Genomic DNA, 72,089 nt, shown 5'->3' with positions numbered 1-72,089 from the left:
CACTTTCTTTCTTCATCAACCCCCTTTTCACATACAATCATGAATAGTTTAGTAAGATCAAAGTAAAAAAAAATGTATTGCATTGAACATAAATATTGTATGTTTGACCTAATTCCTTTCTTTCTATTTGTGTTTTTTATTTATACTGTAGGTGTGTAGCAGAAGTGCTCCACAATCTGTGGAGAAAGTCCATGAGATGCTTCAAGACCCAGACCTAGCTCAGTCCCTGAATGTCCAGATCAACATCATGGCTGACAAGTGCAAACGCTTCCTAATTCTTCTCGATATCTTCCAGAGCAGACGTCCTGTGACCACAAAAATGTATACTTATCTGGAGGATCTGCTAGTGGTCTTTGCTGCCAACAAAGAGCTGAAGTATGAGGCGTGTGCCGAATACTTTGAAGGGTTTGACTTACCACACACCATGAAGACACAGATCCTCTGCACAGTTGGTCAGGCATATGAAAACGCTGTAGAAAAGCTCACCAAGTACATGTTACATGGGCAGCCAGCCATTGAGTTTCTCCAGGAGGTCAGGGTGTTTGACCCTCGCCACATCGCATTCCTAGATTACTCCGTAGCAAGTTAAGGCCATTGCAGGTTTCACTGAAGTGCAGAGTGATGAATTTGATTCTTACTTCAAGACTCTTGGTCCAGCAGCACTCAGAGCTGCACCATCCGGCGTGATGGATTTGGATGTGTTTTGGGATGGCCTACAGGAATAACTTCCTGTGCTGAGTTCCTTAGCCAAACGGTATAAAGATGCTGTCTCAAACTCAGCTGATGCTGAACGCAGCAACAGCATCTACAAACTGTTGTTGCCTAACCGAAGAAGATCAACTACCAAGCAAAACCTCAAAGCCCTGGGGCCTCATGCATAAAACTTTGCGTAGATTTCATCCTTAAAGTGTGCGTACGCACATAAGGCAGAATTTGCGTACGCACAAAAGTTTTCAGATTTATAAAACCGTTCGTACGCCAGAACCTGCGCAGAATTCACTTTATAAATCCCAGTCAGCGGGAGATTATGCGCACGTGCGTCTCCTCCCCGAAATAACCATATATGGAGATTACAACGCCTAGTTTTACTATGCATATCCTCATCTGCATATCATTTGCATATGATTATTCATCCACGTGATACCAAGTTTAACGGTACAAGACGTTAGGAAAATATGAAATGCGGATGTGCCTTCACATTATTACAAACATTTTTTTTTTGTAGCCTATATCCTTGCCTTGTTTTTGAATGAATAAATCAAATAGTGTTAAATACATTTCAGAGAAAGTTTTTCTCAATCTTTTCCACTGGCCAAATAGTATTTTTAATTGATTTATATTTTAATGGATAATGGAAGAGATTTTAATGGAAGAGATAGACATGGTTGTGCATTATTTGCACGAAACAGTTTTCTCAGACAATCTGTAGTTAAAACATTAAAACACAGCATGCCAGAAGAAAAGTGTTCAAAAGCAATGTATCCACAACAAATAGGTCTATTTCTATTTATTGAATATATATATATATATATATATATATATATATTGTAACTTCTCAGTAGGCTAATGATTTCATGTAGTTTAAGAGTTTAACTCCATTAATGAGAATGGCATATTTAATCTAAATGTTTATATCAGAAGTAAAACATAGTACCATTCTTTTATTTATTTAAACTATTATTGTGAATATGGACTGTATTTATGATTTGGACTCATAATGAAGATTTACGGTTTTACTCCATCTGCCGTTAGATTATAGGCTATATGTGCGTCAGTTTCACTAAACGGAACGCGCGTGCTGGCGCGGTCATTTAAGAAGGGATGGATGTTTGCTTCAAGTGATAGGTTTGTGAAATTATATTTGTATTATCTTTCTGTAGATGTATAATTTTCTTTAGATTCTCTGTCTAATAGTGAGCAAAAAGACATTTGACTCCAGCTCACCATCGGTGTCGCCAAAACCCATAATCTTCTAAAAGAGTGCGTACGCACGGTCAAGAGCATCCTTACGGTGCGCACTTATTTACGCCAAGTTTATTTTTTATAAATCCCGATGTGCACGTGGAAAAATGCGTACGCATATTTCTATGCCCATTTTGTGCGTACGCAACGTTTATACATGAGGCCCCTGGTCTTCCTTTACCACAACCAACGGGTCCGTAGTGGAGCATTTGAAAGCGAGGAGATTGAGATGGAGGAGGAGGAGGAGGAGAGGGAGAGGGGATGGAGGATGGCGAAGGATTGGCCAGTGTTAGAGGCTATGCTGTTATAGTTTTCGTTTTCACAGTGGACTTTTGTAGTTTCATTCAGGAGTTGATGCAACTTTACAGTTGTAAGATTGCACTTTTTTGTTACCAGTGGGTTAAATCATACTAGTTTCAAAAACCTTACAGTTGTAAGAATATTAGTATGTAAATTTGTTACAGTAAGAGATTGCACTTTGTGCATTGTAAGCACTTAATCTAACAGAAGATGTCTGTTTTGTATAGCTACCTCTGTAAAACAGGAAGCACACATTTTATTTTTTTATATTTTATTTATTCATTTTTACAGAAGTTGTAGCATATTTCTTTTTGTAAAGCTACAGGACTTGTTTAACTCAATGTTTTGTAAGTTTGCCATGTTTATTAAGGTCTGAAATAAAACAAGATGAGACTTAAAATATTCCCAGCACTTCTGTGATGTAGTATGCTAGCTTATCATAGGAAGTAATAGGAAATGACTCTTTACATTAAGGTAGGAACCTTTTTCATCAAACCGCAATTTTTGCAAGTTCCCGCAATTTTGAATCAAGGATTTTTGCCCGCAACAATCACAAAAAACTCCGCATTTTTCTGGAAGGACTGACTAATGGCACTTTTCCAATGCAAGGTACAGTACGGCACACTTTAGTGCTTTTGTAGCGAACTAACAAAATATATTAATATATTTCATTTTCTTCCTCTTTATCCTGAATTAAAAAAAAAATACTGTATGAACATGTTATTTCAAATGGTAGCGCCAATAGACATAATAGGGTGGCCCCTGCCACCATGCTGCATGTCGTACGGATATTTACACCGTGTTCAGAAAGAACAACCTAAAAAAAAATATGAAACGAAATTGCCAACTTTTAAAATAAATAATAACTTTTTTTTATAATAAGCATAAAATTGCATATCGGCATTTATCTCCAAACATACCAGACCATCTTACTCTATCTGACATCTTTGCTTGAATTTTCGATTTTGCGGTTAAATAACAAAAATTAGGTGTTATTTAACATATATTGCCTGAAATTAACAATGCGGTTATTAAAAATTACAGGTTAATCATGTTGAGTGTAAATTAAATTTTTGCTAAATCCCTTTGGAATGACGGCAAAAACATATTTCCGATCAACAAATGCCTTGATCGCGGTTCTCTGTTCCTCTTTAAAAATGAATGCACTGTCTACATCTTCTATACCAGACATGATGGCTAAATTCTCCAGTGGCAGCCATTCTTTGTTGCAAACGAATTCAACCCAAGCAACCATTGGTGACGTGGATGATTACTTTGCTGTTGATCATCTGTCCATCATCGTATAAAGCCCGTACTGACAATTTGATTGGTCCGAACTGCTTTGGTTCGGGCATACTTGCTTCACAACAGCTCAAGTCCAGACCGAACTTCCCATCCTCAAATGTCACTTTAATGCCAACACTCTAAAATCATTCAGTACCTGTCAAGTGAATATGAAGATACATATTCATTAAAGCTGCCGTCGGCAACTCTGGCTGATTGAGTGGACTTTGGCAACATTTTGAATGTTTACAACTCTCATGCCCCTCCCCCACTAACAACGAATACCCTCCCACAGAGTTCGTGCTCGTCAGTGCGCGTGCTGTTTGGTATATGCGGCAGACATGGTCATTGTACATTTATTATTGCTTATACGTATAACATGCAACAACAGTCGCTTTACTACTGTTCTTACTCTAGTAAGAAAGATAGAGTAGCATTGATTCTTCCAAAAAGTCTAACTTTATCCCTTCATGGACCTGTTTATTAACCTAATGTTACATTCACACGGATTTCAGTGCAAACGAACCTGTCCACGAAGTGCTAACATTAGCTATCCATACCAACACATTTGAGCAAACATACTTCGATTACTGACATAACACTAAGAAATAAAGTAACTGGTTGATAAAGCAAAATTACCTGTCGAGAAGAAATGTTGCAAGCTCTGCCTCCAGCTTAAACCCAAATAAATCACGTAATTCTCTCCATCGTTTAAATGCCGTTCCGATGTGTTATCCTGGTTTTATTACGGGCACGGTCGATTTCTTTCTGTACTTCTTTTTTTTCAGCAGTTTTTCTCTTTTCCTGTGTGGTTTTTGACCTCCTCGCTCTTGAGGTTAACCGAGGAATTGGAAACTTTTCCACCATCACTCTTCGCTACTCCGCGAACTTCAGGCGTGTGCATGTGATTGACGTGTGCATGCACGACTTGTGATTGACAGTCATATCTCACACCCCCCTGCGCTGATTCGACACAATGAACCGGGAGGGGGGATTTTTGCAAAACAAATAACGCGCTCCAGGTGAAGTTAGAAGCTCGAGTTTTTTTCTAAAACCACTTAATTTATGTTGTTCTGTCGGAATATAAGGTGCGTTCCATTTGACAGGGTCCCTACGCAGTGTTCACTGCTCCCTACTCCCTGAACACGGTATATCAGTTGAAGTGGACTTCACTGACTTCCTGTGAAGTGATGTATCGATGTTCCCTTATTCCCTATGCCGTTTGCAGTGCCCTTCGAACTGAACATGTTCGTTCCCTTCGAATTGGAATCTCATTTAAGATGGCGAAAAACCCTGTGAAGTCCACTTCGCAGTCCACTTACGGTCGAATGGAATGCACCAATAGTGTCGAATTCGCTGAATATGATAAAAAAAAAAAAGTTGGCGACGGCAGCTTTAATATATACACCAAAGTCCTAGTAATTTGCACACAAACATTTTCGCTGGTGTGATTTCCAGCCTCTTCTTTTCCGCCTCGTGAGTAAATAACGTGTTATGGCGTTATACTGTACTTACAGCTAATAAATGAAAAAATACTGCAATTTTCCTGGTGTTATCTATTTATATTTTTATTTGCCAAAGACAGTGTTGTGATCTGGGTTTAATATTTAAGCTTGTCAATTATTTTTCCTTAGTAATATTTATTAGGACTTTAATGATTAACAAAGTTCCAAAAGCATCTAACAGACTTCTTAAAGTGTGCAACTTAGTTGGAAGAATGTCACACTTTATTTTCATTTTAAAATGTTTTCCCCTAACTTTGAAATTGTCAGGAATTTATTGACATTGAAGAGTAGATGAAATATTAATGTTGTTTCAAAATGTACTATACATCATAAAGCAAACATCATTAATGTTGACATTACATTTCAGTTGTATTTTGTTTCAACAAAAGTCATCACCTTTATTTCTACAGTGCTTCATACAATACAGATTGTTTCAAAGCAGCTATACTAATGAAAAATTATGGAAAATAATGATGCAAACAGAGTTCAATTGTAACTGAGCTCTAAAAGACAATAGTGTCATCGATCAGCTGAAGTCAGGTCAGTGTTCAAAAGTGATTTAGAAGCATCATCAGATTGTTGATCGAACAATATTATTTTTGTTCATTTCAATGCTGATTCAACAGCAGTGATGTAGTCATAGTTTAACATTGATTTAGTAACATTACTGTTGATTTTTCTTTGAAATCTCTTTGTTTCAACATTATTGCGGGTGCAAAATTGAAATAACATCACTTTGCAACGTTCTTTAATTCAGTGCAATCGCGATGACGCATTGAGCAGTGAAATATAGCCTACTTGTTTTACATCTGCTATCTAGTTAAATTAGCCTATACTATAAGGCTTAATTTAAGCTATTAATTTATATGGTTTAATGTAATATTTTTACATTTATAATCCAAAAAAGTTTAATGAAGGTTAACTTGACATATTTTAAGCACATTTTGTGTTCTGGATTTATAAGGTAAATCTTTATCTCTTAATAACTCTCACATTTTTTATCAATAATACTTCTACAATCTAACTTTAAAATTAAGTCATACAATTACAGTTTAATTTAAACACCATCAGTAACACGCAAGAGTTGAATGAGTCCAGAAGGTAAATACAAATGGAAACTCCTTAGGTTTAGAGTTTAAATATTTTTCCCAAATCAAACATATTTGGGGAGATCATTATTTTGTATAATCTAAAAAAAAAAAAAAAAAAAAAAAGGAGCATATCTTGGTGGGTTTCCGCCAGTAGAGGCGCTCGAGCAACGAAAGCACTGACACACACCCGGGTGTGTGAGCAGAGGAAGAAGAGGTGTGAGCGAGGGATGAACATGAGAGGAGTGCATTGCAACACAGCCGTTCATTCTGCTCTAAACCTGCTGTGTTTCAGACGGTGAGTACATTCATTTGGTCATTTATTAGTCTAATCTAAATCCAAAAGATGACACGAGTCAGTTCATTTAGTGAATCACTCAGTGAATCGAAATTAACCTACTGATGTTGTAGTTTACGCTCATGAAACGTAAACTCGTTACTGTCTGACTGGTTTTTCACTTTTTTTTTTAGATTATGAGTTGTGTTTTCATTTTATCTCATTAGCAAAAATGCAACCTTGTAAGTTTTAAATGATGAATCTAATGTCAACAACATCAGCTTGAGGAGTTAGAGGTTAAAGTTAGAAAGAAAGTGAATTGTTTCTTAACAGATAACGAAACAAAAGCTGTACTGTGGAAAATTATAAGTGATCTAGGAGCTTAACAGCTTTTTACAGCGTATAACTTGGCCTCTGAATAAGGTCTATTCACATGAACACAACGTTAGTGTTTGGGTTTTAGTAACCAAACGTTCCATTAACATTTCTCTACCCTCATTTTATCATTATTATTATTAATACATATGTGTAGCTACATCTTTAATAATAATTAGAACCATATTATATGGACTCATATCAGTATTAAACAATTACACTGTCTGACACTCTGTCAAACTGTCACTCATTACTGACAGGAACTTTGTGGTGGCTAGAGCTTCTCTCAGTTTTGTTTTTTCAGCCTCAGCAATGTAAAACACAAACTCCTTAGCTCTGTTTGAGTTCCTATATGTACTATCATGACTAACCTAGTTTCTAACAAATTAATTAACATACACATCCACACGTAGTCCGTGAGGGGTCGACTTTTCTTTCCTATAGCGTGTACATTGCGAAACAGAATCCCCATCTTCTCAAACTCGGCCGACTTCATGTACCAGAGATTTCACCGCCACACTTTCTTGTAGCGAACCTGCTGCCTTCAGCCATTTAGTCGAAATGCTTCCGATATGACCAATGGACACTTCATGGTCCTTTACGGCAGTGGTTTATAACTTTTTTTTGCCTGAGACCCCCTTTTTCCTAAGAAAATATTTAACACATTTTATGATATTATCGCTCTTGTAAGCTTGCAGCAAGGATGACAATATATATATATATATATATATATATATATATATATATATATATATATTTTTTTTTTTTCAAACAAATGGAATGTTTATGCACAACTAATAACCTATAATATTGAAAATACAATAACAAAAACATCAGTAGGCCCTTTGTAATTTAAAAACGTAAGCCTAGGAGAAGCCTATAAATTGGCCCTATTTGAAATGCAAAAACAAAAATATTCACGCTGGTGTGTAGGTAAAAAGAAAGAAAGAAAGAATATAGGCTATTATTAAATGACTGCTGTCTGGGGCCTCAATACTTGCATGTTATTTGTGAGGCTTTATTTTTTACGCTTTTGGTGCTATAACGAGCGATAATAAACTTGAGTTTTTTAACAGAATAATGCGTCTTTCGGAAGAACATTGTAGTCGGAACTACTACTCTCTGTTTACGTCTATGATGAGTTACGCAGGTACTGGGCTACTCCACATCGGCAGCAATCCGAACCAGTGTAAAATGGTCCCAATGTAAACACTTATTATAGGTGTACCATAGTGGTTCATGAAAAGACAAAAACACGGATTGGAAAATCTGTTCAAAATCAATCGGCATTGTTTAATTTTGGTCACACTCTCGCACCACATGGGCTTTTGTTGTCAGTCCATTTCCCCATTGTTTGTTGTCATGGACACTGTTTCATCTGTGAACCTGTCAATCTCTTCAGTTTTGCACTCTTTCGAAAACTCCTGTTATAATCAAAGCACAATGAATCTCTTATTTGTATTGAGTCTTCACTGTTTGTTATAATGAACGGATTAGTGAGCGATCAGACTTCAATGATGACTTCAAAGCTCGCACAGAAAGAAAACTATAGCAATTTGGGTGGAGGGGATCCTGACTAAAATAAACACGTTTGATTGGCCACTGCATACAACAAGCCCAACAGACTTCTCTATGATTGGCTAGCATGTTCAACGCTGCAACTATTTACGTTGCAAATGTTATGTTTTACATGCTGTTCACAGCACAAACAAGAATACGTACAGGGGTTGGACAATGAAACTGAAACACCTGGTTTTACAACACAATAATTTGTTAGAATGGTGAGGGCCTCATTTTGCATCCAAATACAGCACCAATTGACAGATAGAAGTCCTTCACAGTGACCAGAGGGATTATGAGCGGTTCCTCTTCCAGAACAGTGTCCAGGTCACTATATGATGCTGGTGGACTCGCTCCTCCAAAACACCTCAATAATATTCAGATCTGGTGACTGTCAGACCATGGGAGATGTTCAACGTCACTTTCATCTTCATCAAACCCTTCTGTCACAAGTCTTGCTGTGTGTGTTGGTGCATGATCATGCTGATACACGGTTTGAGCATCAGGTGCTCATGATCCTCCAGAAGGGTTTGGTAGTCCTCGGCAGTGTCGTGTCCATCAAATACAATCAGGATTGTCATGATATTGGAGCTCAAACCATCACTGATCCACCCGTGCTTCACTCTGAAGATTGGCCGCCAGGCATATAGATGTGAAACCTCCAACATTGGCCAGTGTTTCAGTTTCATTGTCCAACCCCTGTACAGGACTGTTTAATGCAGGTAAAATCAGCGGGTATCTAATTAAGTGCCACCCACCCCCAACTAATACCCCTGTCAGATGCCCCTGGACATAAGTTATGCTCATCTTTGGTTGCTCCTTTTAAGGGATCTTGAGTAAAATAGCTTTATATTTAATAGCACCACAAAGGATCGGAAGCAGCAGTGATGCAACCTGTTCAACAGAACACGGCAGTTTGTTTTGCATAACCCCCGTTCTCATCTTCCTATAGGTGAAGAAGACAGCGGAAGGAATTACTCCAGGAGATTCAACTGACATTTATTTTAAAGATGGAGTTTAAGGAAGAACCCTGCAGAGTGAGAGATGAAGATTCAGAGGAACAAACAGGTTGGTGCTCCCTTTTGAAGTGGAACACCGTGTCCTTGGATTGACGCTATGGGGAAAGTCATCATTGACTTACCATGGTGAAGGTCGTCCCATGAAATTCATTTGTTTTTCCTACTATGGTAAATTGCATAGGGATTTTGTATTGAACATGGCTCTGGATCACAGTGTTACAGAGACAAGGGGGTGGGCTAATTTTACTCAGAAGACCAATCAGTCTTTCAGGATCAGTGTGAAGCTATCAAGCCACGCCCTAGCAATCATTGAGAGCACCTTAGCAACAACTCCCATAGACTTCCATTGAAAGAGATTGAAGGGATATCTCCGGATCATACATACTTCAGTTTCATTGGCTAACAAAAGTCATTAGAGGAAATATAAGAGGGTGTCCTTAATACATGTCAATTCTTTTTGTCTTCCACTTGTTTGTATGCGCGTGTAAGACATACAGTCTGGTGTGTATCCGACTCACGAGGAAGCTGGATATCCTCCTCATCATGATGCATTCGTGGTAAAGGGCTTTGTTCTTCTTTGATTCCTCCCGAGGGATGGTAATCTAGCGTTTGCGTGAGCACGCTCGGCGCTCGAGGAAGTTGGAGGCACTCAGACTCTGTTCTCGCTTGATTCCCGATAGCGAGATAATCTAGCGTTTGAATGGAGCGCGTTCAGCTCTCAAGTTGAATGCATTCTTTGTGATGCCGTTGCTGTGAGAAGCTCCACCCAAGGTTATTAGGGTTCCTAATCTCATTGAATATTGTGGAATGCCTAATTCTAAGGAATTGGATGTAGAGAGTGTTGAAGTGGATGTTATTAATATATCTGCTCGCTCTACTGTCCACAAACTGGTGAGTGCTACAAAGCACATGGCCAATGAAATTGGGTGTTTAATGGAGATGGAAAAACCCGGAGATCGGGTCCCAATCTTAAAAGAGTGCCTCTGACACAGGTCAGGTTTGGTATTAGTGTCTCAGATAATTTAAAATACATTAGCTTTTTCCAAATGGACCCGAGAAGACTCGAATTCTTTTAAAATCACTTTTTCTAACCTCTTTCTGAATCATGGTTGCTTCCACATTTAGACTTTTGCTATACATTTTCCAGACTGATCTCATGAAGTAGCGTGTGTATGACACGCCAATTCGTATTTCCTACGAGCTGGAATAGTTTCTATATTTATGGTAATGAGTTAGGGGATGCTACCACTAGATGTTAGCACATCTAACATCTAACATCTTGTGCCTCTTTTTTGGATGTGCCCTGTGTTGATGCTTGGACTCCAGCTAAAGTATTGTTGAGTCAATGTATGTTATACCCACTATGCTTGTGCATATTCACTCCTAGTGAGGCTGGCATTTCGGCAGCAGGGCAGAGTGGGATTTTTTTCCCCATAGCATAAATTCAAGATGCTATGTTGTAGTGTTGAGTTCCACTTCGAAAGGGAACATCTCAGGTTATGACTTTAACCATGGTTCCCTGAGAGGGGGAATGAGAGCTTCTCATTGCCATCCCATTGGGCCAGCTTGCATGTCTCCTTCAGACAAAAAAAAGTTGATAACGTGTATTATGGCAACATGACATCATGACTTTTGCGTAAACATACACGCCACTTTCGAGTCAAGTGGCGTGTTATCTCTACGCATTTTGAGCTATCCGCGTGTATGCGCGTGTTTGCGTGTATGTCTACGCCATTAACGTCCGCGTCATTCCGCGTGTCTGTACACGACGTCAAATCTCCAGTCATAAATGCCATTAACCCCAGTGATGGTTAAGTTTAGGGATTGGGTTGAGGTAAGTCATATCTTTTTTTTACCTTGGATGGTAAGGGAACAGTCATAAATGCCATTAACCCCAGTGACGGTTAGGTTTAGGGACGGGGTTGAGGTAAGTCATATATTTATATAACGTTAAGTCAATGGCGTTCATAAACACGCTGAAAAGCGATTATGCGTCTTGATAGCACGCCAAAAATGGAAATACGAATTGGCGTGTCATACACACGCTACTTCATGAGATCAGTCTGATAATTTATGGGCACTATTTCTTTGCTAATGATGTTATGGACTGGAAATGAAGTTGGAGTGTGTTCACATGTGCTTCAGGCACTAGTCAAGCTGATGACTTTACCCACAGCGTCAATCAAAGTTGCAGTGTCTCCTTCCCCTTCTCAGGGAAACATGGTTAGGGTCATAACCTGAGATGGGTTTCCTAATTCTCTTTAATGACTGCTGAGGAACATTTGATAAAAACTGACAATAAAAAAAATGTAACTTGTTCAGCTACATTTCCTTTTTCACATTTGTCCTCCTTTATTTTGATTTGTGGAAATTTAATATGTTGATTTTTAGACTCAATGGCAGAGGCTGAAGACAAATGTCATCGGTTTCAAAAACCTTGTCATTTAAAGAACGAAGATGGAAATGCAGTTGTTTCAAATACTGAAGAGAATGTCACACAAAAACTAGCTGGACAATCTGGAAATCCAATCGTTTCAAAGACTGGAGAGGATGTCGCACACAAACCAGATGGAAAATCTGGAAATCCAATCGTTTCAAAGACTGGAGAGGATGTCTCACAAAAACAAGCTGGAAAATCTGGACACAAAGGACTTTTCACCTGCACAGAGTGTGGAAAATGTTACATGCATAAATCAGACCTTAAGCGACACATGAGAATTCACACGGGAGAGAATCTGTTCACATGCACTCACTGTGGAAAGAGTTTCATACATAAAAGGCACCTAAATGAGCACACGAGAGTTCACACTGGGGAAAGACCGTTCACATGCACTCAGTGTGGAAAGAGTTTCAAGCGCAAAAGCGTTCTCACCAATCATCTGCGCTCTCACACTGGAGTGAAGTCTTTCAGCTGTGATCAATGTGACAAAACATTTGCTTTGGCATCTAGCTTAAAAGCACACCTTAAAGTTCATGTAGATGTGAAGCCACACATTTGTTCTTTTTGTGGAAAGTGTTTTTTAGAATTGCACTCTTTAAAACAGCATGAGCGTGTACATACTGGTGAAAGACCTCATATGTGCTTTGAATGTGGGAAGACTTACACTACATCCAGTGCTTTAAAATCACACCAGAGAATTCATACTGGAGAGAAACCATACGAGTGCTCACACTGTGGAAAGAGTTTCTCTTATTCAAAATCATTGAAAGATCATGAGAGAGTTCATACTGGAGAGAAGCCGCACCATTGCTCTTTATGTGGGAAGAGTTTCAACCAAATATCTCATCTACAGACTCATAAGAAAAAGCATTGCCCGAAGTTGCCTCAATGAGCAAATGTCCATGTTCAGATCCATCACTCACAAATAATACACTTACAAGTAAATCATTTTTACATTCAGATTAAATGTGCTCTGTGGAAACTTTTTTTGTTCAAATTTAAAGGGACACCAGGCAGGAATGCTGTTTTTGTCAAACAGCGACCCCTAGAGTAACTGTGGAGTACTTGTTTTTAACGTTACTGTCGTAAATACCACTCACGGAGGGCGTGACGTGTTACATAGTATACAATAGTACATTGTGTTTAATTTGTCGTTTAATGAGATCTAATATATGTTGTTAGCGGTGAGAATATTCACGTGATTAAATACATATCCCCATGAACTTTAATGGTCCAGAGGAAGAACTTTTGCCATGTGTGTCACAGGTTTTGGGTTCTAATCCTTACTAATAGTATAGTTTATTTTCCTCATCAACACCGATTGTTTATTAGTGGCTGTATTTCAAGCAGGGACATGTTTTTTGTGCATTGGGTTTTGCGATTTCACTGCAACGAGTCTCTCAGTCCCCGCAACGGATTGAGCGCGCATTCTTTTGAAGACAGTGCGCGTCACAACAGAACACTGAATCCACTGAAACTGATCGCAGCTGCAACGAGCACTTTGGTCACTTGATTTCAAAAACAACACATTTCAGATTACCTCTTATTTAACAAATGACCTAAATGAATGCTCTAGAGTTACCTGGAGATGTTTTATTTGTTTGTATTGGTACATCTGTGCTGCGAGATGTTTCAATGGGGACATATCACACCCGCAAATCACGCCTATGCTCGTGTCCGACTCCTCGCTCGGTCAGTCTGCTGTTTCCTCTTTCTCGGAATATGTTACATCGCGAGAGCTGATATCACACAATACTTCCTGATGCTGAGGCCGGCGGCTCGCCACACCGAAACTGCTTGTGAGATTTTTCCGCTCACAGGCACCAGGGGGGGTCGAGATGCCCCCCATTCCACCCGAAAGAAGTCATGTAACCATTTCAATAACTCTGAAGCTGTTAAATTAAGCTAAAATAACTGCATAGTGTCCCTTTAAATAACGAGTCAATATACATCAGTCCTTCTTTCAAAATGTGTTTTGTCTTACCCTAATTCACTATGGTAAGCCCTTTGTAAGTGTTTATATTTTAGAACAAGCGGGATGCTTTTTTTTTCGGGATGCAAAAAACGCAGAAAATCGAGCTGTATTCGTTTTTTTTATGACTGCAAAAAGTTTTGGAGGCTGTGTCCAAGCATGATTGACATAACGTGTGGTCGTATTTAATTTTTAACGTGCAAAAACTTCAGACGCAAATTTCGGACTCGGTGTGCAAGGGCCTTATGGTATTTCATTGAACCGGTGTTTCCGCTACATTCATTCTGTGGTAGCTGACCGCCACACCAAAAAATCATCCTGATTAACACTCTTCTGTGTTATAGTCAAGCCCCAAGGTTTCTGAAGCCATTCAATAGCGTAATGTTAATATTTAGGTTGAGTTATGATACAGTAAGCATCATTATATTTTCTATCCCCTTATTTTTTTTCAATGCGAACCGCTGCAGGCAATGACTCCACATTCACCTTCATTATGGTTAATATAGCACTATGCTGGAATTTATTTTTTTTAAAGGAAGTATTGTGTCTATTAATGGGTAAAGCTACAGTAACATCTTCAGCTACTCAGCTTGAGATCCTTTTCTTCTAAGCTGGTTATCTCTCTTAAGGCTAGTAGTCAAATGTTTATGAGCAATTAGATTACCATATTAAAGATCCCCTATCATGGAAAAATGACTTTTTGAAAATGACTCTTCATATGGTGTGGAATATGGCTCTAAGGGAATGAAAACATCCTGCAAAGATTCTGAAAAGTGTACCGTATATAAAGTTATTGTCTTTCAAAAGTGAGAGTCGACTCTGAGTTTATGAAATGAATTGTTTTTGAAACGATTCATTAGCTGTTACGTCGTGACGTAGATAGGTCATTGGCCGCTCCCAACAACTGCGCGTGCATACGGAAGTGTAAACTTGAAGTCTAGTCTAGAACACATTAGTATCATGTCGAGAAGACGCTGTATTCTACATTGCAAAGACAGTTCAGCCACTTTTTTCCATTGTCCAGAGACGAGCATGTGAAGAATCAATGGTCAGAGTTCATATTTGCAACGCCTGAACCTTGTGTTCTCATCATTTTAATGACGAATCATTCAAAATTCAAAAACCTAAATGAATTCAAATGTGAATTCGCAAGCCGGTTGTTCCTGAAGGAGGGCTCAGTATCCAGTGTATATGGATCAGGTTCGTCCTCCTCTGAATCACAACCTGTAAGTAATATTAATAATGTTTGCTGTTATGTTTTCTGTAGCATGCACAATATAGTTATATTGTGTTGTGTGTGTTGTGTACACTCCGCTCAGCTTCTAAGCGGGGTAAAGTTAGTTTTGTTTTTGATATTCACCAGACATTCATTGAAAAATGGCAATTACCTCCTAAACGACTTAGCCAAATATGACTTCGCTCTATATAATAAGCACTGTCCCTCAAAAGCAGCCGCAATGTGAGTTTCGCCAGGAAAGCTTGCTCTTGACGGAGACGCGAGTAAGGGACTGTGTGGAAAGTGCACTTTTTCTGACACGTTTGTTCAAACACTATACAATTTTCAACACTTGACAAGCTATAATCCTGGTTCTGGGCTTTCCGTTGCCAACAATCTCTGCCTACGGTTTACCAATAACAACTGACTGGGTCATTTGACCAATCGCTGCAGATTCGCGTCACTCAAAGGAGGTGTTTGGGAAAATGAATCGTCGAACGAATCATTTGGGAGTCGTTGAGCAAATCAGTTAAAAATAAATGCATATTATAAGACAAAGTGTTTTTTATCCTTGCATGCACGTTAAACTGTTTTTGGGAACTCCTAAAACAAAAATAGGAACATTTCAAATGCTATGATAGGGGCTCTTTAATTTGCACAGTCACGTTGAGCCAAAGCACCTAAACGGTGTTTACAATCCCTCTTCTTGTATTATACTGTATAATGAAATGGAAATGTGTTGTGTATGGATGTCATGTTCCAGTGAAGTCCTGACAAAACTCATCCACAAAGGGAAAAGACAATGTCTATATTTTTTTGTAATTGTGTTTGCAGGGGTTGTTTATTATTATCAGCATGTGACCATATAAAGGAATAATCTCCAGGACAATTCAACAGGTGAGACGAGTCCTTCCGAAAATGTTGATTCACCCGTGAGTGACCCTTACTAAAGTTTCCATACCATACAACAAACCTTTTTTTTCTGGATCATTTTATTTTAAATGATTTTCTAATTGTACTGCTGTGAATAATGCTAAAGTTTTAAGTGATGCACAAAACTGGAGTACTTAAAGTATACGCTTAGTATACTATTCCTTTGTCTCTATCCACAAGTTTCCGAGGGGCGCTCCTGTAAAATATAAAGTGGGTGAAACTTCCGGTGACGCGGCGGAAGTAGCGTTCCAATGGTATTTTGCGTGTTAGTTAGCGAAGAGGCTAGCTGTTTTTCAGAGAATTATTTTACTATTTAAAGACGCAAATCTTTATGAGAGATGTCGTTATGGAGCTCAGGGACAACATGTGCTGTTCGCGGATGTATGTATAACCGGACTAAACTAATTTAGTGGCTTAAACGGGATTGTTTTGAACATAAGCTGAAAACGAAATCAGACTGAGTGATCCTGCCAACGACTGTAGTTTCCATCACCTCCCAAAAGACGACGAATCTTCCAGTATACATTTGTTTAAATTCTTAATATTCTATAAACTCTTATCAGCATGTGATTGGCTGTTCGCTACTGATGTTACACCTAAACTCAGGATCAAAGCCTGTGTTGACAGAATACCAAATGTGCCAGTTAATGTATTCAAGTAGCACATTCATTTATAATTTTGAATAAACTCCAAAGCACAATGACTAAGTGTGTATTTTTTATTTTAATTGTTTGTCAGCTCGCACAACTGTCTGTCACCGTGCCTTGATGAGTATTGATTATTAATAATGTTATTATAATACTCCCAATCAACTACTGCGGAGGGTAAAGGTACTGTTATTTCACCCTTTTGAATTTCATCGAGGTTGTTCCCACATCGTTTGCTAGTTTGGATCGCTATAACTTGAATGACTGTCAACTGTTGAATGAACGAGTGTCAAGCATGTCAAATCGCGCTTTGTTTACTTCCAACCGGAAGTCGCGCCCACTTTTGACGCAAGGCCTCATGGGGCGTAGGAAACTTGTGGATACTTTGTGCACATTCACACGCTAAACCCTAATATGCTCTTAGTTTCCTGTTTACACTCAGTGCATTTTGGGGTCTCTATGACCCCAAAATGTGTAGAATGATTGTAAAAAATGTATATTTTTAATAATACATAATATATAATTTTTTTGTTTACTTCTCATCTATCCAGTAATGCTGTGTTTTAGGATATACAAAGAACTTTTGTACCTATTTACCACACAATTACTCAACTATACCATTAGCTTGCATGTGAAATATCTTCTTTTTTTTTGAAAAAATATTCAAATGATGATCTAAATTAAATATAAGTTGTTTCTTGATATTGATCTAGGTGTTCGCTGTATAATTGTGCCATCTGTTGGTCAAAGAAAAACCTTAAGGAATTACAATTTGAGAAAGAAACTGTTTTGTCCATAGATACTCATCAGAGGGCAATAGAGATCCATTCATTTTACTGGATGTGGCCAACTGCTTACGTCATAACTTTTGTGATACATTTTGTGAATGTATGTATGACTAAACATTATACAAGACATTAAAAATAAATATTCTTTTAAATAATCAAATTTTGGTAGTTTTGATGCGTTTTTACCAAATACCACAGAAGTTGCCACATAAGAAACACCTAAAGGACAAGACCTAGAATCAGATTGTAGTTGCATATTATTTATTTTAATGAACCAAATGTGAAAAGATAATTAACTTTAGAACTGTGATGAAATTAATTTAATAATATCTAAAAAAGTAGCAGCAATATGCAGAAATGAACATTAAATAACAATAAAATTTGATCATCACATTGTGAACACTGAACATAAAAGCAATAACAAGCTACAAAAAAAATTAACAAGTATCATGAACAAAAATCAGTCCACGCACTTCTGTCACAAGAACACTGTGTGAGCAGAACAAATGGCTCTTTTGCATTTTGTGCACTGCTTATCCGTTTTTGAATCCTTGGACAAACCTGACACCTTTTTCTTTTGAATGATGAAGTTTCAGTGGAGGGGCCTGGAGCGTCGGAAGCATCTTGTTTCCTCTTTACCATTTCTGCAGAGGCTGGTGCATGAGGCATGCTTTTCCGTCGCTCCATGTGAGGGGACACGAGAGCTTTCCCCAGCTCTTCTAGGAAGAGCCTCCGCTTGAAATTCTTCCCTCTCTCCCATGATGGATTTACCTCCCTCCAAACCACAAAGTCATTTACAGCAGATACATCCAGGATGGTAGAGAAGACAACCATTGGCCAACGGTTTGTTTTTCGCTTGCAACTGTAGCTTGCAACCATCTGGAATATTGCAAACACACACACACACACACAAATACACAAATTAGTATATCTGCTGGCAAAATAAATGCCACACTGTCACCAACTTTGAAAAAAAAAAGAAATGCATCAAAATATAAAATTTGTATACCTTGTCAAGGTTGTCAACTCCACCTTTGCAACGATTATAGTCCAAGATGACCTATGGCTTCTTGTCCTCCCTGTCACTCACTTTGGCATATTTGTGGGATGTGCTCATCAGCAGCACATTTTTACCCCTTTTGGGGCAGTGGGACACAAGACTGTGTGTCTCAGCGAAGGCAAAGATAGAGGAAAAACAAACTCGGTCCCTCGTTGTCAGGAGGGCAGGTGGAAGTTCAGGCTTGTTTTTCCTAGCTGTGCCAAACATTTATGGGATTAAAATCCTGCCATGATATAAAAAAAAAAAAAATATCTGCAAACATTGTTTTTTTTAGATTTCCTTCTCAGAACTTCAACATTTTATTTACAAAGTTGCGCAAACAAATTTTCAGAGTTTCAAATTTGTCAGCGTTCTCCCACTGTACAGGTTTGAAACCTTGCAAATGGTGATCTGAAAACTGTGCGAATGAGTGAAAAAAAGTTTTGAAACTCTGAAAACTGAGGGTCGACAGGGTGAAACTTATTACATTAGCACTCATTTGCAGACTATTTTTTTTCAGAGCTGAGTTTGCAACACCTACTTCGCAGAGATACGCCTTCACAGTTGCGAGCTTGCGACTCACGTGATTTGTGGCAGCGTTGTCACGCAGCTCTGCTCTGAAACTCTGAAACTCAGACTGAGCCAGAGAATGTCTAATTGAAGAGAATTGGCACTGGCGGGTTACTTCCGGGTTCTGGACTGGCTGCAGTAACGCGTCTCTGTCCATGTGGGGGCGCTCGCGGTCGAGTGCAGAATGAATGGGAGTCAATAGGGTTTCACCCCCATAAATCCACTTTTCTCAAGATGTAATTTTTTGTCAAGTAATTTGAAAGTTGCATTCAAAAGGGAGAGCTAAGAAAATACACTCAGCTGAAATTTGCATTTTTAAGTTCACTTATCTGTTCTAAAAATCCGTTCAAAAATGTGATGACGTCACACAATAGCAGAATGCTAGCGTGTTCCGGCCAACAACGGCCTGACCTGTAAGAAATCAAAAGGACATAAGTACTCGTTCATTCGACTTTTGGCCTGTCATCTATATTGAACTTGCGGAATCAACAACAAAATCTATGTTGATTTAACGACAAACAGGTGAAAGAGACACTTTTAGCCGTTTAGCCCCATAGACTCCCATTCATTCTGCTCTCGCCCGTGATCACCTCCAGTGGAATTCTAATGGAACTGCAACCAAGGTGATGCACAATGGGGCTAATAGGAAGTGCCAAGGCTCTCCGTTAGACGGGCTCTGACTGAGCGCAAATGAAGCATCGCAACCTCGAAAATTAAAAAATGACGGCAGTCAGACATCGTGAACAATGTTTCTTTGTGCAGTTTGTCAACATATAACATTAGACGTCGACACGTCGTCTTTTTGTCTAATGACTGTACCTAACATTAGTCGTTCGCGGTCAAAACACTGGTGTAAACACAGTTTGATGTCGCGATTTTCAGTGCCCAGAGCCTGTTAAACTTGAGCCAACCAACCCCGTGACGTCAACTGCACAATTGCGGCGCCCTGGCTGCGAAATATATATAACGTGTTTTCTTTTTTTCTTCTAAATGTTTACATTTGTAATGTTTCTTATATAATTGTTTATTATATTGGAAATCTATCTTGTAAATCGTGTAAACTTGATTCACTGCTTCATTTCGCCTTTAAGTCAAATTACATTATAAAAAATTACCTTATTTACCTTATTTATTTACAACCTTACCGGTAATGTCTCATGGAAACATAAGTGTTCTGTCGTGGACTCGTGGGTTAATCCTGTTGTTGTGGCTTAAAAATTAATCCTCAAGTGTGGATTGTCGTCTACTGTTTGCGATCCAACGTCACCTCTAGTAAGTGTATTTTATGATTTTTGAGCAAATAGTCATTTCAGTCTGTCAGCCAATTCAACAACAAATTATGCGTCTAAAGTAAATGCAAACCAATTGTTTGCATTTGCAGATGTAAATGCAAACCAATTGTTTTATTAAAACATTATAATTACATTGTGATTAAATGACCAATTGAACATGTTTGGCCTTAACAGAATAAGCAAAAACCAAGTGAACCAAATAACGATCACTTACTAAAGGCCACTATAAAAAAGTATAAAAAACAAAATGCAGATCATATAATGATTATGCAGGCATTTGGTGAGTGTGTTGGGTTTAAAGATTATACCCATAACGACATTTCAGAATGGCCATTTCCTGCTTCTATCCTAAAGGTGAATGGTGATGCAACGATTTCTTTGGTTAACCATTCCCGCCCAGCAGAGCAGACAGTTGTTAGTACTCAACTAAGTCCACAACAACTTTTTAAGTAGGTAAAGGAAAAGCTAACGGTTGAACATGTTTGGCCTGAACAGAATAAGCAAATGTCAATGATCACTTAATGTAACATTCCTGTCTGCCTAACCAACAAGTTTTGACCAGATGTCTTTCCGTATTTCTACGTGCCATGCTGTCACATTAAGAGGAGCAGGAACCATTCTTAAAATGTCATCAATATGTGCCAGGTGCTGTCCTCACGGCATGGCCAGAAATATCTATTCGGGCCAACACGGTGCATGCACTTCACTTGGGCATATCCTTCATCTTTTGCCACGATGATTCCTGGGTAGATCTCCTTGTCATATGTCAGGATACACCATTTTCCTATAATCTGGTCATCATTCCAGTCGAACTCCTGGGGTCCCTGAAGTTCTTCTGTCAGGTGCTCCTGTGACTGGATTGGTTGAGGTCTGACTGGTGTGCTTGAGGTAGCTGACAGTGAAGAGAAGGTGAAGTGGTGAGTGTTGAAACATGTGCTGGACAGGTTATTCAGTGTAGCACACATCCCTGCTTACATCCCTGGAGATCAAGTGGCCTTTTTCTGTTGGTGACCACTTGGTGTATTCGCATTGTCCCAGGGACTGATGGGATGTTTGCTGGAATGTTACGGTATGCATCCACAATATTCTCATTTTCCACATAAAAGAGCTTCACTGTGGTGCCAGTGGTCAGCAGCGCTCGGTAGAGTGTGATGGCATCAGCAAAACAGACAGGCATATAGTCTTAAGTTGTCCACCCCTATTACTCTTACGAATATATGTCCCCATAAATTAAATTAAGTTACCCATGACTTGTACCTACTTTAACTCCCCATAAATACCCATAGAAATGACATCATGCACAGTCTCTGCAGCCACCGTTGACCTACTAGCCTTATTCCACAACCCTGTGCATTTTGTGGTGGCACTTCTGTAAACAGGTTTTGTTCCGGGTGTTGACAGTAACCACCTGTCAATATCAGTGCATGATACCAGGTTTAGGGTGTGTGACGCACATCTCTGATGTAGCGGCAACGTGATCACAGTATCATCTTCATCACCACCATCATCATCAAAAACAACACGGGTCTGCAAGGCCTCACTGATGTCAGTAAACGTCACCTCATCATCCTCATCATCATCCCGCTCCATCTGATACATTTTGAAGGCCTTTACAAAATTTGAGCCATTATCTGTGACTGTTGTGGTGATTTTGAATGATATTCCATATGAGGAGTAGATATGATCAAGCTCTGTTGCAATTTTGTCGTATGTATGGCGTCCATTGAACCTCCTGCATGCCAGGGCTGCCTTACCTCGCTCCATGCTTTGCGGATTTGTCCAATGCGCCGTTATGCATGCAGTCCATATAGACACATATTCTAACTTCTCAAACATTTTTTTGAGCTCTGCATTCATTTGAGAATATTGGGTGTCTATATAGTTTGAAAACGCCTTTCTACACGGTAGGAATAAACCCTCCTCTGACCGGTATTTTGGCAACTAGTGCCCTGAATGAGTTCGACTCAACTGTAGATAATGGCAGCATATCCTCCACTACATACCTGGCTACCGCTCAGAGATCTAGTTGGTTTGATGAAAAAAAAACAAAAAAAAAACAGCTTCATCAGTTATAGTAACGCGCCACATTTTTTGGCAGTAACGGTAACGTTGTTATTAAGATGAGAAGAGTAATCAATTAGATTACTTATTACTGGAAAAAGTAATGCCGTCACTGTTAATACTGTAAGTTATATTAATAAACACCCTGATTGTAAGTGATCTACTCCTTTAATGCTATAAATATAGATTTGATTTTCCATGGTTATGTCTGTGTTCATATTCATTAAGCTAACCATAATAAAAAAATCTCACATCAAATAATTGTGCACTATATTTGTGTATGTACTGTATAATTGTGAGTATCTTGAACTCTCCTGTCCAAGCACTTTTAAGAGAACGATCATGACGATCATTAGCACCATCACCCAACAATTATAATTAGATGAATTCATTAAAGAATCCCTTCTTTCTAATTTATTTAATTCAGATATAATATTTGACCATGGATGTGTTTCATGACTTAAAATAAATAATATGTAGTTTGTATAAAGTTATTCAGCTCTAAATTGATGCAAAAAGAAGTAGGCTACACATTATTTAACTGCATGTTATTAAATTGTAAATTTTTATAGTAATTTCGTGCATGTGTGTCATGTTTTTGTCTCAAACAGTTACCTCTGTACTGCTGACAAATTGAATTTACAGCAGTCTAAGCAGAGATGCCAAGACTTCCCTCTCTCTAGCCACTTCCTCCAGCTCTTCCAGGGGGACACAGAGGCGTTCCCAGGCCAGCCGGAAGACATAGACCCTCCAGCGTGTCCTAGGTCGTCCCTGGGGTCTCCTCCCAGTGGGACGTGCCTAGAACACCTTCCCGGGAAGGCGTCCAGGAGGCATCCGGAACAGATGCCCGCACCACCTCAGCTCTCTATGTGGAGGAGCAGCGGCTCTACTCTGAGCTCCTCCTGAGTGACCGAGCTTCTCAACCTATCTCTAAGGGATTGCCCAGCCACCCTGAGGAGAAAGCTCATTTCAGCCGCCTGTATCCGAGATCTTGTCCTTTTGGTCATGACACAAAGCTCATGACCATAGGTGAGAGTAGGAATGTAGATTAACTGGTAAATCTAGAGCTTCGCCTTGCGTCTCAGCTCCTTCTTCACCACGACAGACCAGTACATCGACTGCATTCCTGCAGAAGCTGCACCGATCCATCTGTCAATCTCCTGTTCCATCCTTCCCTCACTGTGAACAAAAACCCCAAGATACTTAAACTCCTCCACTTGAGGCAGGATCTCTCCACCAACCTTAAAATGTCATCAAGTATGTACCAGATGCTGTCCTCACGGCACCCTTTTCCGACTGAGGACCATGGCCTCGGATTTGGAGGTGCTGATTCTCATCCCAGCCGCTTCACACTCGGCTGCAAACCATCCCAGTGCATGCTGAATGTCCTGGTCTGAAGGGGCCAACACAACAACATAATCCACAAAGAGCAGAGGCGAAATCATGTGGTCCCCAAACCAGACACTCTCCGGCCCCTGGCTGTGCCTAGAAATTCTATCCATAACCGGCGACAAAAGGCAGCCTGCACCGGGGAGAAGTCTGACTTAATGCCTGCAATGCGAACCAAGCTCCTGCTTCGGTCGTACAGGGACCGGACAGCGCTTAGCAAAGGAACCCGGACCCCATACTCCTGGAGCACCCTTCACAGGCTGCCGCGAGGGACACAGTCGAATGGCTTCTCCAAATCCACAAAGCACATGTGGATTGGTTGGGCAAACCCCCATGAATCCTCCAGCACCCTGTAGAGGGAATAGAGCTGGTCCAGTGTTCCACAGCCTGGACGAAAACCGCTGGGATGGCAGACGGGGTGGTGGTCCCTATTTTTAAGAAGGGGGACTAGGGGGTGTGTTTCAACTACAGGGGGATCACACTTCTCAGCCTCCCTGAGAAAGTTTATGCCGGAGTACTGGAGAGGAGAATATGACCAATAGTGGAACCTCGAATTCAGGAGGAACAGTGTAGTTTGAGCCATTGAAATATTTTAGTGGAATTGGTCATGTATACACATGTACATTTCTTGTTGTACTTTCAGCATATTTTAAAGCTAATCAGAAATATAACTTAATTATTTTAATCTCTTTACTAATCTTTATTGCTTTTTCTCTATGCTGTGATATTTGGAACCCTTTCATAAACAGAGATGGTTACTCTAAATTTAGATGTACTATGAGCTCCATCAGTGTGTTCATCTTCTCCATCAACTGCAACAAACAGCCTGTCTTGCCTTGCATCTCACTAGAGGCTTCCAGGCCAAGCCTGACCTTCACACAAATGCCCAGCATTTCCCTTGGGACAATATGGCTCCTGAAATCCGAACGGCAATCTCTACAGGAAAAAGACCAAAACCTGGAGAAAGACGCCAGATGGTTAGAGTTCTGGTTGACGAAATGCGCAAGTTTGAACTTTGCCCAACACGTGCACAGTGTCTTACAATCTGTAAAAAGATTGTAAGGGAGAACCCTAACACTTTTGGAGACAAATTTCCAAATGACTCATTAATAGGAGCAGGATATACATCACTCCTAATTCAAGTGAAGACGAGGGTTGAAAATTTGAACCGTGAGAGCAGCTTTGTCTGTCATCGAGCAAAGCCAAACTCAGGATGCAAAAGAGGACCAACGGACACCTTTGGCCGTGTGAGATTTGAACCGCACCTTCCCCCTGCAGAGACTGCAGAAACAATAGAGTCGAAACGTCAAAGACTACATGACATTTACAGCCATGATGGAATTGGCAGTGTAGAGAGAGCAGAAGTAAAGACTCTTATGGAGACTACATTCTGTCTTCAGTAGAAGACACTAGGAGCCAGTGGCCATACCTCTTCCACCAGAAGTCTATTTGTGCCCACTTCAAGTTGCTAACTGACATTGATGTGCTGAAAGCCTTTGACATGTCCATGAAAGAATGCGGAAAGGCTATCGTTGAGTACTTCAAGAGCAAATCAAAGAATGGAAAGGTGAAGGATGTCCTGTCCCAGCCTGAAAACATAGAGATGGCATACCTGCCAGTGATGCGCGGGTTGATCCGAAATGAGCGGGTGCCTGCGGTCACCCGCGGTTACCCGCAGTTACGGGTCATCCAAAAATGTTTTTAATGATATTCGGGTCGCGGTCGGTCGGGTCGTTTGAAAAAAGATGCCAATTAAACATTTGTATATAGTACTAGACACAGTTTTTGATGAAATATACAGCCCTACACATTATTGGCTGAATAACTGGCACGAAGATAACACACAAGCTCAGTCTAAACAGTTCTCGGTTCTATACTACTGGTGATTCGAGAACCGCTGTCCCTGTGCGTTCGGTATACAGTATCAGCTGCTCGTGCTCATCACTTCTCTCAACAGTGGCACCAAAATGTCTCGGTTCAGTGAACCGTTGGAGTTACTGGAGTAAAATATAATTCAGGATATTGATTTATTTCGATTCGGAGGCGACTGTCAGGCATGTCTGAAAGTGAGTAACTTTAGTAACTTGTGGATCAGCACTGACGCAAGACGCGAACTGTTTCGAACGATTCAGTTCGAGTGTACTGGTTCGACCGGTTCACTAAAAAGAACCGGTTCAAAAGAACGATTCGTTCACGAACCGGCCGTGTCTACGATGATCACTACAGTCTGCAGAGAGATGGAGGCGGCAAGAGAAAAGGTGAAGACTGGGGAGTGGAAGCTCCGCAAATACACAAATAGAAAGAGTAAAAGTGTGGGAGACATTTGCGGAAATAATGAAAGATGATGACCAAAGTGCTGGCTTTGCCTTTGTTATGTGTAGGCCTACGTCTTCTTGCGATGATAACGCTCCGATGAGCATTTACTACTTTAAAAAAATGCGGTCAGGAAGCGGGTCGGGTACAATGTTTTTTTTTTTTACTTTTTTTGCGGTCCGAGTTGCGGGCGGGTAGCTGAAAACGTCGGTCGGTTGCGGGTTGTTTATACATTGACCCGCGCATCACTGATACCTGCATATGAAGCTTCTAATGTCCCATTTTCAGGAACATGAAGATGGACTGGTGTTACATGCAGATGTGAGTATTTTGTTTTCTTCTTTCTAATTTATTAAAGGAGAACTCTGGTCAATTTTAACATTGAGCTCATTTTTTTTATTTTTATTTTTGTAAATTTGGAGTGCTATCAGTACAGAGAACAACAACAAAAATCGGTGTTGCTTACATAGTGTTATCCTCTTTTTAATATTTGCACCCTATTGACCGGAGTTCTCCTTTAAGTGATGATTTGTATTCTGGTTTGTGTATTGTGTCCTCTTCAGGTTGCTGCATCTGCAGCTGATGTTGAGAAGAAACTTCTACCTGGAAGTCCTCGTGTTATTTAACTGGGTTTGTGTGTTTAGAAGAAACATTGACAAATAGGGAAGATACAGTACAATAAAATAAAACATTTCTAATTTGTTCACAGTTTTTAAAGGATAGTTCACCCAAAAATAAAAATTGTCATCGTTTACTTACCCACATGTTCCAAACCTGTATAAACTAATTTGCTCTGCTGAATACTCCACACTGTTGTTGTTTTTTGCTATGGAAGGCAATGGTGCCTCACAACTGTTGGGTTACAAACATGCTTCCAAATATATTCTTTTGTGTTCAGCAGTAAATTAAGACAGCATTACATTTTTGGGTGAACTATCCCAGCCTGGTCTCATTGTTAATACGTAGCTATTTTACGTTTTTGCAAAGATAGAAAACGTACTTTTTAGTACGTTTGGATAGATGCTGAAACGTATAATATAGACGTATCTGCAACATTTAAACGTAACATTATTACGTTTTTACAGCTACAAAACGTAAACTATTTACGTATATTCTATATCATAAAGATATCTGGATAATTTCCCTTTTTACTATTTTATAGATAAATGTAAGATCCCGTAACCCTAATCCCAAACCTAAACATACCCATTTTATACTTAATATAAAAAAGGATAAAACGTAACAGACAGGTGTTGGGAAAGGGCAGTTTTATTAACAATATAGCATTAAAATATATTTTGAGCCACCTAACGTTACTCCTACCCCTAAACCTACCATAACAATTCCTTAAAACTACGTAAAAAACTACAATTATGAAGAAAAACATAACTAACAGACAAGTATAATCACAATAATTTATTTATTGCGAAAATGTCAAAACCGATACCAAAAGCCGTTCACATGATGAAGCGTTGCAGTCGCAGTCTTCTCTCTGGCAGTATTGTAATAGTTTTGTATGAAGTACAGAGCAGAAATTAAATTACTAATGAAAATGTTAATCCGGCTTCGGTTGGTTCGCGCTTCTCCATTTCAAAATTCAAATGAACTAAACTAACCAACCGTCTACAGCAAAACTGTGACGAAGCAGGGAAGAGCCAATGAACGTTTGATATCGCTGCCGTAAAAGATGACGTATGGGCGCAATATTTGAATTTGAATTCATCACCAGCGCGGGGTTTGACTTGTAATGTTACGGTCGCTGCTGAGAATGGAGATCACGACTGGATAAGAGGCTGAAATCGCTGAATTAGGAGTTGTTTCTTGCAAACAACTATGGATTCTAAAGATTTGGATTACATCAAACTATTAAAATTGATGTCTTTTGTGAATTTTTGTTGTGTTTTATAGGAGAAAACGCTTTATGTGTCTCAAGGTAAATAAACTATTACAAAATGGTTGAACGAGTAACGTTAAAGAATGTATTTTTTAAGGTTTTATAGTGAACCCAGATAGCAAACTGACATTGAATCAACGTGGAAATATGACATCGAAACAACGTTGATCTGACATTGTTTTGCTCATCAAATTAACGTTGAACCAACGTCAGATGCGTCATTCTTTCAAAACTAACGGAAAATCAACTTGAAATCAACGCGTTGTTTCAACGTTATGAAAGCAAACCAATTTTCGATTTCATTTAGCTTTGAAGAATGCCGCGTCTGACGTTGGTTCAACGTTAATTCGATGAGCAAATCAACGTTGTTTCAATGTCAGGAGAGACGTCGTTTCCACGTTGATTCAATGTCAGTTTGCTGTCTACATACGTATTCTCATGAGATCACGTTGACTATCCATATCCATTTACAATGAAGTTTTCTCAAAGGCAGATCTTTAAATGAGATGTTTTCGTTATTGTTGTTATATATTTATTTATTTATTTTGTTTGTTTGTTTTGTTACTTTGTTTGTCATTTTGTCAAAATGAACAAATCTTTTTCCGAGTCATTTGGTTCATTCAACGAACGAAACAAACTAATTGACTCTGAAAAAGATTTGTTAATTTTGATGAACAAGTTTGAACAGGAGAGTCACAAACGCGCATCAGAACAGAGCAAGGCGACCATTTGAGCTTATAAAACTTAAACATTCTTTTTTTTTTTTTAAATGAGCAATCGTTTCGTTTGATAAGACCCTTATTCATCGTCTGGAGTCGTTTAAAGCCCTTTGAACAGTTTCCAGTTTGTACTGATAAAAGTGTCTTTTGGACCTTGAACCGTTTGGTTCCCATTGAAGTCCATTATATGGAGAAAATCCAGGAATGTTTTCATCAAACACCTTAATTTCTTTTCAACTGAAGAAAGAAAGACATTTTAAAGGTCCTTCTTTTTTACTCTCCTCTGTCAATGTAAAGGATTATATCTGTATGATTTTATACAGTCTCAATTTGTGAGAGTAATTTTTGAAAATGTTTTTAGGTTAGAAAACATGAAATGAGGTTTATTTATTATTAAATAAAATAGAAGATGAAAGCAATAATGTATAATGGACCAATGGACCATACTCTGATCAAACTTAAACGGTTAGTTCTGTTTTGTACATTTAATGAAATGTACATGGCACCATCTTGAGTGATCAGTACGTGTATAACAACAACACTGTCTTTGAGCTGGTAGGAAAGATAAGGCTAGTAGCTATGCTTCACATAAGGGTAGACCTAGCATTTGCAACTAAAACAGAAATAGGCCTACCATCTCTATTAACTCCTTTGTCCTTAAAAAAATCTATTTTCTAAAAAAAAAAAAAAAAAAATCTACTATTCATGATCTAGAAAATATACAGCATATTATTTACCCGTTTGAGTTTTGATAAATCATCTTCTTGCTGTAGCAGATGACTTATGCAATCTAAAATAGTTTTAGCCAAATAACAGGTCTGGATCTCCATCTTTTTACCACATTACGACAACAAAAGCACTTGAACGCAACACACTGGTAAATACCAGTTCACAAGTGGAAAATATCCTATTTTCCATTGCACGTGAACGCAGCATAAGACTACACATCTTCAACTGGTCCAAAATGCTGCTGCTAGACTGCTAACAGGAACAAGGAAACGAGACCATATTTCGCCAGTATTGTTTTCTCTCCATTGGCTCCCAGTTAAACAGCGTATTGAGCTCAAGGCACTGTTGTTTGTTTATAAGGGATTGCATGGATTGGGTCCTCCATACATCTCTGATCTCCTTTCAGCCCACCATAATGTTTTTAGAAATCTCTACTCAACTAGTAGTCTGACTATTGCGAGGACACGTCTAAAACTAAAAGGAGATTGTGCCTTTTCAGTGGCCGCTCCACAGGTTCGGAACAATCTGCCATCATATATAAAGTCTGCACCTACATACATTGATTTAAATGGTTGCTTAAAACCTACTTATTTCAATGGTTCAATTCAAGCTGTTCTGCCAAAGAATTTTTGCATCGCTATGGTTCTATGTCCTTGTTGATCCAGGCAGCCTTGAACAAAAATCTGTATTGGGGACTGATGTCTTTCAGTTCTCAGCCCATGGTCGACCATAATTCGAACCATAATTCGTGGTAAGTAGACATAATTAAGAGCCCAGAGATGTATTTCATTGTCTACACTCTTAAAAATAAAGGTGTCAGGAAGAACCAAAAAAGGGGGTTTCACAGTGATGCAAATATTTTTAAAAATATTAAAAAGATAGAAAGTTGGATGGAGTGAGAGAACATGGTTAACCATGCCTGGTTTCTGATTTGCTCACAATTAAAGGAATAGCTCACCCAAAAATTACATTTTTCATCATTTAATCACCCCCAAATTGCAAACTGCATGCGATTCTTTCTTCTGTTGAACACAACAGATATTTTGAAGAATGTTGGTAACTTTTAAAAACTGTTAAAAATGAAGTTATTAACTCAGCTAAAGGACTGATCCAATGTATACTTATTGTTGGTGCCAGTAGTATTTCTGCAATGTGGCTTAGACAAAGAATGGGCTGCCAATTCTTGTCGCTTTTGCTTATTCTGTTCCCAATGATTAAATGGGATTGTCCGAAGCAAAGTCCACTTTTCCACAGCTTCCCCGATTATTTGTCCATCAGAAAGAAGTCTTTCAGACATTGGTCTTGGTTTATGAGAGGAGTCAATTTGTCCAAATGGAAAGCGTGCTAATGCTAACCTCCTGCACACTGACAACTTTTTCGTTGTGCAAGGCCTTTTAAAACCAATTACAAAAACTCCCTCTAAAAAGTCATGCATTACATTTGGAGGGAATGCATTTGTCACTCTGAAGTTTGGCAACTCACTTAAAGCACAAGGTCCCATACACTCTCAGAAAAAAGGTACAAAAGCTGTCACTGGGGCTGTACCTTTTCAAAAGGTAAACTTTTGTCCATTTTAGGTGCTAATGTGTACATTTTAAGTGTTAATATGTACATTTTAGGTGCTGATATGTACATTTTAGGTGCTAATATCCCAGATAGCAAACTGACATTGAATCAACGTGGAAATATGACATCGAAACAACGTTGATCTGACATAGTTTTGCTCATCGAATTAACGTTGAACCAACGTCAGACGCGTCATTCTTTCAAAACTAACGGAAAATCAACTTGAAATCAACGCGTTGTTTCAACGTTATGAAAGCAAACCAATTTTCGATTTTCATTTAGCTTTGAAGAATGCCGCGTCTGACGTTGGTTCAACGTTAATTCGATGAGCAAAATCAACGTTGTTTCAATGTCATGAGAGACGTCGTTTCCACGTTGATTCAATGTCAGTTTGCTGTCTGGGATGTCCATTACAGGAGCTAATATGTACACTTAGGTGATAATATGTACATTTTAGGTACTAATATGTACATTTTAGGTGCTAATATGTCCATTTCAGGAGCTAATATGTACATTTTAGGTGCTAATATGTACATTTACCCAGCTGGCATTTTAACGTTGATTCACCGGTGAAACAACGTCAGGGACCAAGGTTGGATCAACATTGGATTATGTTTCGATTTTGCAAATCTAATCAACGTTGATTTTGCAACGTTGTTTCACCGTTGACATCATGAATGTTGTTTCACTGTTGATGTCGCGACGTTGTTTCACGATCTCTCCTTTCAATATTGGTGAGTAAAAGTTGTATGTCGAAGTTAAACCAACATTTAATTATGCTTCGGTTTTGCAAATTGAATCAACGTTGCTATCGTGATATTGTTTAAGTCTTACCATTCAACATGGGAGAATACAATTATACATTAAATTACAACGTAGTTTGAATACACGATCATAACAATGCTAACTGATTTAGTGATTAACTGTACATACTGTAGTCTACACTAAAACATTGTTTAATGTCAAATGACTGACAGCAATGGCTTAATTACAAACACATTTAATAAAGAGTTAGCACATGCTCAAGATTGTAAAACAAGTTTTATTTTGGAAAACAAAACAAAAAAGTCTAAAAATACTTTCTACATCTGAAAACTTTAACTTGCAGTGTTTTCAAAGTAATAAGTAAAGTACAAATCTGAATGGAATACTTAAAAGACAGTTTTTGTTCAATTACAGTAAAACTTAGATGAAATACATTTAATATTTTAAGTGTACAGTAACAGTAGAAAAACTTAGCATCTCAATAAAATGCGACAGCCTTTTGTATTGCTCTAGTAGAGTCCCAGCTTGAGGTCTGCTCCGATGCCATCGCTTCCTCTTGCTCCCTCTTCACTTCTTGTCTGCTCTCTGTACGATCCTGTAGCTCATAAATAAAAGCAAAAACAGTTAAAACTGAATACAAAATTATTTACAAGATTTTCACTTACGCTGTTCAATAACAGTCGAGTTGAAAAAGTATACAACTCTATCCAAGACATGTTATGTATTCAGATGTAAATGTACAATATCAACCATAATTAACAAGCAGTTCTTCAGAGCCCCAAGGTGGAATTGATTGCTGCTTAATATTAAAGGTCACTTTGAAATTAATTTTTGATATGTTTTATCTTACCTCAAGGGCATCCAAGATGTAGGTGTCTTTGTTTCCACAGTATTTTCAATTTTGACATTTTTAGGTCAAACCATTCTTGTCTGTCAGTCATATAATGGAGGTCTATGGTCACCACCTCAAAGAGCATGCAAAGAAGTCCAGATTAAACATGATTTAATGACTCATAAATGTAAGTACACATTGATGGCCTAAGACACGAAACGAACGGTTTGTGTGAGAAAACCAACAGTATTTAGGCCTATATCGTTTTTACCTCTTGTAACCACAGCCAAGTCCAAGTGATCTGAAGGCATAATCGGTCTGCGCAAGCGCCGGAAGTGATTCGTTGTTTACACAGAGATTTCGGAAGTTTTAACTGTCACTGGGATCTAAACATATTTAGATATATAGGAAATCGCAATAAAACTTCCGAATCTCTGTGTAAAAAATGAATGACGTACACACGCAAGAGATCACTCCCGGCGCATGCGCAGACTAGAGGCTGACATTTTTTCGGGAATCCCACGGGTCCCGGGATTCCCGTGGGATTCCCGCAGGATGGGAGTCATCTTTGCTATTAATCACGGGATTTGGACGGTACAGGATAAATGGTTAACGGGAGCAGACGGGAGCGGGAATCAACCAATAGCAAAGACGACAAAAAAAAAAGCAAAAAGTAAATGCACCATTTTGTAGTTTCCTTTTAATACGCCTAAAATGTAGCGAAATTAAAAAATAACTACACGACCCAGCCGTTCCAGAAGCCATCAGTGCTTTTTGTCACGGCTTACCGCCGGAATTCAAAGAGCAGTGATTGAGGGACAGACACAGAATGTGTTCGAATTTTAAAGATTCTGCGCGGCGCTGAGCTTCTCGTCCGGTGTGCGACCCCCCTTAAGTCAAGTAGCAAGTGATTCAGGGATGAGCGGTCTGAAGAGGCACGCAAATTCAGGAAAGAATAAGCCATGTTGCAGCCTACACAGCAACATATAACTAAAATTTGTCTCATTATGCAAGAGCATAATTGATGAAAATCGTTTAAAATGTAATTTAAAAAAACTATAAATGTAAACTGTAAATGTATTGTTTACTCAACAATAAATGAGTAAAATGCAGCTTTATGTGCTGTTTGGGTTTATTAAATTGTAGACATGGTGTGATGTACTGTTTTTCTTTTATTTACTGTCTTCCATTTTCTGGAGAAAATCTAGAAACTGGGGCTCAGCAGCTGGTCTAAAACAGGATGGATTGGAGAGTAGGGGTGCACGATTCAGAAAATGTCACGATTCGATTCGATACCGATTTTTTTGTCTCGAGATTCGATTCAAAATCGATTTTCGATTCAAAAACGATTCTCGATTCAAAAAACGATTCGCAGGTCTACATAAATGTAGTTTACTTTTTCCTATGTGATTGATTGCAGTAGACATAATTTAAAAGAAAAGTTTGATATTACTTTATATGTCTTCATACAAAAATAAAAACTTTTGCAACTAAAAAGTGCGAAGTGCCAAGCTTTGGCCAGCTTTTAAATACATTTAATTCAAGTTTAAAATAAAACTGGTAACACTTTACAATAAGGTTCATTATTTAACATTAGTTAATGTATTTACTAACATGCACTAACCATGAGCAATACATTTGTTACTGCATTTGTTCATCTTTGTTAATGTTAGTTCATGAAAATACAGCTGTTCATTGTTTGTTCATGTTAGTTCAGGGTGCATTAACTAATGTTAACAAGATTTTAATCAAGTATTAGTAAATGTTGAAAATAACATTAACAAAGATTAACAAATGCTGTATATGTGCTATTCATTATTAGTTCATATTAACTAATGTAGTTAACTAATGTTAACTAACGAACCTTATTGTAAAGTGTTACCATAAAACTTAAATAAAAAGCTTTTACATTTAGCTTTAAAGTGCTATAGTCAGATCAAACAAACAATTATGCTAAATGTGGTTTAAGGAGTAGGCCTACTTCAGCTACCAGATTGACTGTTGAAATGTGAACTCGACTGGGCACATTGAACTTCCTAAAAATATATACTAATTTCATAGAACCCTTGCGAAAATATTTTAAATAGATTTTAAAAAAGCCACCGCTACTGGTAACATCTATGGTTAGATTGATTTGTTTACATCCAGTGAAGTCGTTCATAGGCGCGTAATTTGCGGGTATATCCAGTTAACTAGCAGAGCATTCATTTAGTTCGCTATTAAATAAGAGACCTGTTGTTTTTGAAATCAAGCTGAGCGCTCGTGTCCGCTGCAATCAGTGTCATGGATACAGTGTTCTCTGTGGCTCACGCAGTCTTCTCTCGGACGCGCGCTTCAATCTATCGCCGTTGTGGAGACTCCGGTGAAATCACAAAATAAAATGCACACAAACGTGATGAACATATTCGGTTTTGATGAGAGAGAGAAAAAACTATACGAGTGCGGTTTAGAACCCGTCACCTCTGACACGCTTGGCAAAAGATCTACAGCAGGGGTTCTCAAACATTTTGGTGCCAGGGACCCCTTTTAGGGGAAAAAAATTTCCAAGGACCCCCTCTCATATTTATAACAGTTATTGAGCACAAAGTTAATGTGTGAGCGGCAAATGAAATATTTTTGCACAAAATTAATGGTCTCCACCCAGGGTACTATGCAGGAATTTCTAAATAGCCTACTGAGGTAACGAAAGTGATCTTGCTAGGAATCACTTAGGAATTTTTGATGTTCTTGATCTACACATGTGCATTTTAAGGTGTTTTAAGGCCCCACAATTGGATAACTATAGATTTAGTAGAAGCATGTCAGTCAGTGGCATACAAATTTTTTTTTTTTTTTTTTTTTTTTTTTTTTTTTTTGTCAAGATGTCACGAAACACAATCACATATTCCAATCAGGAATGGCCTTAAAAGAGAAATGTTTCAATAATTAGGCCTATTCTGCACACAAATAAAGCCCATAAGCCTATAAATACAATGATAATGGCATTATGTTTAATAGGTGCGTGCGTTGTTAATTTGAGCTACTGTAATTAGCTAAAAAAAACATACAGTGTTAAATATATGAATCCATAATGTTAATCTCATGGGCACAGTATGTTTCTATTGACCTGCTTTTTCCTTTGTTAAAGTTGAGCTTGATTAATACTTTGCAAACTTTACTTTCAGTCGTTTTTTTAAACTTTTATCTAAAACAGCTGTTTAGTTTATGTTAATTAAGGCCTACATCTTATCTCGCACTTTATGACCGTTGACTGAAACGTCGTGCGGGGAACTTTGAGTTCACTCCGACTCAAACATTTTGACATTGACGAGCTATCGTTGTTAGTCTGCTGAAGCACCTCAGACGAGAAGGTCAGTATCATCGCGATGTGCATCCTTGCAACCTCAGTTGTGGGTACGGCCCTGTCACTATGCACTTTTATTTTGATAATGATCAGACTTCTAATGTCAAATCTACAGTAGCAGTGCTAGAACTGACTATTGTGCGCACGCGAGACGCCGGGGCGAAATTACATGGGAATTTTTCCTCAGCAGTGGAAACAGGAATACTCTTATTTATGGTCATAGATAAGACAAGAGTGCATCATCCGAAACGGTAAATGTCCATTTTTTATGTGTGTATAGGCTACATTATAAATGACTACAAAATGTCATGCCTTTTAAAAATACAGAAAAGAACCGGATGCGGGTTCATGCCGTCTCTCTGTCTCCTTTCTGGCGCACGTCCCGCAAAATCAACAGCAGCGAATAGTCTACTTGACGCAAAGACATAGATTATCTATCTATAGAAAACTTTAAGTGTCTACTTTGTATTGTTTTATGTTAAATGCTTTATATAAGTTACTTAGGAATAAACAGCATGTTTTCAGATGATAAAGAAAACATGACTCATAGCATGGAAAAAAACGTTAGGTTGTAAATTATTTCGCGGACCCCCTGGCTTTAGCTCGCGGACCACCAGGGGTCCGCGGACCCCACTTTGAGAACCACTGATCTACAGAACTCAAACAGATCTGCGGATCGATGCATTTATTTACGGGTTGAGCAGAGTGGCTGCACAGTTTGACCAGCGGGCGGCAAGAACTTGCAATGACTATTTATCAGACCGGCCCTCGCAGCCTCGAAACCATAGAAACACTACCGGGCCACCGGTAAAAGTCCCGACTTACCCGATTGCCACTCCGCCCCTGCACGCCATTAAAAAATATAGCCTATGAATCGATTTTTGGAATTCTATGAATCGATTCTGAATCGGTAAAGATTGAATCGCGATTCAAATGTGAATCGATTTTTTTGCACACCCCTATTGGAGAGGATGCAGAATTGCAGATTAAATCAAATTCTATGTATTAACTAAACATTAATTGAAGAAAAAATATATATGGGAGCGGTACAGGAGTGGGAGTCAGTTTAAACAGGAGTGGGATGGGAGTGGGAGTCAATTTACCAGGAGCGGGATGGGATGGGATTATTTTTTAAACTTTGGTCTGGGAGTGGGACGGGACAAGATTTCTTTCTATGGGAGTGGGACGGGACAGGAGTGAAAATCCACTCCCGTGTCATCCTCTAGCGCAGACCTAAGCGCCCGTGCCTTCAGATCAGTTGGACGTGGCTGTGGTTACAAGAGGTAAAAACGAAATAAATACTGTTAGTTTTCTCACACAAACTGCTCGTTTCGTGTCTTAGGCCATCAATGTGTACTTACATTTACGAGTCATTAAATCATGTTTAATCTGGACTTCTCTGTGCTGCTCTTTGAGGTGGGCCCCATAAATCTCCATTACACGACTGACAGACAAGAACGGTTTGACCTAAAAATGTCAAAATTGAAAATACTCTGGAAACAAAGACACCATCTTGGATGCCCTTGAGGTAAGATAAAACATATCAAAAATTAATTTCAAAGTGAACTATCCCTTTGAACCGTGATTAATTTTTCAGGATTCGTTGAAAGTTCAAGAGAAAAGCAATTAATTAAAATATATATATGAAGAGTTCATATGCAAAAGCCTCTAAATGCCATTTGAAATTTTCTTCTTTAATGATGATTTTTATCAAACTTGTATATTTGAGTTCAGTAATTTCACTTAAATGTTATTTAAGTGAAATTACTGAACTTAAATATACAAGCTTGATAAAAATCATCATTAAAGAAGAAAATTTCAAATGGCATTTAGAGGCTTTTGCATATGAACTCTTCATATATATATATTGCATTACTATAAATGTCTTTACTGTCACTTTTGATCAATTTAATGTGTCCTTTCTGAAGAAAAGTATTTCTATTTTATATATATATAAAAAAAAAATCATATTGACCCCAAACTTTTGAACGGTAGTGTACATTTTTATTAAATTGAGTAAAATCAAATCATAAAAGGTCAATGAATGCATACCAGAAGTGATAGCAGCTAAAGAAAAATCCTCCACCAAATTGCCAGTAATCATATGGATCCTTGGTGAGTCTGGAAGGGGAAACAAGAAATGATTCAATGAAAAGCTCTAAAAAAGCCCTAAAAAAGCGGGATTTTTTTTTCATTCCATAAACAATCTTAAAATGTATTTAATACTACAAACGTTTGCCATTATAACACATTCACACAACATGAACAGAGTACTGTCATCTTTGAGACTGTTAGTTATTACATGATTAAAATGTAAACGCATATTTAAAGCATGGCAATCCCATCAGAAAAATGTGTATCATAGAAAGGGAAGCACACAAAAAAGCCAACTGGTACATCAAAATCAAGCCATAATATAATGTTACCTGCAGCCTTTATCCTGTTATGACATGTCTGAGGGTCTTTCCCTTAATGTTTTCCAGTGAATTAAAGACAGGACTGATGAAGGTAGGTGACATGACCTTTCACTGCGGCACGTCAGAGGAAAAAAGACAAAAGTACAAAAAGTTACTCAGACTTTCTATCAGTAAATGTCTTTCTTTGATGATGAGAATCATACTTTATACTTTATATTAATCCCAGTGTAGGTTTTCGAAAGAGTGTGTAAAATTGACAAGAAACAAAACAAAAACTTACTGTAGTTGGTGGATTTGTCTCTATTTGGGTGTTCTCCCCCCGAAAAAATCATATTCCAATGCTTAACCTAAAACAAATAAACAAATATAATCATTGGCAGTTATCAGGGTTCGAGGTTTTGAACTTCTAATGAATAAATTACGATTTTATCACTTTATTCCGAGACTAATTACCTCTCATGCGTTTAAGCTAACACAAACCACCAACAACAACGCACAGCAGTGTCAGATGGTAACGTAAGATACATGAATAAACTTAATAATATCTCTAGCGCGCTTCACTGATGCAGTAGAAAAACACTCATTTGCAGGCTGCTGCATTAGGCCTATGTCCGCTACCAGTTTGTAAAAATCTTGTCTACAGACAGTAAAAAATGAAGATAATGATCTTCATTAACGGGTGATTATCAGTTTATAGCGTTACCCACAAACTAAATTTACACTCTTTTCAACAGATTTCAACAGAACAGAACAGAACGTACCTTTTAAACATTTATTGATATTTGTTAACATATCTAAAGTGAAACTGTGGTAACGACATACATTAAGGACGTTTAACGTTCACGTTAACGTTAGACTGTTAAGAATAAAAAATGTTTTCTTACCTTTAGTGATTTCGCCAGTATTTTTACAGACCACGTAACATTACGACCCCATCCTCTGTTCACATTCCAGCTTTTGTCCTTCATTGACATATCACAACTCAAATTCGCTCAAAATAAGAATTTAACAAGAATTTTTAAAATAATCCGTGTCCGACGGGGTAATAATCAGCAGAGCAGATGCTCACCTCATACCGACTCAAACAATAACGGACGTATTTTCAAACTTAAAATAGGCGCGCATTTTGTCATTGGCCAGTTTCCTGGAAGACAGAAAGATTAACCAATCAGGGTCAAAGTAAACCGGTGAAACAACCAATAACAGTAGTTTCAGCGTGGTAACGTAGCGAAATGTGTATAGAATATTTAGTTTGCAGTCTGTATTAATTTAATTAATTTGTCAAATGGTGTTTTCATGACAGTGTATGATTTAAAAAAAAAAATAATAAAGCATGGTAAACTGTTAGGTAAGCACACAGTATTGTAAATCCACACAAAATCACAAAGCAAAAAGTTTCTGCTGCACTCTTGAGGTTGAAATTATTGGAGAGTTGTCTATAATGATAATAATTATATTTTAACATAGCCAAGGCTGTATTATCAGAATATCATTAAATGCTAATAATGATCATAAACTTTATAAGGCAGATTTCTGTTGTATGTGGTTGAAAACATTACGTTGTTCCAACGTACAGATCTTGTACAAATTCCAACGTTGATTTAGAAGTGTTTTCTTAACATTTTTCAACCGTTTAGCATTAAACGTTATATCAACGTTGTTTCAATGTTGAAACAACAACTGACATTATTTCAACCATATTTCAACGTTGAAGGTCGGTCGTATGCCAGCTGGGTAGGTGCTAATATGTACATTTAGGTACTAATATGTACATTTTAGGTGCTAAGATGTACCACTAAGGTACCAATATGCAGCCTTTGGGTATACAAAAGTGTACCTTTTGAAAAGGTACAGCCCCAGTGACAGCTTTTGTACCTTTTTTTTTCTGAGAGTGTACAAAGATTTTGTGGTAGGATCTTCTGCCACACATTTGAGATGATAGTAGTCCGTAGGATACAATCATTCTCTTGTGTTCTAAGAGAAAGGTCTTTATAATGGCATAAGCAATACCTGCAGACCCGTCCACTACTGAATGAACAGCTGAAGCCTGCAAGAGCATGGGCTGAGAGATTATCAGACACTGTAACAAGCGTACCTCGGACAGACAGCTCTTTGCCTTTCCACACCAGTTCTATACCATTACTTTCCAATTTTTTTCAGATCAGAAATGAGTGGTTAAACCATTTTTTCTCCATATTTTCTCAAAGTATTGTATTTCACAAGCAACAGAAGATGAATGTGCTTTAAACTGGCTCTGTAGGATGATTGTTTCCTAGGGTGAAGTAAAACGTAGAGACTTTGTGCAGCAGTGTTCTAGATCCAATTGGATTTACAACCTCAAACTCATCATTATATAAATTAATTCAGAAAAAGTGGTCTTCACTATTCCAAATTGTATTTCTGTAAATTGCACAGTCACTGTACTGATTCAACATATTACCCTCTTTTCAAAAGTAATGTTGACGGATCACTAACAATTAATTTCAACATTTTTAATTTGGAACATATCAAGTTCATAAGTAGTGCTAACAGCACAGAAGCAAAGTTGAACAAAATCAGAATCATTTAAAAAGGAAAACAGTGGATTCCTGGTGTCAATATTTAAATTATCAAGGCATTTACTGAATATGTCCTTGCATTTATGATGAAAAAAAAGAGTGCTTCAACTTTATTAACTACTTTTGTTTGAACACATCTCTGTATAACATGTTTTTCTTGAAGTTTTAAGGAAAATAAAGCCAAAAGGTCTTTTCAGAGTTTCAGTAAGCGTTTCAAAAAATGAGAAATTGACAGGCCATGGTTCTCTTTGGAGTCAATTCGATTAGTCTCTAGAACAGTGGTCAAAGTAACTGGTGCCTCATCAATCTCAGATTGGTTCCTGACAGTGGATTTATGAATATGCCTTAAATGATTTTGTAAGGATTTCACTCTGGAGAATACACAGGGACAGCCATCCAGTCCACACGTCACAGAAAATCAAACTGCAAAAAGGTTTTGACACGGCTAGCTGAAGGATGTTCACTTTGAATTAATTTCAGATAATTAAGGGGTCATTTTAATTTACATTTCATTTGTACATATGAGTCTGGCCTCTCTCCATTGAGAAACGTTTTTTTTTTCATAACATTACTGGTATCATTGCGTCACCAATATGTGCCCCATATACAACAATATTCTGCCTAATTGGTTCCCACTAGAACTATGTACATTTTAATGGATTACAACTCAGCACACAAAATATGAAAACAAAAATAATTAAGTTTTGATGAAGTTCACAAACAATCTTAATTACATTTCACAATTTTTTAAACCAGCTACATTGGCAACGCAGATTTTTGTCGTTTTGGTCTGTACTGACAGCACTCCAAATGTACAAAAAATGAGCTCAATGTTAAAATTGACCGGAGTTCTCCTTTAAGCAAATATTTTTTTATAAAAACAGGGAAACAAAAAACATGTCTGAACATATGTGTTCACAAAATCAATGTCTGAATTTTTTATGAAATAAAGGAATTTACTGGAACAAAAAATGGAAAATAAACCAAACATTTCAGAATATCCCAAATTTTATTGTGAAGTTTTACAAATTGCAGACAACAACATCTGTCGCCATTGCTTATTTGGGGACATTTAATTTAATATTCAACAATAGTATTGATCTGCCTACACTGACACCATTATATGAGATTTGAACTGAGATGAACAATGACATCCCGGTTTTCTCCAAAGTGACTATAATTATGTGCTGTCGCAGCTTTAATCCATACTTCATTGGAATTGCAGTGGTCACAAAACCGCCGAGCTCTCTTTCTCGTGTTATTGTCAGCAGCTGGTTGTCCCTTCCACGATGAAAGGTAATATGTCCAGCTGCATCTTTAGATATATCGAAATCGTCGTCCATTACGATTTCCCGTATATCTAAATATGTTTAGTGAAAGGTAAAACTTCCGAAATCTCGTAAACAATGCATGACGTAGACGTGCAAGAGATCACTTCCGGCGTAACGTCTGGAGACGTTCAGTTTGGTTCAGTTGGACATCTGATTCAGATCAGATCGACGGCTGTTAACAAGAGGTAAAAACGATATAAATACTGTTCGTTTTCTCACACAAACCGCTCGTTTCGTGTCTTAGGCCATCAGCGTGTACTTACATTTACGAGTCATTAAATCATGTTTAATTTGGACTTCTCTGTGCATGCTCATTGAGGTGGACCCCATAGATCTCCATTATATGACTGACAGACAACACCGGTTTGACCAAAAAATGTCAAAATTGAAAATACTGTGGAAACAAAGACACCTACATCTTGGATGCCCTTGAGGTAAGCTAAAACATATCAAAAATTAATTTCAAAGTGAACTATCCCTTTAAAACTACCTGCCAAGTACAACACATTGCCTGTTCATTGGAGGAAAACCTTTTGAAGAAACGAGTTTAGCTTGCTGTTTCATGTCAGATGAGAACAGCTTTGACAGTAAATAACTTTACATGACTTATTTCTAAAGAAACACGACAATGTATAAAATGCTCCATTACCTTGTAGCTTATGCATGGCCCCGTAGAAGCAGTTTTTTTTTTTGTAAAAGTAGGCTAAGAATTGCGTCATAACCAATCGACTCTCTTTCGCACAGTAGAGAGATTACCGTATGGACAGGAGGAGATGCTTGTGGTCAATCGGGGAAACGTGGAGGCAAAATAACAAAATAATTAATCAGAATACCTAGCAAAAGTTTCTCCTGCTCCTAGCTCATGGACAGCTCCTACTCACACTCTCCGCCTCTGCAAGTTTCGGAAGGGAATGATTCAGATTTCTCATGCCACAGCCACTAGAAGACAGATGGGTTGCTCACGTCACATCTACGTCGTCAAGCTCTGTTTGAGTCGGTTTGAGTCTACGTGTCAGGAACGGAAGTGCTAAAAAAAAAAATCGCTAAAAATGGGCTTCACTTGTCTCAATTCGCTTTTGGCTAAGCCCCGCCCCCCTTAGTTACTGTTGCTACATCCGTCAAACTTCATCTGCGCTCTGCATGGCTTATGCTGTAACAGCTCTTCCTGCTGGAATGTTATCAAACTTTTATAAAGCACTAAAAGCAGCAAATAAAGTGTCCGATAGACGTAGGCAAAAGGGGCTGCAATGTGCGTTCGAAGGCTATATTCAAGACATACAGGTGAAACGCAAGAAACAACAAGGCATCCAAAATGGAGGCAAACGCATAACGTTACCGGTCACAGATGAACCACCGTGTTATGTGTGTGTGTACTATTGAGCGATTCGTGTGTGTGCTATTTCTTTTGAGTTACAGATGGCGAGGTAGAGTTGTACAAGCGGAAAGCAAAGTGACGTCACGGGAGTTCCTGCTATTTAAGCGGTGCCGGTTCTGATGTCACGGATCTCTCTCTCTCTCACAGCTCGCTCTCAGATCTCCTCTTCTCTCCGCCTAATTACCAGCTGGGGTGATCACCTGTGGGTTGTCGTCTCGCCATGCGGGAGCGAGGCGAATGATTGTTTTCTTTTGATTCTAGTTTATTTGTTTAAACCAGGTAGTGGCTTTATTTTCCTTTGTACACTTTTTAGTATTTATTTAGTTTAGTGAAGGGAAGCAGCTGCCCGGAAGATTCACCCGTTTTATTTCTTTTCGGGAGCCAGGTAAGATCTCTCCTGACTGAAGTACAGGGTTAGCAAGGGTATCTGTTTTCCCTTTATGGGCCCTACCTGTGTTATCTTTATTTTGCTGAATTTATGATTTATTGTTCACTCAACTCTCAAGGCCTGTCTAATTAAAAATATGGTGTGTTAACGCCAGAAACGCTAAATCGTCTGTGATTCCTATATGTTCGGTCTTTTATCTATGTGAGAATTTATAACGAGCTGAACTGGATTGAGGGCTGTAACATATTTGGGGGCTCGTCCGGGATCGATGAACGAATTTTGTGTGGCTTTGTTTAATCTGCTCACACTTTGTAGTTGTTACTTCGGTAACTTTGTATAATCACAGTCGATTGGCGTGAATTTTTTTTTGACTCGTGTAGTGCTCGTTTTTTGTTTCCTCTCTTAACCCAAACGTTAGATCTGACCAGGGCTGGACTGGGACAAAAAATCAGCCCTGGACACTTCATCCAGACCGGCCCACTATGCACACACACACACACACACACACACACACACATCTATACGTGCATTAATCTGCATGTAAAATTACTGATTAGATTTTATTTACTATCAGAACCAAGAAAAAAATATTAAAATAATAAACAAATAAAATGGAAATGATTTTATAAGGCTTTATTGTAAATAACTGGTCTTAATTTATGTGCCGCTTATTATTCTAATAGAATATTCTTAGGCTATACTATATAAACTATATTTCATGAGGTGCAACATCACTGCCAGGACCTGGCAGTGATGTTTCACCTCATGAAATATAGTTTATATAGTATACCTATATTTCATTTATACTATATCATTTATATAGTGTATATAGTATATATATATATATATATATATATATATATATATATAAATCATTGTTAAAGCTAGTCAAGAGCAGTGAGTTATTTATCTTTGTCTTTTGTTCACATTTAGCCTATGACACATAAGGCTTCTGCCAGGCACTTTCAGGGATACAAATTGAAAAAAAAAAAAATATATGTGCATATTTATATGCAAAATACTCCTTTCTATAGCTATTTGAAAGGTATGCAAGTATGCAAAATACTCCTTTCTATAGCTATTTTTCAAGTCAACTATGTGCTATTGTCATTAAATGGCTTTCCTGAGGTAACTGTAACGTTCTGTGACATAATTGTTCTCCTGCTGTTTTATTAATCTCTTTCCGTTGTTGAAAAGCACTGATTGATATTATTTATGAGGCATATACCGTTTGATAAGTTGTAGGCTATTGTATCTTATCTTTAAATAAAAAGTAACAGATGATCGGTTTACTTGAACTGAGGCGCTAAAGCGACCTGTCACGTTATTTTCTAGCGGCAAAACGGTATTGTCTGAATTTCGTAATAAAATGGACAGAACCAGAGAGCTGAGAATTTTAAATGTCATTTATATCGATCCTATTACAGCTGGAATATCGTAACATGCTTAAACAAAACAATGCAGAAGGCTACGTGTAGCCTATCATTCTAAATGTCTCACTTCAGCAGTCAGGCGCGCCCTGCTGACATCTTCACTAAAGTCCAGCAAATAATTCATTTATTTTAACACATTTGGTGGCATCTGCCTCAAGTTATTGTCGTTGTCTTGTCGTTTTTTCTCTCTCGACTTCTCGGTCCCCCTTTACGTTTAGAGATGTTACTCTTTTGACATGAATTTCGTTGCACATCATCACATCGCATCACTGCAGTTGTTGTAAAGCGGCCGCTTTTCAAGTCTAGATTTGAACTTGATTCCGATTGGCCATCAGACCTGTTAGTCTCGCAGCTCGCGTCAGCTTCATGAGAGAGACACATGCCCGGAATTGGACAATATAACAATATACTTACGATAGAATAGGCTATATTTACAATTAATAATGATTTAAAAACAAAATACATAACGCGCCGGGCCGCCGGCCCAACCAGACCGCGGCCCACCGGGAATGTCCCGGTAGTCCCGATGGCCAGTACATGCCTGGATCTGACCATGTTCGAATTAACTAACTTTATTGCAGATCCGACGCAAGATGAGCTGTTCAAAATCAACAGGGTAGACCTTACGAAAATTGCTGCTCACTTTAAGGTTGGTTTCCGTAAAACTATAACTAAACGCGAGTTACAGATATTGCTTCTTGATTCATTGCATGAATTGGGCGTTTTTGGTGATGAGGAAAAGATGATGGATTATCCTGATTCAGTTGACGGTGGTTCAGAGGATCTTGCATTGCAGATTAAGAAATTGGAGCTGCAAGCTAAGGAGCACGACAGAGTTTTGTTGAGGGAGAGAGAAGAATGGGAGCGTGAGAAACAGAGACAAATGAATCGTGAGAGACATGAACTTGAGTTAAAAAGGTTAGAAATGGAGCAAGCGTGCCGCCTGAAAGAAATGGAGCTGAAATCTCGTGAAAGAGGTTTAACAGATACTTCTGATTTCGACGTGAGTCGTAATATTCGTATGGTTCCTCAGTTTCAAGAGCAAGAGGTAGATAAGTTTTTTGCTCTTTTTGAACGCGTTGCTAACAATATGAAATGGCCGAAAACATTTTGGCCCATGTTGTTGCAGTGTGTTTTTGTGGGTAAAGCCCAAGAAGCTTTTTCTTCTTTATCAGTTGAGGAGAGTCTTGATTACGATCAGGTGAAGGTGTCTGTTCTTAGAGTGTATGAGCTGGTTCCCGAAGCTTATCGTCAGAAATTTCGTAACCTTCGGAAAACTAATGAGACTTACGTTGAGTTCGCTCGGGAGAAGGAGTCAATGTTTGATCGTTGGTGCGTTTCTATGAAAGTGAAAACTTTCGAAGAGCTCCGTGAACTGATTATTTTAGAGGAATTTAAAAACTGCTTACCCGAACGCGTTGTAACTTATTTAAATGAGCAAAAAGTTTTGAAATGTTCCGCTGCTGCCGCGTTGGCTGATGAATATGTGCTTACACATAAAAATGTGTTTAGCGTAACACCAAAGATTCCATCAGTTAATACTCAGCGGTCTTCTCAGCGTAACTTGGAACGCCCTCTGCCTGTCGACAAAGTGGCGGTGAGTTCTGATAAATCCGTGTTCTCACCTGTTTGTTTTTATTGTAAGAAACGTGGACACATTATTTCTGAGTGTAATGTGCTCAAAAAGAAGAATAATGTTCCTAAACCAGTAGGTCTGTTGATGACGTCCTCGTCACAGGTGGAAGGACTGCAGTCGTTGGCTTCTGATGCTGACATGTGGAAAGATGAGGGATATGTGCCGTTCATGATGGACGGATTCGTATCTTTGGCAGGTAAAGATGATTTACGTAAACCAGTCAAGATACTTCGTGATACAGGCGCTGCTCAGAGTTTTATTCTGGAGGGAGTATTGCCGTTGTCTGATGAGAGCTTTATTGGTTCAAGCGTCTTGGTACAGGGTTTTGAAATGGGCTTTGTGAAGGTACCTTTGCATGAGATTGAAATTGAGTCTTCCCTTGTTGTTGGCCGCGTTGTGTGTGTGGAGTGCGACCGTGTCTTCCTGTTCGAGATGTCACATTTATTTTAGGAAATGACTTAGCGGGAGGAAAAGTTTTTGCTAGCCCTGAGGTAACTGATGTTCCTCTACCTGGTACTTCTATTGATGCATTAGCTCAGACATATCCTGAGGTTTTCCCCTCATGTGCTGTTACTCGCGCTATGACCCAGAGACTGAAGGATAAAAATCTTTGTGAATCAGAAAGTGAGTGGAATTTTGATTTGAGTGATACGTTCCTCTCTAATGCAGATTTTTGTCAGGTTAAGTGTTCAGACTTTGTTGACGGTTTAGACATCGCCGTTAATAAGCGAGATGAACACTCTATGGGGCTCAATGGATTGTCTCTGTCTCGCGAGCAGCTTATTGTTGAACAGAGGAAAGATGAGAAAACGTCATCCCTCTTTGAAGCTGTTGTTCCTGTGGAGCAACTCGAACAGGTATCGCAAGGTTACTTTGTTGAAGATGGGGTGTTGATGAGGAAGTGGAGACCACCTACTGCATCTGCTGATGATGAGTGGCAAGTCGTCAAGCAGATAATAGTTCCCTCCTCGTATTGCTCTGAGATTTTGAGCCTTGCGCATGATAGCCCGTTTGCCGGTCATTTAGGAGTGAATAAAACATACGACCGTATCCTCCGTAATTTTTTCTGGCCTGGTTTGAAAACCGATGTTGCGAGTTATTGCCGAAGTTGTCATGTGTGCCAAATGACGGGAAAACCGAACCAGAATATCCCACCCGCTCCATTACATCCAATTCCTGCTTTTAGTGAACCATTTGAGCGGGTGATGATTGACTGTGTCGGTCCTTTGCCTCGTACTAAGTCAGGAAATCAATACTTGCTGACCATAATGTGCTCGTCAACACGTTTTCCAGAGGCAATCCCTCTGCGTAAAATTACTGCACCAGTGATTGTGAAATCTCTTGTAAAGTTTTTCTCACTGTTTGGTCTTCCGCGTACTATTCAATCGGACCAAGGTACGAATTTTATGTCACGTGTGTTTAAACAAGCTCTGGAGCAGTTGCATATACAACATCGTACGTCAAGTTGTTACCATCCTGAAAGCCAGGGCGCACTTGAAAGGTTCCATCAGACTTTAAAGTCAATGTTGCGCGCGTTCTGTCTTGAGTTTCAGAAGGATTGGGACGACGGGGTACCCATGGTTATGTTCGCCGTGCGAGAGGTTGTGCAGGAGTCGTTGGGCTTTAGTCCGGCTGAACTGGTGTTCGGGCATACTGTCCGTGGTCCACTTAAAGTGATTAAAGATCATTGGACTAGTGACCCAACTCCTAACATTCTTGACTATGTTTCAGGATTTCGTTTCAAGTTGCGTCGTGCATGTGAGTTGGCCAAAGAGAATTTGGAGATTTCTCAGCGACGAATGAAAAAACGTTATGATCGTTGTGCTAAACTTCGTAGCTTTGCTCCTGGCGACAAGGTGTTAGTGCTGATGCCAGTGCCTGGGTCTGCATTGCAAGCTCGTTATTATGGTCCTTACCCAGTCAAAGAAAAGGTGAGTGAGCTTGATTATGTTATCTCGACGAATGACCGAAGAAAGAAAACTCGTCTTTGTCATATTAACATGCTTAAACCGTACTTCGAAAGACCGCCAGAATGGTCTGGTAGGAAGTCGGCCGTGTTGACTGTTTTACCTACAGACTTTCCGGTGACCGAGGGACCGGTGCTGTCCAGTGCTGATGTACCTGAGGATGGGGTGCTGTCCAGTGCTGAATCTTTCATCCGCCCAGAGTGTCCTTTATCGGACAACGTTGCTGTTGCCACTTGTGAAGGGGATGTTGAGTTTCCTGCTGCAGAACTGGTTGCGGGAAGGTTGAAGAATTCTTCGATAATTCGAACTTTGGACTCGCATTTTTCACATTTAACTGTAACTGAACGAGCTGATGTGATTAGTATTATTCGGAAGTATGAGAATTTGTTCTCTGATGTTCCCTCGTGTACCTCATTAATAGAGCATGATATCGACGTTGGCGATTCATTGCCTATTAAACAACACGCATATCGTGTGAGCCCTGAAAAGAGAACTCAGCTGCAACACGAGGTAAACTTTATGCTCGAAAATGATATCGCAGAGCCCAGTTTTAGTCCTTGGAGCTCCCCCTGCTTGTTGGTCAAAAAGACTGACGGTACATTTAGTTTTTGTACTGATTTTAGACGCGTTAATGCTGTAACGAAACCCGATAGTTATCCATTGCCGCGTATGGAAGATTGCGTGGATCATGTTGGAAATGCTGCGTTCGTCACTAAAATCGATCTGCTTAAGGGTTACTGGCAGGTGCCTTTGTCAGATCGCGCAAAAGAGATTAGTGCGTTCGTAACACCAGATCATTTCCTACATTACAAAGTAATGGCTTTCGGTTTACGAAACGCCCCAGCAACCTTTCAGAGATTGGTTAATCGTGTCATCAAAGGTATGCATAATGTTGAAGCGTATTTGGATGACTTAGTCATTTACAGCGCGTCTTGGTCAGAACATGTGGAGCAACTCGATGAGCTGTTCAGTCGTTTGTCTCGAGCTAACCTCACAGTGAATTTAGTGAAGTGCGAATTTGGTCGCGCCACGGTCACCTATCTGGGAAAAATCGTTGGTAGCGGTCAGGTTCGACCTGTTGAGTCTAAGGTGGAGGCTATCACCAATTTCCCCATGCCCACCACGCGTCGGGAACTCCGTCGATTTTTAGGAATGGTCGGATACTACAGAAGTTTTTGCAAAAATTTTTCTGTCGTCGCTTCTCTTTTAACCGACCTACTTAGTCCAAAAGTTGCGTTTAAATGGACCGAGACTTGTCAGTTGAGTTTTGAGAAAATCAAAGCACTTTTGGTTTTTTCTCCTGTTTTGTCAACTCCTGACTTTTCTACTCCGTTTTTTCTTGCTGTTGATGCAAGTGACACTGGTGCTGGAGCTGTACTCCTTCAACTAGATCAGGCTGGTGTTGAGCATCCTGTTTGCTACTTTTCACGCAAATTTAATAAACATCAGCGAGGTTACTCCACTATTGAGAAGGAGGCGCTCGCCCTTGTCCTTGCCATTCAACATTTTGATGTTTACATTGCTTCTGTTACGCACCCACTGATTGTTTACACGGATCACAATCCCTTGACTTTTATTAGTCGAATGAAAAACAATAATCAACGACTGATGCGTTGGAGTTTGTTTTTACAGACTTTTGAGTTGGACATTCGTCACATTCGGGGTAAGGATAACGTGATTGCTGACGCTTTGTCTCGTACTTGAATTAATTGTAGGTTATTCTGAGGTAAGATGATTTCATCCCTACAATTAATCATTTAAGGGTGAGGGTGTTATGTGTGTGTGTACTATTGAGCGATTCGTGTGTGTGCTATTTCTTTTGAGTTACAGATGGCGAGGTAGAGTTGTACAAGCGGAAAGCAAAGTGACGTCACGGGAGTTCCTGCTATTTAAGCGGTGCCGGTTCTGATGTCACGGATCTCTCTCTCTCTCTCACAGCTCGCTCTCAGATCTCCTCTTCTCTCCGCCTAATTACCAGCTGGGGTGATCACCTGTGGGTTGTCGTCTCGCCATGCGGGAGCGAGGCGAATGATTGTTTTCTTTTGATTCTAGTTTATTTGTTTAAACCAGGTAGTGGCTTTATTTTCCTTTGTACACTTTTTAGTATTTATTTAGTTTAGTGAAGGGAAGCAGCTGCCCGGAAGATTCACCCGTTTTATTTCTTTTCGGGAGCCAGGTAAGATCTCTCCTGACTGAAGTACAGGGTTAGCAAGGGTATCTGTTTTCCCTTTATGGGCCCTACCTGTGTTATCTTTATTTTGCTGAATTTATGATTTATTGTTCACTCAACTCTCAAGGCCTGTCTAATTAAAAATATGGTGTGTTAACGCCAGAAACGCTAAATCGTCTGTGATTCCTATATGTTCGGTCTTTTATCTATGTGAGAATTTATAACGAGCTGAACTGGATTGAGGGCTGTAACACACCGCATATCCTACTAATCGAGACGGAGGCTGGGACTAACAATATCAGGGAGCAACACGGTTCATGCAAAGCTGGGTAGGTCTCTATTCACTTCTATAATCGTTATTACAAAGCAAACGGACTACACGAGTATAACGTTGTATTTATTAGCAGCGTGTGCTAGCGTATCAACAACCGGTATGAGAACCGAAATCATAACCTAAAACATTATAAAATGGTCTAACTAATATAACTTCAGAGTAAGGTTAGAAGCAAAAAAATGTGCTTGTTGATCTTTGAGGGGTTTAGCTGACTGAAGACATCCACACAGTTTAATCCAAAGACGACACTTGTCAGGATTTTACTTCGGTTTTGGGAAGGGAAAAAATGGACACCCCTCTCCAACCTCTCTGGGAAACGCGTATCTGTGTTACAAATGCCCGAGGCACAACGTTTAACCATATTTTGGATAAAACTACGACGGTAATAGCCTGCCGAGACCAAAAATATGAGACGCCTGTGTTGAAAGTCAATGGAGCGCTGTGAAAAAGTGTCGCAGCTATGTGGGAGCTCGTTCTTGGCTGCGCTGTGATTGGTCAATCTACATTCTAGGGCGTGGCTTAGCCAAAGGTGAATTGAGTTCCAATGAGATGCTCTGTCCACTTCTTATACTGTCTATGGTCCATACATGAGAATGCAGATTATCACTATGTTTTATGGATGCCAATTGATTAAAACAATGAATAATGATCTCTGTATTAATTATCTTGAGCCTGCTGAAATGTTCCTATAAATATATTTTCTTTCCAACTGTTCCATTATGAATAAATAGGCTAAATATATTTATCCACTAACCTGCAGCAGTCATGTGTCATCTCGTTCAGTATTTTTCTCTTAGCCTACCTATATTCTATACTTGAGTTTAATTTTTTTTAATGAATTTGACTAATAAAAAGTATTTCTTGTGTGCATTGGTAATAGTTGAATGAATAAACGAATGAATGAATGAATGCTCGCGAGGTGCCTACGACCAGAACGCACGCAGCGTAGAGGAGAATGACAGTCAACTTCTTTGAGTATTAAAGGGATATTTCACTTTGAAATTAATTTTTTGGTATGTTTAGCTTACCTCAAGGGCATCCAAGATGTAGGTGTCTTTGTTTCCACAGTATTTTCAATTTAGACATTTTTAGGTAAAACTGTTCTTGTCTGTCAGTCATATAATGGAGATCTATGGGGTCCACCTCAAACAGCATGCACAGAGAAGTCCAAATTAAACAAGATTTAAAGACTCGTAAATGTAAGTACACATTGATGGCATAAGACAGGAAACGAGCGGTTTGTGTGAGAAAACGAACAGTATTGATATCGTTTTTACCTCTTGTAACCACAGCCACGCCCAAGTGATCTGAAGGCACGGGCGCTTCGGTCTGCGCAAGCGCTGGAAGAGATCTCTCGCACGCCTACGTCACTCTTTATTTATACATATTTTTATATATATATTTTAGGTGGCGTTTGTTCAACTCATTGACTGCAGTACATTGAAAGTAAACATAACCGAAAGGGATATGTATTGTTTCCACACGGAAGATCGTGAAGTTCAGTGCAAGCGGTCCATTATATTTTATATATGCGTAATCTAGGATTTAAATAAAATTTTCCACTTTTCCTGATATGTCACCAAATTATCTTAACACATTTTTCAATGCTTGTTCTCTTATTAATCCTGTCAAACCCTAAATTATTCTGACTTTAAATAAAAAACATTGTTATAAAATAATACTAGAAATATTGCTTTTTTTATTATGAAGTGAAAGGACAAGGTGAGATGTTTTATGTAGAAACATTAGAATAGAAAACAATACATTTTCCCCGCTGTGAACAAGGCAAAGTAGTTCAGCTTCAGTCTCAAGCGCGTTCGAAAATGACGTCATAAAAGAAGTTGAGCGTTGTCATGGTTCTTTGTGTTGTGTTTGTGTTAGTTCAGCCGTGTGAAACAAACAAATAGCCTACAGTCAGTCTTCGTTGTTTGTTTTGCAGTTTATTTGATAAAGTTACCCAACTGGACAACTGTTATCATGGCAAAGCCCCTCGCTCAGTGCAACTCCCCATCAACATCCACAACCGACGCACCGAGAAATGAGAGAAGTGCTGAGGGTAAGTTAAATCAAATGACCATTACAAATTTATCCACACGACCACGCATTATACCATAATTAAACTTAAGTTTTTATTAATTCCAAGACATGTCTTAAATATTAGGGGTTGGGGGGATCGATACAGCATAGTATCGCGATATTTTCTGAGGCAATACTGTAAAATTATCTGTTTTACTTTCCGATTTTCTTCATTGGTTTCTCTATTTTTCACTGCTTGAGAACATAGGTTGAATCCGAAATCGCCCCCTAAACAATCATTGATTAAGTTAGGCTTATTCCCTACTACTGTTCGCTTGAAGGAGTGAATGAAAACGAGTGAGTGAATCCGGACAGCCGTTGAGCGTTGTGGGCTAACTTAGTTACACGTTAATACTGCAATGTAGGACAGAGACGCGATCTGACACGCGTCCCATTTTCTCACAAATGTCCATTTAAGACTTTATTTAAATCATTTTAGACAGCTCTTATGATGACATACATTTGACAAAACGGACGTTTTGGCATAATTTGTGTGTAATGATTTGCTCAAGCCCGAACACCGGTAACACCGACTATCTAGCAATCCTGGAGCTCAACATTCATGTGAGAGGTCTCCTCTCCTATTCAGAGAATAATTATGTCCTGTGTCCTGGATGTTTGTAAAAAAAAAAAAAAACTACAATTGTACAATACAATTTGGTTTAACGTTACTGTCAAATATTACTCTCACTGCTGTCCATATGCTTGACAGAATGTGAACTGTAACCATTAATCTTTTAACAGGCAACATTCTGAGGCGGTTTAAAATCGGAAAAATGCTTGGTGAGGGAGGATTCGGCAAGGTTTATGAAGGGAAGCGCTTGGAGGATGGTCTTGAGGTATAGTCATCTTACATTTATCAATTTAGCAAATTCTTTTTCGTCTCACTATCCATTTCAAGTCCTTTTATTGTATGTTATGTTCACTAGGCTATGTGGTGCAATTTACATGTTTGTAAATGTAATTGTAATGGGCTAAATGTTTTGTTTTGTTGATCAGGTGGCAGTGAAATTTGTCAAAAAGTTCAGGAGCATGGAATACGTCAGAATTGTAAGTTTGATCATGAAAACAACATTTTTCCAAAACTGGACAAACATTTTTTATTCTAAAATCTTATAAAAATCCTCTAATCAACAATGATCTTTCTTCCAGCCTGGTCATCCTACACCCGTCCCATTAGAGGTCGGCATGTTAAAATATGTTAATAGGGACCCCAAAGTTAAAGAGATCATTGAACTGCTGGACTGGCAGGACCAGCCTGACGGATATATCATGGTCTTGGAGCGTCCCCCAGACTGCGAAGATGTGTTTCATTTTTGGGATAATCGCAAACGCATCCTCTGTGAGGAAACGGCACGGACTATCATGGCACAGGCAACAAGGGCTGCTCAGACGTGCTGTGACCGAAGAGTTTTCCACAGCGACATCAAGTTACAAAACCTGCTGATCAACAAAAAAACACTTGAGGTCAAACTGATTGACTTCGGGTGCGGGAGATTCCTGAAAGAGTCCGCCTATGACGACTTCCGTGGTATGTATTATGAATCAAGGTTTGAAAAGAGTTTTTATTTTTTAAATTTAGTTGAATATGTTCTCACTAAATATGTTGCCTCACGCCTGGTTTGGCCATGGATTGATCTCACTTTTAAAACTCCAGAATTGTGAATAAAAACAACTAAATTATTCATTTACTCTAATGGATACAGAAGGTGTTGATAAACGGAGCAACTTTTTTGAGCAATGTTGCAGAGCGATGTTCCTTGGGCGCTTTCTCATTGAGAATGGGCAACAAATTTCTATCTGGGTACTTTAGATCGGTCATGGGCCCTGTATCTCACCTGGTTTCCTGTTAATGGCAACATTGCTCAATAAGTTGCCCCGTGTATCGTCACCTGGAGAAAACATGCTATGGGATTTCAAACTTAACCATCAGACAAATCTCTTTCTATAGGTACAAGAAGGTACTGTCCACCTGAGTTCCACACATTGCACAGGTACCACGCTAAACCAGCTACTGTGTGGTCTCTGGGAGTGCTCTTATTCGTAATGTTGTTTGGACGCTATCCAGAACCCGAAGACCATCTGAGGATTAATGATGACATGTGGCCTGAATGTCACTTGTCCAACGGTAAAATTGCATTCATTATAAAAAAGATGATCAATTATAATTTCAAATCACCAAAATAGAACAAATGAAACAAAGAAGTAACAGTAACACCAAAACCAGAAAGCTTTATAAAATATGGCTGTTACCAGTTCCAGTTTTTTTTAACCGTACAGTATAGCGTAGTCTAATCTCACAGCTTAATAGAAAGACAGCAGGTGTAAAGTTTAAGGTCTCTTCACAGATTGCCGCAACCTGATTCGACGCCTCCTGCGGGAAAACCCAAGTGAGCGGATTGGTTTGGAGGAAATCATTTCCCATAAATGGTTTAAGGTAATGACCCTAATAAGCTAGAAATGAATTTGGATTTACAGGTGGAACTTGAAAAATTAGAATATCATGCAAAAGTTAATTTATTTCAGTAATTCAACTTAAAAGGTCAAACTAATATATGATAGAGAGACTCATAACATGCAGAGTGTGATATTTCTAGCCTTTATTTGTTATAATTGTGATGATTATGGCGTACAGCTATGAAAACCTTTTCACAATATTCTGACTGAATTTGGGGTTTCATCCATAATCATCACAATTATAACAAATAAAGGCTTGAATTGTCTCACTTTGCGTGTTATGAATCTCTATGGCCTCGTTTACACTGCATGGTTCAAGTGACCCAAATCCGATTTTTTTCCTCTCATGTGGCACAGATCGGATATGACCAGTGAACGTGTAAGCAGGAAAAAACGCATGGATTTTGATTTTCTCAGATCAGATTCAGGCCTCATTCATATGTGGTAATAAATCGGATATGAATCGGATACGTGCATTTACGTGTGCCATGTAAGCAGACAAATCGGATATTCCCCAGTAAATGCGAGACGTACGTCATTAAAAAGTGAGCGATTATAGGCGCGATGGAAGAAAGGATACACACAGTGGAGCAATGCGGAGGTTTCATGTCGTTTGAGTGTTTTGGGCGATGAGTGCAGGCAAAAATGCAGGGTTGTTACAGAAATAAATCTGTATTTGAAGACATTTCACGAGATAAATGAGGCATCGTTTTAAGTGCTCGCTACAGTGCCTCTCCTCTTATTCTCCGGCGTACGAGACCAATGTTTTGATGACTTTTCAAAATATTGTGGAAAGAAAAACACTGGATAATTTTATTCGCATTTGCATCCATTGAAGTTTGTGCTGTTTTACTTAATTTCCCGGGTCAGAACGTCTGCATTTGGTAGTTTCAGCAGTGTATAGTGTAAATGCAAAAATCGGATATGGGTCACTTTTAAAAGATGATTTAAGCGGGTTGTCAATAAAATCAGATATAGATATATCAGATATAGCAAGACCTGCAGTGTAAATGCAGCCTATAACAAATTATTTTTACCCTCGCTCAGGTGTGCGACTCCCCCTCAACATCCAGAACCGACACGGCTACTGCACCGAGAAATGAGAAAAGTGCTGAGGGTAAATCAAATGACCATTACAAATCCATCCACACCACCACACATTATACCATAATTAAACTTAAGTTTTTTCTTTGAATTCCAAGACATGTCTTAAATATCTAAACAAGTTTTGTTAAAAAAAGAAACTACAATTGTACAATACAATTGGGTTTACTGCCATATCTCAAATATTACTCTCACTGCTGTCCATGCTTGACATTTCATGTCAACTATAACCATTAATCTTTTAACAGACGACATTCTGAGCCGGTTTAAAATCGGCGAAATGCTTCGTTTTGGAGAATTCGGCAAGGTTTATGAAGGGAAGTGCTTGGAGGATGGTCTTGAGGTATAGTCATCTTACATTTATCAATTTAGCAAATTCTTTTTCGTCTAACTATCCATTTCAAGTCCTTTTAGTGTATGTTATGTTCACTAGGCTATGTGGTGCAGTTTACATGTTTGTAAATGTAATTGTAATGGGCTAAATGTTTTGTTTTGTTGATCAGGTGGCAGTGAAAATTGTCAAAAAGTCAAAGAGCATGGAATACGTCAGAATTGTAAGTTTGATCATGAAAACAACATTTTTCCAAAACTGGACAAACATTTTTTTATTCTAAAATCTTATAAAATTCCTCTAATCAACAATGATCTTTCTTCCAGCCTGGTCATCCTACACCCGTCCCATTAGAGGTTGGCCTGTTAAAATATGTGAATAGGGACCCCAAAGTTAAAGAGATCATTGAACTGCTGGACTGGCAGGACCAGCCTGACCAATATATCATGGTCTTGGAGCGTCCCCCACACTGCGAAGATGTGTTTGTTTTTTGGGATAATTGCAAACGCATCCTCTGTGAGGAAACGGCACGGACTATCATGGCGCAGGCAACAACGGCTGCTCAGACGTGCTGTGACCGAGGAATTTTCCACGGCAACATCAAGTTACAAAACCTGCTGATTAACAAAAAAACACGTGAGGTCAAACTGATTGACTTCAGGTGCGGGAGATTCCTGAAAGAGTCCGCCTATGATGACTTCCGTGGTATGTATCGGCATGTTGTTATGTTGTTGTTAACGGCAACATTGCTCAAAAAGTTGCCCCGTGTATCGTCACCTAGAGAAAACATGCTATGGGATTTCAAGCTTAACCAACAGACAAATCTCTTTCTAGGCACAAGAAGGTACTGTCCACCTGAGTTCGACAGATTGCAAAGGTACCACGGTAAACCAGCTACTGTGTGGTCTCTGGGAATGCTCTTATTCCAGATGGTGTGTGGACGCTTACCAGAACCCAAAGACCATCTGAGGATTAAGAATAACACCTGGTCTATGTTTCACTTGTCCAACGGTAAAATTGCATTCATTATAAAAAAGATGATCAATTATAATTTCAAATCACCAAAATAGAAATGAAACAAAGAAGTAACAGTAACACCAAAACCAGAAAGCTTCATAAAATATGGCTGTTACCAGTTCCAGTTTTTTTTAACCGTACAGTATAGCGTAGTCTAATCTCACAGCTTAATAGAAAGACAGCAGGTGTAAAGTTTAAGGTCTCTTCACAGATTGCCGCGACCTGATTCGACGCCTCCTGCGGGAAAACCCAAGTGAGCGGATTGGTTTGGAGGAAATCATTTCCCATAAATGGTTTAAGGTAATGACCCTAATAAGCTAGAAATGAATTTGGATTTACATGTGGAACTCGAAAAATTAATTGCAAAAGTTAATTTATTTCAGTAATTCAACTTAAAAGGTCAAACTAATATATGATAGAGAGACTCATAACATGCAGAGTGTGATATTTCTAGCCTTTATTTGTTATAATTGTGATGATTATGGCGTACAGCTATGAAAACCTTTTCACAATATTCTAACTGAATTTGGGGTTTCATCCATAATCATCACAATTATAACAAATAAAGGCTTGAAATGTCTCACTTTGCATATATTAGTCTCTATAATATATTAGTTTCACCTTTTAAGTTGAATTACGTAAATAAATGAACTTTTGCACAATGTTCTAATTTTTCGAGTTTCACCTGTATATTAATATTTGGAAGACACTTTTTTGTCTATTTGTTTGATATGTTCTTAGTTTATTGTGAAACAGGAAAAGTCAAGGTCAAATCTCTTATATGTGTAATGTATGTTTATCATCAACCTGTTAGAAAGGGAAGCGATAGTCAGGAGAGACAGAAGAGGAGGAGTAGGTCGGAGCAGCAGCTGAGGTCAGGGTCAGAAAGTGGACGATCAGACCACTGCAGCCACTAGCGAGAGAAGTTTTCTGTTTATTAGAGCTCTGTACATCATTTTCAGAAAGATTAATGCAATCCCATATATACCTGGAAAACTGGCATGCCACCTGCCAATTAAATAATCCAAGAAAGTGAAAACTTGTATTTCTGTTACTTTGAATAATGGCGAAAGGTGAAGTGTATATTTTTCTTCTCCAATTATTTTTTCCCCAAAACAGTTGCTGTCAAAACCCAAATTTAATGGAGTGGAGAAGATCAAAACATGGACATACATGGCTGCTGAGAAGCTGAGGGTAAATCAAATAACCATTACAAATCCATGTGTTATATTTTAACAAAAGAATCACCATAATGGGTATGCAGTGTGTTATTATTATGTATTTCACACAGAACAGTTAGATATTGAGCTGACACTTTTTATCCAAAGCATCATTTATTTGAAACGTGAAATTCTCTACTGGACAGTGCCTGTGCTCTAGAGGATCATGGTCTTCAGGAACCTCTATCCAGTGGTCTTGAAGTCGTTCCTCCTGTAGAGCCGCAGGTTCAAACCCCTTCAGCTCCAGTCCACCACAGTCCAGCACCAGATCACAGAGTGGACGTAACAACTCAGGGTGAGTTTACTGCCATATGTCAAATATTACTCTCCCTGCTGTCCATGCTTGACATTTCATGTCAAATATAACCATTAATCTTTTAACAGACGGCATTCTGAGCCGGTTTAAAATCGGCAAAATCCTTGGTGTGGGAGGATTCGGCAAGGTTTATGAAGGGAAGCGCTTGGAGGATGATCTTGAGGTATAGTCATTTCTTACATTTAGCAAATTCTTTTGCCTCACTATATCCATTTCAAGTCCTTTTATTGTATATAATGTTCACTATGTGGTGCAATTTACATGTTGTAATTGTAATGAGCTAAATGTTTTGTTGATCAGGTGGCAGTGAAATATGTCAAAAAGTCAAAGAACATGAAAACAACATTTTTCCAAAACTGGACAAAAATTTGTATTCTAAAGTCTTATAAAAATCAACAATGATCTTTCTTCCAGCCTGGTCATCCTACACCCGTCCCATTAGAGGTCGGCCTGTTGTTAATAGGGGCCCCAAAGTTAAAGAGATCATTGAACTGCTGGACTGGCAATTATTTTTTCCCTAAACATTTGACTATTTTTTTCTCAACAGTTGCTGTCAAAACCCAAATTTAATAGAGTGGAGAAGATCAAAACATGGACATACATGGCTGCTACGGGACTGAATGTGACCCCTGGACCGGATTACGCACAGGTACTCTGTTTCTCTGTCCAGGTCGTATCCAGATTGAGTCGACGCGGCTGAAAAGCATCAACCATTTGAGGAAAATGAGATGCCGATGAGAAAGAGGACAAGGACGGGAAGTTTTGTGAAGCTGCCGTCTCTTCATTATCGCAGCTCAGACCAGACCACTGCACCGATAAATGAGAGAAGTGCTGAGGGTAAATCAAATGACCATTACAAATCCATCCACACCACCACCCTTTATACCATAATTAAACTTAAGTTTTTCCTTTTAATTCCAAGACATGTCTTAAAAAATGTAAAAAAAAACTACAACTGTTACAATAATCATGTTACAATCAATGCTACAATAATCGTTACATCATAAGAAGAATGGCATCTATGCTAATTTTAGTGTCTTTGTTTATCCCGAGGTTTTCCCGCAGCCTGCCTGATCCAGGCCGTATCCAGATCTGGTGATGACCTTAGCCTGGACACGATGACAATGCAGTGCTGAAGTGCCAACTAGCCTCTCCCTATGGAGGATCCCTTTCCCACTCTACAGATTAAGCGATGTGAATTCGTTTCGCGTCCCTACCCTGAAGTGATTCGAAAATCTGTATCAAATTTATAAACAAGTAGTTTGTTCAGGCATGAGGGAATTTAAAAACCTGCGCGCATATATTCAAACGCACATAACTATTGAATCAATTCTTAATGCGCATGTGAACGTCATCAGCAGGGCTGTTACTACCAATTTATCACAGGTTCGCGTTTAAAGTCTATTTAGAAACATTCATATAAATTTTCACGTGACAGTTACTGTAAATTCGGCCTCTAGTTCATAAACGCCAGAGGAGAACTGGCCCCCGACTGAGCCTGGGTTCTCCCAAGGTTTTTTTTTTCCTCCATCGGGTCACCTGATGGAGTTTTTCAGTTCCTTGCCACTGTCGCCTTTGGCTTGCTCAGTTGGGGATATTCAAATCAATTATACTACAGGGCTGTTGAACGCTTGATTCTGATTGGTTGAGAACATTCAATAGGTGTGCAATTATTTTCACGGCTAAAGTAGTTTCAGGCAAGTTTGAACCGCATTACAGTTCCATATCACTGCGCGTAGTTAACGGAAAATAGGATACAATTCATAACAAGAGAAGACATGCAGCCCCATGCGCTTGATCTGCAATTTTCGATGTCTAACTTCACAATCAATTGACGCATACAGTTTAATTTTAATAAATAACGTATAGTCCTATCTATAATAGGCTAAATAGAAAATTAAACTGAATAGGCTATATAAATAAATGAATTGTCCTGCTGCACGGATTTTCGTAATTATTCCAGATAATATAACAAATAAATAATTATTGATTGGCTTAAAAAAGTGCTTTGTGTGTTTCATTTATTGGGTTATCTACTGTCAATTATAGAAAACAATAATGAACGAATTAATTAAAACGAAGTTAATAAATAAATAATAATATTGACGCACTTGCTTTTCTGTCTCATTATTTCAACGTCTCTCTCTATCTCTCTCTCTCTAATAACTGCATTAATTTGTTCCTTCATCTGAATTAGTACAAATGTGTTTAACTTCCATACCTCCATAAGGTGTCTTTCTGGTACTGTTCAAGATTCAGTTTTAAATTAACGGGGCTATAGACCCCTTTTGCGCCGACGTCACAGTTACGTCATGGCGCTAGCTGGAGGCAAAACAAAGTGAAAACTGGAGGCGGCCAATACAAAACAGCACAGATTCGGCTACATAATAAGGAGCTTAAATAATTGTTACTATTATTAAATGTCATCTTGTGGTGTTGTCTGGTGCAAGAATTGATGAAAAATGAATATGCTCTATCTGGAACTTTTATTTCTAGACAATATTCACATCATTAAAATCGCACTGTAATGTCACTCTTTACATTGTCGTGGTCTCGGCGCTGGCTTGGCAGAACGGCGGATCGTACACACAAGTCTTGTACAGGACCTAAAGATCTAAAGATTTATATGCCCTCAGTTTCTATTTACGATCGGTTTCTCTATAACACTGATGATCAACTGGCGGCCGTTCGATCCGGCCCGCGACTGGATTCCAAAATTGTGAGGATCAAAGAAAATATGTAGGCCTATTCTACACTATTAAAGCAAGTAAAAGCAGCAACAACTGAGTCTCTTCTCAGTAATCACCACCATGACACTATTTAGGCTACACCCCAAAATGAGGACAGACTCGTTACACTGTTTTGTATGTATTGTTTCACAGTTTTTTTAAAAAACATAACTTTTCCTCATGCCCTTACTTAACATTTGTTTTTTTTTGTCAAAGTCTCAACAACATGCTTGGAACTAGCAAACTCCTCAGGACTAAAAAAGGAGGAAAAAATTATCTGGCACAATTTAAAATAGCATGGTAAATAAATAGCCTGGAACCAGAACAAAACAGGTCACAAATATTGTTCGCACAGCAAATAAAACGTTAAGTGGGCTATAGCGAAATCAAATCACAAGGCTGAAATGGACTACTATAACACTATGGCTGAAGTTATCAATGGCTGAAGTTACATTTCCCCTCTAACTTTTTCACATCAGGCTTGGCCACTGTCAGACTTATACGCAAACAGTCCTCCAAAGACTGGGTTGACAGACGGTTCCTCTCGTGCGTTTTAATCAAGTTCATCTTGGAGAACGCAGCCTCACAGGTGTAGGTTGAACCGAACATGGTGAGCACATACATAGCCAGTGTCTTCAATGTGCCGTAGACCTCCAAGATCTCCTCCAAGGGACAAGATATCCAAAACGTGCTCAAATAAAAATGTCATCAAATCTAGCAGAGAAGTTGTCTTTTAATTGTGTGATAAATATCTTCATCTTGTCTGTTACGTTGCCTTCTCCCACCGTCTTCAGTGTGTTGAAGTGCGGCAGCCTCCCTGACAACAAATCTGTGTGGAACAGATCAAGTTTGTTCCCAAAGGGACTTCCGGTATAGCCATGAGGGTGTGAGGTCGAAGGAAAGAAAGGCTCCCAACCTACATTGTCAAATTTAACTTGTTACACGGCATAAAGCGTCAGTCATTGTTGATAAACGCGTTTAGAACATCGCTGGTTGAATTATGAGTAACTCTAAGCAGAAACAACAGCACACCTCAGCCCCACCGACCACGAGAGCTACTGCTAGCATTGCCGGTAAGCTGGCAGCCATTGCCGCCACCTCCAATCTCGAAAAACAGGCCATGACAGAAACTTTTGAACCTGTCTCCATGGACCAGTTGATTTCTGAGCTAACTAAACAGCGTATTAGTATCCGGGAAGACATTTCTGACCTGATTCGGGAATCTATCGGTCCTTTACAAAGCTCTGTAAATGCACTGAGAGAGACAGTGGATGACTTCCAAACCCGTTTGGCCGCGACAGAATCCCTGGTTGGGGAGAATTTTGAAAAGCTGACAGTGGCCGAAAATACAATAAAAACTTTGCAAACTCAAAACACATCTCTCCTTGACCGCATTGAAGATTTGGAGAACAGATCGCGAAGGGCTAACCTGAGGATTGTGAACGTGCCGGAAGGAAGCGAAAGCGGTCATGATCCCGTTACGTTCATCTCCGAGATGCTTCTTGAGATGACGGGCACGGAGGTCTTCGACAAGCCACCAGTACTTGAGAGAGCGCATCGAACACCCGGTCAAAAGCCAGCTGACGGCCGCAAACCACGTCCATTTGTGGTCTGCTTTCACAGGTTCCAAGAAAAGGAGCAATTACTGCGATGGGCAAGGCGGCATGAGGCAAAATACAAGGGAAATACAGTCAGAATCTACCCGGATCTCAGTGCTATCCTTTCAAGGAAACGCGCGTCTTATAATGGCATCAAGCAATCACTCTACCAGAAGAACATTCGATTTCAATTGCTCTACCCGGCCCGTTTGAAAGTGACTTTTAATGAAGAAACTTTCATGTTCAACACACCGGAGGAGGCGAAACAGTTCTACGACCAACGTATCAATGTTTAGGATTTCTGGATTTATTTAATTTGTACGCTTAAAGACTCCCTTTTTGAGTTGTTCTTTTCTAATTTATTTATTTATTATTTATTTTTTCTTGAGACGGACCATTTGAAAAAGGTATGAACACTTTCCGACCAGCTTTTTTATTTATCTGATTTCTTTTTTATTACTATATTATTATTATTTGTGTGGCTTCGCAAATAGTTTATTGTTCTAAACTTAACCCAAAAAGCTGATGGTTCTGTGAAAGACTGATACTAACCCCAGCTAACAAAAAAAGGTCCCCAGAACGTCCCCTAAATGGCCTGTGCGAACGTCCCCCCGAACGTCCCCATGTGGAGTCCGCTTGATGTCCCGCGGACATTCGCGAAGACGTCCTCCGGACGTTCAAGAGGACGTTCCCAGGACCACCAGCGGCCATCCGGGACGTTTATGGGACTTTCGCGTTTAGTCCCCTGAATATCATTTTATTTTATTTTACTTCTGGCTAACCAAAGAAAACAGACGCGGTGTAAGGAACAAAGTACATTATTTATTTAAAACAATTGTAAAGGTGGCATTTCCGTGTGTGCTGTCTTCAAATGCGCTGGCAGCTGTGTGTGTGTGTGTTTGTCGGTCAGCTGTGGGATTAATCCGATGGCTCTCCCCCTTCGGCGTCGTACGTTACCTAAAACAACAAAAATGAACATATTCCATTATGATTTTATCAATATGTGAAATGTTGTCTCATTTTCAGCTGTTAGCTTCGTAGCTGCTACTCATATTAGCATATAACGGTTATCAGCGGTACATTGCGGACAACTTCAGCAAACGTTTTAAAAGGTAACATTTTCATATAATTTGAAGATGGACAGTGGTTATGGTGACTAATTTATAATAATATAATTAAAAATACCTTTTAGACAGACGACGGACAGAGGAAACACAAGGCTGCGTCTGAGAAGGACCGTTAACTGTCACTATGCTACCCAGCTGAGCGTTGCCATGGATACAAACCATAGACTGTGATACAAACCGCGTACATAAGGAATGACGTCACTCGCTTAGCCGCATTTGATTCTATGATTTGATCGTCACTCGCTTGTTTCTCCAATGTTTTTTTTGTTTTGTTTTTTGTTATTTGTTCTGTATGTGCTATCAGTCTTAAGTACAATAATTATAACAATATTTTTCCTAAAATAAATTATTTTTAATAAAACCAGTCACCTTCTCCTGACCAACGTTTGACAGGTAAATGTTTAGGATACTTTTATTTGTCTTACCTGTGTTATTATCCACTTTTCCATTCTTCACGTTTTCCTTGGCTGCATTCATCATTTGAAGTCGATGCATTAGAGCTCCTGGGATTCAATCTCTGTGCATGTGAATAGCCTTTATAAATTATAGCTCATATTCAATTGAATCAATTGTCATGTTTTTGATGTTTAAATTATAACGGGTGAAAACAGACTCGTGGTAGGCTATACATCTTTAATTAGTGATTAGAATTTACATGAAGTAACATGAACATTATCTTAACATTAAAACACTAACATTTTAGCATTAACTTAATTTTACAATCAATGCAAATATTTGCATTTATATTTTAGTTTAATTATTCGTTTGTCTGAGTTGTAAAGTTTCAGTTGATGATAGCAAACATGGGCGACTGGTTAAGTGTTGTCATGGAAATGCCAGGTGAGGGACGAAATAGGGACGTTCGCAAACTGGCCCGGACAAATGTCCTCAGAACGTCCGTCAGCGAACGTTATAGAATGGATCAAATGCGAACGTCTTTGGAATGTCCGCCAGCGAACGTTACAAAGCGGACCAAATGCGAACGTCATCGTAATGTCCGTCCGCGAACGTTACAAAGGGGACCAAATGCGAACGTCTTTGGAATGTCCGCCAGCGAACGTTACAAAGCGGACCAAATGCGAACGTCATCGGAATGTCCGTCCGCGAACGTTACAAAGGGGACCAAATGCGAACGTCATCGGAATGTCCGTCAGCGAACGTTACAAAGGGGACCAAGTGCGGACGTCCTCCGAACGTCCGCTAGGGAACGTTACAAAGCGGACCTAATGCGGACCTAAGGGGACGTTTGAAAAGTCCGGGGGACGTCCCTTGTTTGTAGGGACTCTACTGAGTTAGTACAAAGCGTTTTAAGGCACTGAGAATGTTTCATAAGGTTAAAGGTTGGGTAGCTTCCTAGAGGTGGGGATGGTTTTGCGTCAGTCGAGGGATTACTGGGGGTTTGATAATGGGGGCCTGCAATTTGTCTCTGTTCCTGAGACAAATATAGGAAACGTTCAGTTTGTTCAGGGTTGGGAGGATAACCGCCAAGGGTTTTTTTTTTTTTTTTTTTTTTTTTTTTTGCCATTCTCTTTCCTTGTTTGTCATGCACTGGAGACGTGGTCGTCATATTCATCACTCTTTTATAACCTAATGATTGATTAATGTGTGATTCTAATAGTACTAGAGGGTCTTCCATTCGGTTCACTAGCTGGAACGTTAAAGGTTTGAATGGGCCAAATAAAAGAGCTCGTATCTTTGCTCATCTTAAAAAAATTAATACGGAAATAGCATTTTTGCAAGAAACGCATTTAAAGATAGCAGATCATATGAGACTCAAAAAACCCTGGATTGGTCAAGTCTTTCATTCCCACTTTAATAGTAAAGCAAGAGGAGCAGCAATTCTAATTCATAAGAAAGTACAGTTTTATACTTCCAAATGTGTTTCAGACCCCCAGGGACGTTTTGTTATTGTGACAGGTCATTTGTTTCATACCCCTGTTGCTCTGGTATGCGTCTACGCCCCCAATTGGGACGATGTTAATTTCATTTATAATATTATTTCTCTTTTACCCAATTTAAACACACACCGATTAATTTTTGGTGGAGATCTGAATTGTGTTATTAACCCAGTCCTAGATCGTTCAAATCCGAAAACCATGCTTCAGTCTAAAATGTCCCAAGCTCTTTCTACTTTCATGGCACAAACGGGTTGTCTGGATCCATGGAGATTTTTATTCCCACAAAAGAAGGAATTCTCTTATTTTTCCCCTGTCCATTCTTCATACTCAAGAATCGATTATTTTTTTATAGATAAGACACTACTCCCCTCAGTGGAAAATATTCAATATTCACCAATTATAATATCAGATCATGCACCATTACTTCTTGATCTATGTTTTAGTCAGCATTGTACCCAGCGCCCTGCTTGGCGATTAAACTCTATCCTGTTAGCAGATAAAAATTTCCACAGACATATATCAGTGGCGATAGATAACTTTTTGCTCACAAATGCTTCAGAAATGGTATCACCACTGATTTTATGGGAGACATTAAAAGTTTTCATCAGAGGTGAAATTATATCTTATTCTGTATCCGTTAATAAAAAGAGAAATGCAAAACTACAACTATTAATTGATTCGATAGGAAAATTAGATCAACAACTCTCTCTATCCCCTTCTGAAGAACTTCTTAAAAAGAGAGTGGAAATTAAAGCACAATACGATCAGATATCAATAGAAAAAACTCAACAAAATCTGCTTTGGTCTAAAGGGAAATTTTATGAACATGGGGAAAAAGCAGGCCGTTTATTATCACATCAGATAAAATGTCAATCAGCTTCCAGGTTAATTCCACAGATTCGCAACGCATCACAACAATTGACAGTGGATCCTAAAGAAATTAACGAAACTTTTAAGAAGTTTTATTCAAACTTATATACTTCAGAATTTTGCGGGGATAAATCAGGTATGGTAACCTTTTTGAATGACCTGAATATCCAGACAATTAATCCAGATCATAAAGAGAGAATAGAACGGCCAATTGAGTTGCAAGAGATTTTAGATTCTATTAATGCAATGCAAAATGGCAAAACCCCTGGCCCCGACGGTTACCCTGTAGAATTCTATAAAGCGTTTGCCCCCAAATTGGCCCCACTCCTCCTGAAAATGTTTGAGTATTCTTTAAACAATACAGAGCTGCCACAGTCTCTCACAGAAGCATTTCTTACACTCATTCTGAAGCCTGGAAAAGATCCACTAGAGTGCAATTCCTATAGGCCAATCTCATTGCTAAATGTAGATGTTAAAATTATTGCCAAATTGCTGGCCTCTAGAATAGATACTATTATGCCAGAAATAATATCCCCAGATCAGACAGGCTTTATTAGGGGTCGCCATTCATTTACCAACTTAAGAAGGCTTCTTGGCATTTTGTATTCTCCTGCATCCAGGGAGGCCCCAGAGGTGGTGGTATCCCTGGATGCAGAGAAGGCATTTGATAGAGTGGAGTGGAACTACCTATTTGCAGTATTGGAAAAATTTGGTTTTGGCCCAAAATTTATATCCTGGGTCCAATTGTTGTATTCTAACCCTAAAGTATCTGTTATAACAAACAAAATACGTTCACAGTTTTTTCCAATATCAAGGGGCACAAGACAGGGTTGTCCTTTAAGCCCTCTTCTTTTTGCATTAGCGATAGAACCACTTTCCATTATGCTTAAATCCTTGCAGTCTATACAGGGCATTGACCGAATGGGGACGGAACACAGGGTTTCTTTATATGCGGATGACCTCTTATTATACATTTCAAACCCAGTTGAAAATGTCCCAAAAATAGTGCAGAAGCTATCTGTTTTTGGCAGTTTTTCAGGATATAAACTTAACCTTTCTAAAAGTGAATGCTTCCTTATTAACCCTCTTGCTTTGCAAATTAAGGCTACATCCCTCCCATTTCGCATATCTCAATCTGGTTTTAAATACTTGGGAGTTCATATTACTCGTACTTTCTCAGGTTTATATGCAAAAAATTTTTTACCACTCATAAGTAATATTAAATCGGATCTTCAGAGATGGGATGCATTACATTTGTCTCTAGCAGGCAGAGTAAATTGTATAAAAATGAACATCTTACCTAGATTCTTGTACTTATTTCGGTCACTTCCAGTTTTTCTCCCAAAAACATTTTTCCATTCAGTAAATAAACCCATATTATCATTCTTGTGGGGGGGGAAGAACCCTAGAATTCGCAAGGAGCTCCTTGAAAGGCAAAGGTCCCAGGGAGGTTTAGCTCTTCCTAATTTAATGGGCTACTATTGGGCATCAAATCTTCAAAAAATTATTTATTGGTATTCTTCCCCTGAGGTTGATTGGTGTAAGGCGGAGGCAAATACTTGTATTTCTACATCGCTTCCTGCTCTGATAACAATGAAGCTACCATTCTCTCCCTCTAAATTTTCTTCAAGCCCAGTAGTATGTTCTACGCTTAAAATATGGTCACAGTTTAGACAAAGGCATAAACTGAGAAACTCCTCTATGCTAAGCCCTCTCTGTGATAATCATTTGTTTCCTGCTGGTAAAATAGACTTCACGTATGCACAATGGCAGAGGGTAGGCTTGGCCAGGTGTAAAGATTTTTACATAAACAACACTTTTGCTAGTTTTAAGGACCTCTCAGAGAAATTCCAATTGTCACAGTCCAGCCTATTTCGTTACCTTCAAGTAAGACATTTTGTTCAATCTCAGAGCTCAACTTTTCCTTACTTGCCACCTACTTCACTATTGGATACAATTCTACTTTCTCCTACTTCTCTTAAAGGGCAAATTGCAACAATATATAACACTGTTATGTCCTCAAATGATGTTTTAATTGACAGAATAAGGGGTGAGTGGGTAAAGGACATAGGTAGTGAAATACCCGATGAAGTTTGGGATGAGGCTCTTAATAGAGTAAATGGATCGACCTCTTGTGCACGCCTCAACCTAATACAGCTTAAAGTCCTCCACCGTGCTTATTACACAAAATCTAGACTTTCCAAAATTTATTCAAATGTTGATGACTTGTGTGATAGATGCAAAGGTGAACAGGTAGACTTTTTTCATATGTTTTGGGCTTGTCAAAAACTGAGTGACTATTGGACATTCATATTTAAAACATTAAACGAGGCCTTTAGCTTGGATATAAAACCTAGTGTTGAAGTTGCTATTTTTGGAGTACCAGAACATGGAGTATCATTGACAAATAAAGTAAAAAATGTTATTGCTTTTGCCACCTTATTAGCTAGAAGGAGAATATTATTGGAGTGGAAATCAACAAATCCACCTAAAGCCTCAATGTGGTTATGTGATCTAATATCATATTTAAAATTAGAGAAAATTAAATATTTAATGAAAGGATCGGTTGAAAAATTTTATCAGACTTGGCAACCCATGATTACATATTTTGAGAAGATGAGGACTCTCCCACCTATTGATCAATGTTAGATGTGATTGTCAATTTGGGTATTGTTCTGTAGTTATGTACGGACCACGAACATGTCAGAATTTCATTATTGGCTATGTATGTTTATTTATTTTATTATTTATTTTTATTTATTTATTTATTTATTTTTTGTATTTTGTATTTTTTTTTTTTTTTTTTGGGGGGGGGGGGGATATTATTATTATTGATATTTTTGTTTTGACTTGTATGTAATATATTGTTATTTATTTTGGCGGAATGGGTTATTGTGGGGGAAAAACTTTAACTTTGATTGTATCTGCTTTATGTTAATGCTTTCTGTTAATGCTTTGAAAAAGTTGATAAATAAATATATAAAAAAAAAAAAAAAAAAAAGTTTGTTCCCAAAGGCTTCAAGTTTTTCCACCAAATCCACCACTGATTTTTCTTTTGCTTAAAGCTGTAGATTAAGTGTATTTAAATGGGAGAAAATGTCTGTTAAAAATGCAACGTTGCACATGTATCCCATGTCTTGCAAGATGCGGAGATGGTCAGCTGCCGCTTTGGACTTACTTTGTTTTGAAAAATCCACTACTTGGGCACGGAGTTCAACGAAGCGCTCCAGTGCTTTGCCCTTACTCAGCCAGCGCACGTCATTGTGGAGTAACAGGTCATCATACGAATTTGCGGAACAGGCGGTGCTGCGTGCTTGAAGTTCCTCTGATGTGGTTAATAAATTTCATTGTTTTTTCCATCACCTCTTTGAGCTCCCCACTTAGCTTTGCGCACAGCACACTTTGATGGATGATACAATGGAGTGCGTTAGTTTTAGGAGCGACAGTCTTTATTCTGCTCACCAGACCCTTATTTATTACAATCATGGCAGGTGCACCGTCTGTCACTGTCAGGTTGATTTTATCCAGGGACAATCCATCGCTTTTAAAAAAATCCTCCAGTTTTCCAAAGATGATGTCAGCAGTGCTGTTGTCCTCGAGTGGAAGCAATGCCAGAAGCTCTTCTCGGAAATCTTTGCCATCATAGTATCTGACAAAAACGCACAACTGGCGTATATTTGGCTTCCTTGACCCCGTCAATGACAGCTCGCTGAACTTGCTCCGCCAAAACGTGTACACGACGTGCATTAGTTGAGGCAGATAGAGGTACTTGTTTGACAGATGCAATAACTCTGTCCATTGATTTGTCGGGGGCAAGTTCCTCCAGAACGGTGATCGTGCACTCCTTTAAAACCTCACT

The 72,089-nt window shown here is 38.9% G+C and overlaps 2 protein-coding genes, 1 long non-coding RNA gene and 1 pseudogene across 6 annotated transcripts; 3 read left to right on the top strand and 1 right to left on the bottom strand.

Annotated features, from left to right (window-relative positions):
• Positions 1–6,310: 6,310 nt before the first annotated feature.
• LOC120461562 (uncharacterized) lies at positions 6,311–14,079 on the top strand. Its single transcript, XM_039649801.2, has 3 exons — positions 6,311–6,437; positions 9,304–9,419; positions 11,762–14,079. Exons 2-3 carry the CDS (start codon positions 9,362–9,364, stop codon positions 12,700–12,702), a joined length of 999 nt encoding a protein of 332 aa, XP_039505735.2. The 5' UTR covers positions 6,311–6,437; positions 9,304–9,361; the 3' UTR covers positions 12,703–14,079.
• A 10,241-nt stretch (positions 14,080–24,320) lies between these two features.
• LOC148981342 (uncharacterized) lies at positions 24,321–26,656 on the top strand (annotated as a pseudogene).
• Positions 26,657–32,206: 5,550 nt separating this feature from the next.
• LOC148981341 (uncharacterized) lies at positions 32,207–39,522 on the bottom strand. 2 transcript variants are annotated; one of them, XR_016168455.1, is made up of 5 exons: positions 39,180–39,522; positions 38,576–38,642; positions 38,305–38,406; positions 37,931–37,999; positions 32,207–32,304 (listed from the first exon to the last, which is right to left on the bottom strand). It is a non-coding gene; the product is annotated as an uncharacterized LOC148981341 (long non-coding RNA). The 2 variants fall into 2 exon arrangements; XR_016168454.1 differs by having other exon boundaries at positions 32,207–32,298; positions 39,180–39,515.
• A 13,099-nt stretch (positions 39,523–52,621) lies between these two features.
• Positions 52,622–62,123, top strand: LOC120461547 (uncharacterized). 3 transcript variants are annotated; one of them, XM_089130868.1, is made up of 17 exons: positions 52,622–52,686; positions 53,427–53,543; positions 54,308–54,402; positions 54,563–54,613; positions 54,716–55,094; positions 55,515–55,691; positions 55,912–56,000; positions 57,068–57,137; positions 57,373–57,467; positions 57,628–57,678; positions 57,782–58,160; positions 58,290–58,466; positions 58,684–58,772; positions 59,592–59,666; positions 59,839–59,987; positions 60,077–60,171; positions 60,556–60,732. In XM_089130868.1, exons 1-15 carry the CDS (start codon positions 52,641–52,643, stop codon positions 59,890–59,892), a joined length of 1,944 nt encoding a protein of 647 aa, XP_088986994.1. In that variant the 5' UTR covers positions 52,622–52,640; the 3' UTR covers positions 59,893–59,987; positions 60,077–60,171; positions 60,556–60,732. The 3 variants fall into 3 exon arrangements, with proteins under 3 accessions (XP_088986994.1, XP_088986993.1, XP_088986995.1); XM_089130867.1 differs by lacking the exons at positions 59,592–59,666; positions 59,839–59,987; positions 60,077–60,171 and adding an exon at positions 61,062–62,123 and having other exon boundaries at positions 52,631–52,686; positions 60,556–60,845; XM_089130869.1 differs by lacking the exons at positions 52,622–52,686; positions 59,592–59,666; positions 59,839–59,987; positions 60,077–60,171 and adding an exon at positions 61,062–62,123 and having other exon boundaries at positions 53,323–53,543; positions 60,556–60,845.
• Positions 62,124–72,089: the final 9,966 nt, after the last annotated feature.

The sequence above is a fragment of the Pimephales promelas genome, chromosome 5, assembly GCF_988280905.1.
Source record: "Pimephales promelas chromosome 5, fPimPro1.hap1.1, whole genome shotgun sequence".
Classification (NCBI taxonomy): domain Eukaryota; kingdom Metazoa; phylum Chordata; class Actinopteri; order Cypriniformes; family Leuciscidae; genus Pimephales; species Pimephales promelas.
Note: the sequence above shows the minus strand (reverse complement) of the source record. Positions and strands in the feature narration are given on the sequence as shown.

Excerpts from the sequence above, each read along its gene's own strand:
- LOC120461562 (XM_039649801.2), top strand. The coding sequence starts at position 9,362 with ATGGAGTTTAAGGAAGAACCCTGCAGAGTGAGAGATGAAGATTCAGAG. Across the intron at positions 9,420-11,761 it reads AGATTCAGAGGAACAAACAG|ACTCAATGGCAGAGGCTGAA; the intron begins GTTGGTGCTCCC and ends GTTGATTTTTAG.
- LOC120461547 (XM_089130867.1), top strand. The coding sequence starts at position 52,641 with ATGCACAGAGAAGTCCAAATTAAACAAGATTTAAAGACTCGTAAAT. Across the intron at positions 52,687-53,426 it reads AGATTTAAAGACTCGTAAAT|TTTATTTGATAAAGTTACCC; the intron begins GTAAGTACACAT and ends TTTGTTTTGCAG. Across the intron at positions 54,403-54,562 it reads GCTTGGAGGATGGTCTTGAG|GTGGCAGTGAAATTTGTCAA; the intron begins GTATAGTCATCT and ends TTTGTTGATCAG.